The sequence below is a fragment of the Microcaecilia unicolor genome, chromosome 10 (genome assembly GCF_901765095.1).
Source record: "Microcaecilia unicolor chromosome 10, aMicUni1.1, whole genome shotgun sequence".
NCBI lineage: Eukaryota > Metazoa > Chordata > Amphibia > Gymnophiona > Siphonopidae > Microcaecilia > Microcaecilia unicolor.
Genome location: NC_044040.1, coordinates 77,963,529 through 78,035,617, shown reverse-complemented (window position 1 = coordinate 78,035,617; position 72,089 = coordinate 77,963,529). Strand labels below are relative to the sequence as shown.

The window sequence follows — 72,089 nt, the reverse complement described above, 5'->3', positions numbered from 1 at the left end:
AAAGAAACAAGAAACGATTCATATGGGAGCAACTTTCTTTCTCAAATTTCCCTGTAAATGTTTAGTTAACTACCATTCTGAGAAATATGTATTTGTTGATCCCTCCCAACTTGAGACATTTATTACAACAAGAAGGGCTGCTGGAGTGGAATCTCCAGCAGTAATTAGCTCTTGAATTAATATTATATTTAGGATCAAGCACATGTCTGTTAACACTCCTTAAAATATATATTGTTTATTCTTCAAAATATGACATTTTTGAACTCCACTTGTGGACTTACTAGAGCATAGATATGTTTGGTTACTAGAGCATAGATATGTGTATTATAATAATTTTTCTTGAAATAATGTAATTTTGATTAGCCAACTTTCTGATCAAGTTAATACTTGTAAAAATGTGAAAACTTAATAAAAAAAAAAAACCTCCGGTGCCCCTCCTGCCCCCCTGACAAAGCCTCTTCTTCCCTCCCCCCTCCTCCAGTCTGTCACCATGATCAAGGCCTCTAACCCCACAGAACGCCCCCTGTCTCCAACCCCCTATCTATGTAGGACCCCTGGGTCTACATGATGTCCCCGTGGTCTGTGAGGGTCATTGAGGGTCATTGAGGGCAGTAACCTAATGGTAAGTGCAGTGGCCTGAAAACCTGGGAAACCAGGTAAAATTCACACTGTAGAGAAGGAGTGGGCCTAGTGGTTAGTGCAGTGGACCTTGATTCTGGGGAACTGGGTTTGATTCCCACGGCATATACATAATATGTAAACCACTTTGATTGTAACCACAGAAAGGCAATATATCAAGTTCCATCCCCTTTCTCTTTCCTTTCTTGTAGCTCCTTGTGACTCTGGGCAAGTCACTTAACCCTCTGTTGCCCCAGATACAAAATAAGTACCTGTATATAAAATGTAAACTGTTGTGATTTTAACCACAGAAAAGCCGTAAATAAAATCCCATCCTCTTTCCCTTTCATGCCCATTCCCTGCCCATGACATGGCCCCTTTCTGAAAAGAATAACAATAAGAATAAATAGCATGCAATTAGCTTGTGCTGATGAGCAAATTAGTGCAAAACACTTTAATGCATTTTGTGCTTACTCTTTTTTTCTGCATTAAGAATTAGATTCAGTAAACTGCACCCAAATTTGGTACTGAAAAAATGCGTGCTGAGCACTATTCAGTAAACTGCACTCCAAGTTGGGAGCCATTAATAGAATAGTATGTCATGCTGGGATCCACGCCCAAATGGGATCCTGCCAGGTACTTGTGACATGGTTTGGCCACTGTTGGAAACAGGATACTAGGCTTGATGGACCTTTGTTTTGTCCCAGTATACATATGTTCTTAACTTTGGGAGCATGGATTTACACTAACTAATCTGTAATACTGCATGCATGCTTAGTGAGCATTGCTGACCCGCCCATGCCCCTCCCATGGCCACATCTGCTTTTGAGATTCATGCTGAATAATCTGGTACTACCACCAGTCCAACGTGGGCACTGGCGATAGTTCCACCCCCAGCACACATTTCCAGCACTAGCGGAAATTTTTAAAAAATATTTTCACAGGGGGTTACCCGGCGGTAGTTAGACAGTGACGCATGCTACCGATTACTACCAGACTAGCATGGAAGCCCTTACCACCACCTCAATGGTGGTAAATGCTCCCCCCTGCATGGCCATGTCTGTTTTTGGCCTTTTTCCCCACTGTGGTAAAAAGGGCCTCAGCGCTCAGCAAAAATGGCCCCTTATGAAGGGGCCAGCTTAGTAAAAGGGCCCCTTTACAAGGTGAACTCATAACTCACAACTCTATCCAAACTCAAATGCCAGCCCAGGAATGCCTTTGCACAAATCGATTAAACTATACATACTCTTGTCAGTGCATACACATATACACACGTATACACCTGCACAATTCTATAATTGCCATTTTCTGTGCCTACAACATTTTTCACATGCAGAAAATGTTTTAGCAAATTGCTCCCCAAGTTAGACCATCAACAAGTATCACCTGTAACTTGCTTGGTGACTTTTAGTCCACCCAGATGTAATAATCAATCCTATTAGTTTATATGGAAATTCAACTATTTTTGGACATAATGATCCTAACTTCTCCTAACTTCTGAAAAACTATGTTAAAATAATTGAGACATAGTAACATAGTAGATGACCGCAGAAAAAGACCTGCACGGTCCATCCAGTCTGCCCAACAAGATAACTCATGTATGCTACTTTTTGTGTATACCCTACTTTGATTTGTACCTGTGCACTTCAGGGCACAGACCGTATAAGTCTGCCCAGCACTATCCCCGCCTCCCAACCACCAGCACCGCCTCCCAACCACCAGCTCTGGCACAGACTGTATAAGTCTGCCCAGCACTATCCCCGCCTCCCAACCACCAGCCCCGCCTCCTGCCACTGGCTCTGGCACAGACCGTATAAGTCTGCCCATGCATGACCATTATTCTCCATCTGCCACTGTTGTGCAAAGGTGGATAAATCTGTGATGGCTTGTATTCCTTGGTCCATGGCAAACACCTAGATGTTACTTGGTTTTCTCCAAGGATAAGCAGGATATTTGTATTTATTTATTTACAACATGCTTAACCACCCTTAGTAACAAAACAGCAACATAGTAGTTTACAATAAAAAAAAAAAAAGAAAAGAAACAATATAAAGAAAAAGCTACAAATATCCCTTAACATTAGAGTTTACCTGCCATCTTTAGGGACAATTCTCCACATGAGAGATGTGCCAAAAATAATACTTCGAGAAGAAACCTATTTCCCTGATACAGTTGGATGAGTGAAACGTAGCGCTATGTTGAACTGGGTTCCTGTGGAGTTTACATGCCTCAGACTAGAAAATCTTCATGTTTTGAGATGTTTGCTTATACAGAATTAATGAACTTTGTTAAGACGAGTCTTAAAGTAATTGGAATTGTGTGACATGTAAGGATATATACAATTCATGATATTTTACAAAAAATCTTTTTGAAAAAGGACCGATGAGGAAAATTGGTGTTGGTATATGAGTGTTCATTGTGAAACAATTTCTGGATTTACCCACCTTCTGATGGTCCATAAAAAAGTTTCAAGAGTAAATGTTGGGAAACTCTTACAGTGGTGGAAATAAGTATTTGATCCCTTGCTGATTTTGTAAGTTTGCCCACTGACAAAGACATGAGCAGCCCATAATTGAAGGGTAGGTTATTGGTAACAGTGAGAGATAGCACATCACAAATTAAATCCGGAAAATCACATTGTGGAAAGTATATGAATTTATTTGCATTCTGCAGAGGGAAATAAGTATTTAATCCCTCTGGCAAACAAGACCTAATACTTGGTGGCAAAACCCTTGTTGGCAAGCACAGCGGTCAGACGTCTTCTGTAGTGATGATGAGGTTTGCACACATGTCAGGAGGAATTTTGGTCCACTCCTCTTTGCAGATCATCTCTAAATCATTAAGAGTTCTGGGCTGTCGCTTGGCAACTCGCAGCTTCAGCTCCCTCCATAAGTTTTCAATGGGATTAAGGTCTGGTGACTGGCTAGGCCACTCCATGACCCTAATGTGCTTCTTCCTGAGCCACTCCTTTGTTGCCTTGGCTGTATGTTTTGGGTCATTGTCGTGCTGGAAAACCCAGCCACGACCCATTTTTAAGGCCCTGGCGGAGGGAAGGAGGTTGTCACTCAGAATTGTACGGTACATGGCCCCATCCATTCTCCCATTGATGCGGTGAAGTAGTCCTGTGCCCTTAGCAGAGAAACACCCCCAAAACATAACATTTCCACCTCCATGCTTGACAGTGGGGACGGTGTTCTTTGGGTCATAGGCAGCATTTCTCTTCCTCCAAACACGGCGAGTTGAGTTCATGCCAAAGAGCTCAATTTTTGTCTCATCTGACCACAGCACCTTCTCCCAATCACTCTCGGCATCATCCAGGTGTTCACTGGCAAACTTCAGACGGGCCGTCACATGTGCCTTCCGGAGCAGGGGGACCTTGCGGGCACTGCAGGATTGCAATCCGTTATGTCGTAATGTGTTACCAATGGTTTTCGTGGTGACAGTGGTCCCAGCTGCCTTGAGATCATTGACAAGTTCCCCCCTTGTAGTTGTAGGCTGATTTCTAACCTTCCTCATGATCAAGGATACCCCACGAGGTGAGATTTTGCGTGGAGCCCCAGATCTTTGTCGATTGACAGTCATTTTGTACTTCTTCCATTTTCTTACTATGGCACCAACAGTTGTCTCCTTCTCGCCCAGCGTCTTACTGATGGTTTTGTAGCCCATTCCAGCCTTGTGCAGGTGTATGATCTTGTCCCTGACATCCTTAGACAGCTCCTTGCTCTTGGCCATTTTGTAGAGGTTAGAGTCTGACTGATTCACTGAGTCTGTGGACAGGTGTCTTTCATACAGGTGACCATTGCCGACAGCTGTCTGTCATGCAGGTAACGAGTTGATTTGGAGCATCTACCTGGTCTGTAGGGGCCAGATCTCTTACTGGTTGGTGGGGGATCAAATACTTATTTCCCTCTGCAGAATGCAAATAAATTCATATACTTTCCACAATGTGATTTTCCGGATTTAATTTGTGATGTGCTATCTCTCACTGTTACCAATAACCTACCCTTCAATTATGGGCTGCTCATGTCTTTGTCAGTGGGCAAACTTACAAAATCAGCAAGGGATCAAATACTTATTTCCACCACTGTATATATGTAGTTGATTATTATTGAATCTCCCTATCACTCTTTATAGACCACATTTTTGGTTACTCCTTAACATTGTCATAACTTCTATGCCTTCTGAAAAAACATGAAAACAATATTCAGCCAACAGCAGTCAGCATTTCTTTTAAACATTGGTGACCGGTTGCTAAATTAGACCCCAATATTTAGTGCTGGTCCCAATCCACTGTAATCAAATCTCTCTCATGTATATTCATTAGGGATATCCTGAAACCTGACGTGTTGGTGGCCATTGAGGACTGTGAGTGAAGACCAAGGCCATAATTCATTAGTGTGAAATCCATCTACATGGGCTCCCTAGCGCAGTTTGGACACATCTTAGTACATAAGTACATAAGTAATGCCATACTGGGAAAAGACCAAGGGTCCATCGAGCCCAGCATCTTGTCCACGACAGCGGCCAATCCAGGCCAAGGGCACCTAGCAAGCTTCCCAAACGTACAAACATTCTATACATGTTATTCCTGGGATTTTGGATTTTTCCAAGTCCGTTAGTAGCGGTTTATGGACTTGTCCTTTAGGAAACCGTCCAACCCCTTTTTAAACTCTGCTAAGCTAACCGCCTTCACCACATTTTCCGGCAATGAATTCCAGAGTTTAATTACACGTTGGGTGAAGAAAAATTTTCTCTGCTTTGTTTTAAATTTACTACACTGTAGTTTAATCGCATGCCCCCTAGTCCTAGTATTTTTGGAAAGCGTGAACAGACGCTTCACATCCACCTGTTCCACTCCACTCATTATTTTATATACCTCTATCATGTCTCCCCTCAGCTGTCTCTTCTCCAAGCTGAATAGCCCTAGCCTCCTTAGTCTTTCTTCATAGGGAAGTCGTTCCATCCTCGCTATCATTTTAGTCGCCCTTCGCTGCACCTTTTCCAATTCTACTATATCTTTCTTGAGATGCGGCGACCAGAATTGAACACAATACTCAAGGTGCGGTCGCACCATGGAGCGATACAACGGCATTATAACATCCTCACACCTGTTTTCCATACCTTTCCTAATAATACCCAACATTCTATTCGCTTTCCTAGCCGCAGCAGCACACTGAGCAGAAGGTTTCAGTGTGTTACCGACGACGACACCCAGATCCCTTTCTTGGTCCGTAACTCCTAACGTGGAACCTTGCATGACGTAGCTATAATTCGGGTTCTTTTTTCCCACATGCATCACCTTGCACTTGCTCACATTAAACATCATCTGCCATTTAGCCGCCCAGTCTCCCAGTCTCGTGAGGTCCTCTTGTAATTTTTCACAATCCTGTCGCGAGTTAACGACTTTGAATAACTTTGTGTCATCAGCAAATTTAATTACCTCGCTAGTTACTCCCATCTCTAAATCATTTATAAATATATTTAAAAGTAGCGGTCCTAGCACAGACCCCTGAGGAACACCACTAACTACCCTTCTCCATTGTGAATACTGCCCATTTAACCCCACTCTCTGTTTCCTATCCTTCAACCAGTTTTTAATCCACAATAGGACATTTCCTCCTATCCCATGACCCTCCAATTTCCTCTGTAGCCTTTCATGAGGTACCTTGTCAAACGCCTTTTGAAAATCCAGATACACAATATCAACCGGCTCCCCTTTGTCCACATGTTTGTTTACTCCTTCAAAGAATTGAAGTAAATTGGTCAGGCAAGATTTCCCCACACAAAAGCCGTGCTGACTCGGTTTCAGTAATCCATGTCCTCGGATGTGCTCTGTAATTTTGTTTTTAATAATAGCCTCTACCATTTTCCCCGGCACCGACGTCAGACTCACCGGTCTATAATTTCCCGGATCTCCCCTGGAGCCTTTTTTAAAAATGGGCGTTACATTGGCCACCCTCCAATCTTCCGGTACCACGCTCAATTTTAAGGATAAGTTGCATATCACTAACAGTAGCTCCGCAAGCTCATTTTTCAGTTCTATCAGTACTCTAGGATGAATACCAACCGGTCCAGGAGATCTGCTACTCTTCAGTTTGCCAAACTGCCCCATTACGTCCTCCAGGTTTACCGTGAAGTCAGTAAGTTTCTCCGACTCGTCCGCTTGAAATACCTTTTCCGACACCAGTATCCCACCCAAATCTTCCTCGGTGAAGACCGAAGCAAAGAATTCATTCAGTCTCTCTGCTACGTCTTTGTCTTCCTTGATCGCCCCTTTTACCCCTCGGTCATCCAGCGGCCCAACCGATTCTTTTGCCGGCTTCCTGCTTTTAATATACCGAAAAAATGTTTTACTATGTTTTTTTGCCTCTAATGCTATCTTTTTTTCGTAATCCCTCTTGGCCTTCTTTATCTGTGCCTTGCATTTGCTTTGACACTCCTTATGCTGCTTCTTGTTATTTTCAGACGGTTCCTTCTTCCATTTTCTGAAGGCGTTTCTTTTAGCCCTAATAGCTTCCTTCACCTCACTTTTCAACCAGGCCGGCTGTCTTTTGGACTTCCGTCTTTCTTTTCTAATTCGCAGAATATGTATGGCCTGAGCCTCCAGGATGGTATTTTTGAACAGCGTCCACGCCTGTTGTACAGTTTTTACTCTCTCAGTTGCCCCCCTAAGTTTTTTTTTTTTACCGTTCCCATTTTTTCATAGTCTCCTTTTTTAAAGTTAAACGCTAACGTATTTGACTTTCTGTGTACAGTTACTTCAAGGTCAATATCAAAACTGATCATATTATGGTCACTGTTATCAAGCGGCCCCAGTACCATAATGTCCCTCACCAGATCATGCGCTCCACTAAGGACCAAGTCTAGAATTTTTCCTTCTCTCGTCGGCTCCTGCACCAGTTGCTCCATAAAGCTGTCCTTGATTTCATCAAGGAATTGTATCTCTGTAGCGTGTCCAGATGTTACATTTACCCAGTCTATATTTGGATAATTGAAGTCACCCATTATTATCACATTGCCCATTTTGTTCGCGTCTCTGATTTCTTTATCATTTCTGTGTCTACCTGTTCATCCTGGCGAGGCGGACGGTAGTACACTCCTATCACCGTTTTTTTTCCCTTTATACATGGAATTTCAACCCACAATGATTCATAGGTGTGATTTGTGTCCTGCTGAATTTGTAATCTATCTGAGTCAAGGCTCTCGTTAATATACAATGCTACCCCTCCACCAGTCCGGTCCACCCTATCACTACGATATACTTTGTACTCCGGTATGACAGTGTCCCACTGGTTATCCTCCTTCCACCAGGTCTCAGTAATGCCTATTATATCCAATTTTTCGTTTAGTGCAATATATTCCAACTCTCCCATCTTATTTCTTAGACTCCTAGCATTTGCATACAGACATTTCAGAGTATGTTTGTTGTTCTTATTTGCATGATGCTTAGTACCTGACACTATTGATTTGACATCTTTTGTCTGATCTTTAGTTGTATTTAAGGGCACCTGGTCTACCACGGTCTGTTGTGCAACCTCACTATCCAGAAACCCTATCTTCCCTGTTTGTGAGGTATCTTTGCAAGATACCTTTTCCCGAACCATGCGCTTTTGAGCGACTGTCGGCCTTCCCCCCATCTTTGATGAGAACAATTTGCACTGGAAGAATAATGCAATGAGCTTGCTATTCCTTTTGTCACATTGATGTTGCACTAATAATTATCTTTAATCAATTTGTCATTGGATATGAGTGACTGAAAAAAGACTGTTTCTAAATCTGTATAGCATAATACCCAGAATTTTGATGAAAAGACTGGATTATATGACTGTTCTTTTACCATTCATTGGCACTAAGAAGGATTTTCCCATGTAAAATAATTGGTTCCTTTATCTGACTAAGGAAAGCTTGAGTTGCTTTTCTCAGTCTTATGCACCGGCAATTTGAGCCCTACACTAAGGGCTTAAGAATTGTAGAGATAGTATCTAGGTATGAATGCAGTTCCACATAATTCTGCCTTTTGCAACTGGAAGGATGTTAGCCCTTTGATTTTAAACCAGTGGTTCCCAAATATTCTCGGTTCAAGATGCCCAAATTAGTGTGTCAATAATTTTCTCACGGTGCCCCAAGTCAAAAGAAATGCCATAGCAGTTCTACTTATTAAGTAGTTAGGACAAAACAAATTGAAAGAAAAATAATATTTTATTCTTAAATAATCATAATTATGGGCCTATTGAACACTGCACAACTTCTCAAACATTGGAATCAGAAAGGACACTGCAAACCTCATTTCCTGTTTCACTCTTCACATTTCTTGAATAACGTACTTTTCTGGGCCACCATAAATCTCAGGCAGCATCTCTCGCTCTCTTAACCCTCTCCCCTTTCATCTCTCTACACAACATCTCTCCCTCCCCTCCACTCCTATGCCCACTCCACTCCCTCTATCACCCCCTCCTCTCTATACGCTCCATGCAGCCCCCCTCCCCCCCCCCCCCCGTGCAGTCTGACCTTCCCACCCCCACCCCATTCTCCCTCTTAGCCTAGTGGTTAGTGCAGTGGACTTTGATCCTGGGGAACAGTTCCCACTGCAGCTCCTTGTGACTCTGGGCAAGTCACTTAACCCTCCATTGCCCCTGGTACAAAACTGCTTTGAATGTAGTTGCAAAAACCTCAGAAAGGCGGTATATCAAATCCCATTTCCCCCTTTCACTTCAATGACTTCCCTGCGGCGGCAACGATTCTTACACACTGCCTGTTGCTTCCTGTCCCTGAGGTAATGGCAGGCAGTGTGTGTGAATCACTGCTGCAGACCCATTGAAGCAGGAGAGGCAGTAGATTGAGGCATAATGAGCAGGCAGTCAGTAAAAGACCAGTAAATGAAGAGAAAACGGTGAGGTGATAGCCCCAGAATTTCGAGAAAGGTGATTTTTAAAGAACTGAAAAAATAATCTTTCTCCCCCGGTTCTCAATCCACCGCCTCTTCCCGAAGGACACCACTTTCAGCAGAGGTCTCCCGAGACCGAAGATGTAGCGGGAAGGCCTCTTGATCGAGGACAGAGGTCTGAAGCCTTTTAGTCTTCAAATTGAGCCATGAGCTCTAATACAAAAACTTGAGATGTTGACGTTGGAGAGTATATTGGGGGCTCTCCAACATTTGGATATAACCGTGGCCAACTCAACGAAGAGGTTTTCAGCGTAAGTAAGTACAGTTGACTCTCTTTCTAAGTCTTTAGATGTGACAAAGGTGGAATTTAATACTCAAATGAATGCACTTAAAGAGGATGTTAAACAACTACAAGAACTTTCAACTGCTATGATAAAAGATGAAGTGGTCATACATTGGAAAATTGAGCAGGTTGAAAATTATAACCACAGATTAAATATTCGTTTCTTGAACTTTCCTAAGACCCTTGGGATAAGTCCCATTAGATGCCTTTAAGAAATATTTGTTGGAAATACTTCATTATACTTCGGACGCTATTCCCCCAATTAATAGGATATACTACATATTAAATAAGAAGGAAGGGGAGGAACAATCAGAAACAAATTCTCAGGAACAGAAAAAAGATATTATGAATTTAACTGATTTTTTGAAAGCAACTATTTCTGAAGAATCCGAAAGAATGACATTAATAATCTCATTTATTTTTCAGCAAGATTTAGAAGCAGTTAAACGTTTATACTTTAGAAACTCACAAACTTTATTTTATGGTAAAAAGGTATGGATGTTTCCTGAAGTCACTAAGAGGGGCATAATCGAACGGTGCCGGCCAAATAGCTGGCCGGCCATCTTCGGAGCCAGCGCCGTAAGTGGGCGGAGCCAACCGTATTTTCAAAAAAGATGTCCGGCCATCTTTTTTTTCGCTAATACGGTTGGGCCCAGCCAAATGTCAGAGTGCGCTGGGTTTGAGATGGCCGGTATCGCAATGCCGGCAATCTCAAACCCGGCCAAATCCAAGACATTTGGTCATGGGAGGAGCCAGCATTTGTAGTGCACTAGTCTCCCTGACATGCCAGGACACCAACCGGGCACCCTAGGGGGCACTTCTAAAAAAAAAAAAAAAAATAGCTCCCAGGTGCATAGCTCCCTTACCTTCAGTGCTGAGCCCCCCAAATCCCCCCCAAAACCCACTCCCCACAACTCTACACCATTACCATAACCCTTATGGGTGAAGGGGGGCACCTACATGTGGGTACAGTGGATTTACCACCACAAGTGTAACAGGTAGGGGGGATGGTCCTGGCCACCTGTCTGAAGTGTACTGCACTCACTAAAACTGCTCCAGGGACCTGCATACTGCTGTCATAGAGCTGGGTATGACATTTCAGGCTTGGCATAGAGGCTGGCAACAAAAAATGTTTTTTAATTTTTTGGGGGGGGTGGGAGGGGGTTGGTGACCACTGGGGGAGTAAGAGGAGGTCATCCTCGATTCCCTCCGGTGGTCATTTGGTGAGTTGGGCTCCTTTTTGACGGCTTGGTCGTGAAAAGAAGGGACCAAGTACAGCCGGCAAAATGCTCTTCAAGCCTGGCTTTTTTTTTCATTATTTGGCAAAGCCGGCCATCTCGTGAGCATGCCCCCGTCCTGCCCCCATCCCACCCCCATTCCGCCTTCACTACCCTACTGACACGCCCCCTTGATGTTTCGCCGGTTCCGCAACGGAAAGCAGTTGAACCCGGCCAAAATCGGCTTTTGATTATACTGATTTGGCCGGGTTCAGGAGATCGCCGGCCATCTCCCAATTTGTGTCGGAAGATGACCGGCGATCACTTTTGAAAATGAGCTGGAAAATCAACTCAAGAAAGAAGAAAAGCCTTTTTAGCTTTGAGGACTAAAACTTTAGCTTTGGGTACATCTTTCTACCTTAATTACCCTTGTAAATGCGTTGTTAAATATACAGGGTTAAAATATGTCTTTTATCACCCAGAACATTTAAGAGAGTTTGTTAAATTGAAAAAGTTGACCACAGGTTAATTCCATAGTAGTTGAGTTTAAATATGGTTAAAGGATAGAGTCACGCATGCTATGCTATATGCTAGCTAGTTGTCTAAAGAGGAGTTATAATTTACTAATTTTCTTATATTTTGTGATTAATGATTTGATGATAATTTTTTTTCCCTTCCGATTTTCTTAATCATGCTTTACTTGTAACATTATGCTGTATATAATAATAATAATAATATAATAATAAAAAGAACATACCTGATGTTATTTTCTTCCAAGAAACACATTTATCTGAACTTGAGTCAATTAAACTTAAAACGGCATGGTCTTTACCCCAAGTATTCACTGCAGCTGTTGGAAAAAAAATGGTGTGGTTCATTCTCATTAGAAAGAGAGATAATATAAATTAATATCTTTTGATAAAGAATATTTGGGTAGATTGGGTTAAGGTATACCTGGCAGTTGATGATAAACCTTTAATTCTACTGAATCTATATGCACTGAATATAGACTGCCCTCAATTTTTTCACACAATTGCAGACTTAATTACATCTGAAGGTGATAACCCTTTGATAGTAGGAGGAGATTTTAACCTATTTTGAACCCTGAACTAGATAGAAGTCTTTGTATCCATTTAATAAAACCAAAGCCTGGTTTATCTTAAAAGACGTGGAGACCATTTTCGAAAGGGACGTCCATGTTTTGATATGGACGTCCTCGCAAAACATCCCAATCTAGGGGGCGGGGAAACCCGTATTTCGAAACAAGATGGACGTCCATCTTTGTTTCGAAAATACCGTCAGGGACGTCCAAATCCTTAAATTTGGTTGTCCCTAGGATTTGGTCATCCCTAGACTTGGTCGTTTCTGAATTTTTTGACGATACTCAAAACCAAGGACGTCCATCTCAGAATCAACCAAATGCAAGCCATTTGGTGATGGGAGGAGCCAGCATTTGTAGTGCAGTGATCCCCCTGACATGCCAGGACCACCAACCGGGCACCCTAGGGGGCACTGCAGTGGACTTCATAAATTGCTCCCAGGTACATAGCTCCCTTACCTTGTGTGCTGAGTCCCGCAACCCCCCCAACCCCCCAAAACCCACTACCCACTACATAGCCCTTACGGGTGAAGGGGGCACCTAGATGTGGGTACAGTAGATTTGTGGGTGGGTTTTGGAGGGCCTCGCTGTTTTCACCAAAACGTAACAGGTGAGAGGGGGTCCTGGGTCCGTCTGCCTGAAGTGCACTGCACCCACTAAAACTGCTCCAGGGACCTGCATATTGCTGTCATGGACCTGAGTATGACATCTGAGGCTGGCTTAGAGGCTGGCAGAAAATATTTTGAAAGATATTTTTTGAGAGTGGGAGGGGGTTAGTGACCACTGGGGGAGTAAGGGGAGGTCATCCCCGATTCTCTCAGGTGGTCATCTAGTATTTTCGGCCACCTTTTTGTGCCTTGGTCGTAAGAAAACACGACCAGGTAAAGTTGCCCAAGTGTTCGCCAGGGACATCCTTGTTTCTTTCAATTATGGGTCGAGGACGTCCAAGGGATAGGCCACACCCATGTCCCGCCTTCGCTACAACCTCCGATACGCCCCCTTGAACTTTGCCGTCCCTGTGACAGAAAGCAGTGGGGGATGTCAAATCGACTTTCAATATACCGATTTGGCGACCCTGTGAGAAGGATGCCATCTTCCAATTTATGTTGAAAGATGGGCGTCCTTCTCTTTCAAAAATGAGCCCGATAATGACACAACTTAAATCTGTGATGTATGGCGTACATTATATGATAATGAACGTGACTATACATTCTACTTTTCACCATACTCTCATATTGATACTTCTAGTCTCTGAAGCTTTATTAAGTAAAGTGTCTGATGCAGTATTGATACTATACATCTATCAGATCATGCACATATTTCCTTACAGATTAATGATTTGTCATTTAAAACTAGTGCAAAAACATGGCGCTTTAATTCTAGCCTTCTAGCTTAGCCAGAATTTATAGAAGAAATTACTAGTGACATCAAGGAATATTTCAATTTAATTACATTAAAAGATATTAATTGGAACTAGTAGATGGGATGCTTTTAAAGCCTTTATACGTGACACAATTATTTGTTTTTCTGCTAAATTGAAAAAGAAACACACACTTGAAATAAATGAATTTGAAAAAACTATATCATATCTTGAAAAGCTTCATCAGAAAACACCTTCTGATTTGTGTACACTGGGTAACTCAAAAATGCAAGATTTAAATATAGTTTGATATTAGCTAATAAAGCTAGCAAAGAGATATTCATGAAATCGGCCAAATACTATGCTAATAATAATAAAGCTGGTCATTTTTTAGCTGGACTAGAGCTGAAAAAAATGATATCTCTGTCATTAAAGATGATAATAATATTCTAGTTACAAACAAACAAAATATACTAAATGCTTTTCAGCATTTTTACTCAACTTTATACAAATCAGAGTCTTATATAAATGACGGGGATATTGCTTTTCTAACTAACCTCAAACATCATACACTTGATATAGGTGACAATTATGCATTAATGACCCCTATAACTGAACAAGATGTTATATCTGCTTTAAAGTCCATGGCAAAAAAAAAAGGCTCCAGGACCGGATGGTTTTACCTTTGGAATTTTATGTACCATTCCAATCTATATTAGCTCCCATCTTAAGTTCATTTTATAACCATTTAATTCTCTCTTGCAAGGTTAATGGTAGCTTTATGGAACCCACTATTATAGTCCTTCTGAAATCTGGCAAAGATCCCCATTATATACAGAACTATCGTCCCTTATTGCTAATTAATCTGGATGCTAAAATATATGCTAAGATCATTGCCAAGAGATTACAAGTTGTTTTACCTAAAATTATTAAAACTAATCAAACTGGCTTTATGCATGGAAGATATTCTTATGACAACACCAGATTGTTCTCCAGTGTTATACTACAAGTGCAGGCCTCAAACACCCCTTTTGTGGCCAATGGATTAGATGCCAAAAAGACTTTTGACTGTGTCGAATGGTCTTACATGTTCTATGTGCTAAGTTGGTTTGTCTTCTCATCTGATGCTATTAATATGGTTAACGTTTTGTATACTCATCCCTCAACTAAATTGTTTATAAATGGACTCTTTTCCCATCCATTCTCTCCGACCAGAAGGACTAGACAAGGATGCCCTCTATCTCCCCTATTATTCAATATTTCACTTGAACCTTTGTTAATATCAATACTAAATTCAGATCAAATTAAAGAAGTAGAACTTGGTAATATCTTGGCTAAACTATCAGCATATGCAGATGATGTATTATTGTATACAACCCCATCATCTATACCTTATATTTTAGAACCAATTAGTATCTATTCTAAGGTTTCTGGATATAAGTTAAACCTCTCTAAAACGGAAATGATACCACTAAACTCAGCCAGTCTCCAGCATAATTTCTCTCAATTTTCCTTCAAATGGTCTACCAGTGGTTTGAAATATTTGGGTGTTTTCTTTTGTACCACTTTGAAAGAGTCGGTAAAACAAAACCACTTGTTAAAATGTATTTCTGAAATGACTTCCAAATGGTCTCCTCTCAGGTTATCCTGGTGGGGTAGACTGGACACTATAAAAATGATGATCACACCAAATGTGAATTACATTCTAAGCATGTTACCCATCTTACATGAACCTGGTACTTACAAACGTATGGAACAACTATTATCACAATTCTTATGGGCTAATAAGCCTCCCCGCATTGCACTAAAGAGACCCAAGTTTTCTCGAATATCATATGGCTTTCATCCTAAGACAAAGCTCCAAATGGATAACTTCTTCTGATATTATTGAAGCATCTTTATGGCTACAATGGGAATCAGAGTTGTGGAGTTTAATGCCACTTCACTCACTTCCTTGGCTACACATAATTAATACAGCTAACAATACAATAATAGCTGCTACTCAAATATCTTTTACAACATTGGACTCTCATGTTCAGCATCATTATTTTTCTACTACAAACATGTATATTCGGAATAACCCAAAATTCAAATTTAATGATAAATGTGTTTCATGGTCTAAATGGATGGAGGCTGGTATCTGGTACGTCTCTCAGCTTCTTGATCGACACAAATGGTTCCCATTTACCACTCTGCAATCAACATACAAGTTAAACAATCAATGCTATTTTCAATGGTTACATCTAAAACATTGCATATCCTCAAGCATTGATATTAATAACTTAACCACTGATACACCAAGCAGTTGGGACTTACGTAATCAAATCTCCAAAGGCCGGAAAATTGCCTCTAATTGGTATAAACTTTTACAGGATTGGCTCTTTCACACATCATCTGGATTGGAAAGCATTTGGAATAAAGAACTCAACACTTCCTTAACATCAGATCAATGGGGAAAAGTCTGGTCTCTATGTCACAAATATACAAAATTTGCAGCATATACACAGTCCTCTTTTTTTGTTCTACATAGAGCGTTATGGACTCCAAACAAACTTTCTAAAATTTCTAAAAGCTCACAAAATACATGCTGATCCTGCAATTCTAATATTGGCACTTTGGATCACCTCATATATCAATGTCTGTTATTGCTTGAGTATTGGTCTCAAATTTGGAAAACTATAACAAAGATATTGGACATATAGGACTCTTTATCATATAATATTATTATTACGGGTGAATTTGGCTTGTCCACATCCATCAAACCTCATTCAGCCAAATTATTACGCATATTACTACATATAGCGATTAAGTTGATATGCCAATGTTGGAAAGACTTCACCAAACTGTCATATAATATGTGGTGGAATAGTGTATGCTTAATTGATAAATATGAGCATGCGGTTTCTGATAAGTGTGGATTCCTATTGTCATTCAAGAAAATGTGGTCTCCACTGCAAACTTTTTCTTCTAAAACTTAATAGCGTTTTTTAATACATATATGAGTTATATGCTTATACATATACATCTCATTTGATCAATGTCATGGTGTCTGGTGAATATTTATATTTTTGCCTTGTTGTAACACATTCACTTAATAATACTTCATAATTTCCATATTTCATGTTTATCAGAGTACATGTTAACTGACTTGTCATATTTGGTTATATATACTGATATATACTGTTGTGTACATTGTTTCATAAATAAATAAAACTTATTGAACTGAAAAAAAAGAAACAGGAGATTCCAACATTGGTCCTCAGCCTAGATGCTGAGAAGGCCTTTGATAAAGTTAATTGGGGCTACCTCTTTCGGGTCCTTGAGAAGGTAGGGTTGCAGGGGTGGTTTTTGCAGGCCTTACAAGCATTATATTACAACCCAACAGCTAAGTTATTAGTAAATGGGGAAAGAACTTCCTCATTTGCAATTACTTGGGGAACTAGGCAGGGATGCCCATTATCACCACTTCTTTTTGTTTCATTGTTTGAGCCTTTGATACATCTCATAGAAGGGGATGATGGATTTTTCGGAGTAATGATTAATGACTACATTATTAAAACTCGAGTCAGTACCAAGGTTATTAAAACTTATCTCTAAATTTGGGTCTATATCAGGTTTCACTTTGAATTATAATAAATCTATAGCTCTACCTTCTCAACAGTCAATACAACCACCTGGTGGGGTCCTTTTCCATTTCAGTGGTCGACTGGCAGTATTAGGTATTTAGGGGTCAACCTTTCTAATAATTTAACACAACTATATATGAACAATATCCGAGTTCTTCTGGAGGATACATTGGGATGCTTGGAGACATGAGTGCACTTCCGCTTTCCTTGTGGGGACGGATACATTTAGTGAATATGTTATTGGCACCTAAATGGTTGTACAGATTTCAGATGTTGCCTGTGTTTCTCTTCAAAAGAGATGAGGTAAAGTTAAATAAGGCTTTGCAATCTTATTTATGGAAAGGGGGTAGACCCAGGTTACCATTGAAAGTGCTACAGGCCCTGAGATCCCAAGGTGGTATATGGACTTATTGAATTTTTGATACCTTTATGTGGGTAGTGGCATGTGACACCTCAATGACTGGTATCGAAATACAACAACCTTCGTGGTCACAGACTTGGAGACTTGGCTGGTGCCATAATGTCATTTTAGCCTATTGGTTCATTCTTGTGGGCTGGCACCTCTCGGAACTCTTCAGTACTATCCACATCTGAAAGTGGGTCGCCAGGTCTGGCGATGGCTGTGTGTATGTCATCAGTTCTCAGGATCGGTGACCCAGTTGCGTAGCTAGGTGGGGCGCAGGGGGAGCAGTCGCTCCCCCAAATGGATTTTTAAAAAAATGGCGCCTATGCAGTTACCGGCATGGTCGGCACACTGCAGCAAGGATTAAAAAAAAAAAAGGAATTAACTTGCTCCCCTGTCCGCTCCCTTTCCATCCCTTCTCACCCCACCATTCCACCAAGTGCAAGACCACTTTCTGTTCTCCCTCTTCCAACCCCCAAACCCCCTCCCGGACTGTCAAGCCTACTCTTTAGCAGCCGCAGCCCCAGCCCCTGCAGCAATAACACACTGCCTGTTTGAGTGAGCCAGTATTGGATCCTTCCCTCTGCTGCTTGTGTGACCCTCCCTCGTGTAAACAGGAAGTACTGTACTTGCATCGAGGCGTGGATCCGGCTCAGCATGTTATCACTGAGGGAACAGCTAACAGAGCAGGCTTGCCAGTTTGGGTGACGGCATCAGCGTCAGCAGTACTGGGGAGAGGGGGGGGGAACAGAGGGTGCTGGTTTGGACTCAGGGAGGGAGATTGATGGTGGCAGCAGTGGAGAGAGAGAGGGGAAACAGGGAGCTGCACTTGGAGAGGGGATTGATCTTGATGGCAGCAGAGAGAGAGAGGGGGGAACAGAGGATACTGGACTCAGGGAGGGGGATTGATGGTGGCAGAGTAGAGAGAGAAAGAGGGTAAACAGATGATGTTGGACGGGACCTGGGGAGGGGGATTGATGGTGGAGAGAGAGAAAGATGGGAAACAGAGGATGTTGGACCTGGGGAGGGGGATTGATGGCAGTGGAGAGAGAAAGGGGAAACAGAGGATGCTAGGGGGATTGATGGCAGTGGAGAGAGAAAGGGGAAACAGAGGATGCTGGACTCAGGGAGGGGGATTGACGGTGGCAGTGGAGAGAGAAAGAGGGGAAACAGAGGGTGCTGGACTCGGGGAGGGGGATTGATGTTGGCAGCGGAGAGAGAGAGAGAGAGAGGGGAAACAGAGGGTACTGGACACATGGAGGGGGGTTGAAGGCAAGGAGGTTAGACAAAACAGGAGACTAGGTGAGGCTAGCTAGCCTTTTGATCCTAAACAATATAAAAAATGATTATTAGAAGTAAGGGACTGCCTATGCATGGTCCATCCTAAAACGTTTAAGCTGTTCCAGTTGGATAGGTAGTGCCTTAAAAGGTGGAGTACAAAATATTTTTTTATTTTAACTTATTTGGCAGCTTTTTAATTGATTTGAAAGTGCCCCATATGTAGATATAAATATCATGAAATGACAATTGAATATCACTAAAATAGCTTTAAAAATTATTGTAGCTGGTAGAAACAGCACTAATAAACTCTGTATTTTGTGCTCATTTTTCTACACTGCTCAATATTATACAGATGGCCAAATTTCAGTGAGGATATCCTGTTTCCTGATGGATTAAACTTTGTTAACTAGTGTAATCTGCTTTGGGAAGCCTGGTGTTATAAAGATGGAAAGCGGGAAGAGAAGCGGAAGATGGAAGACCAGAGGAGGAGGAGTAAGAAGGGGGGAAATGCAGCTACACAAACCCTGATGGCTTGGTTCCTTCCTGGATTGTGTACACTTAGCAAGCTTTCACTTCTGGTGTGAAGTTTGCTGTCTATACAACCTGGAAGGCGCATGATATTGGGAATTTGTGTAGCCATGTCTCCTGGCACAATAAGGAGGAAAGGGGGAGAGAGGGTCAGGGAATTGCTAGACCATATGGATGGAGGGAACAAATAGAGGGGATAGGGAACTGCTAGACCATAGGGGTGGAGGAGAGAGAAGGGTTGAGGGGTCAAAGAGATTCTGGGCTACAACGGTATAAGAAGGGAGAGGGAGGGGAGATATTGGCATGGTAGAACAATGTGGGCAGAGACAGTGAAGGTTCTCAAGGAGAGATGAGTGAGAGGAGGATGGTAAGTACAGAGGGTAGAGTTGTATAATAGGGAGTGGGTGAAAAAGAAGTTTAGGGAAGGAGTGAGACAGGAGAGGTAGGGGTGAGAGGTACTGGTGAGTGAAATATAGGTGGAGGACTGAAGAGTGAGAAGATAAAATCTAAGGGGAGAGACAGAAAAGAGAGGAAATGTATCAGAGACAGATATAGTGAGGGAATAGAAGATAAGATGAAAATGGAGATAGGACAAATGGACTGCACTCACTGGAAAGACAGCAGAAGACAGAAAAACAGAAAAGAAACTGGGACCAACATGCTTGAAAAAATAAAATACCCAGACAACAAAGGTAGAAAAAAGTGTTTTATTTTGAATTTATTTGGTGGAATATGTTAGCTTTGGGAAATGTGCATCACAGATGTCTTTTGTAATTTTTTGTGTTTTCATTTCTCCCATGTTATGCAACATGCCTAGTTTGAATTCTTGGGGTTCTCAATTCAATTTTTATCTTTATATTTCTGATGTGATCCCTTGTTTCATATTTGGTGTGTGACCAAGGTGTGGTATTCTGTGGGCAAGTAGTTTCTGCGTAGAACTGTTTAGCAGTCTCACTTGTTCTATTTTACCAGTAGTAAATGTGTTGGTGTTCTAGGACTCCGTGTAATATTTGTAGTGCAGGTATATTGGTGCGCTAGGGCCCAGTGTAGTATTTATAGTACTAGCTTTTCATAGGTGAATATGGTGTGGTACGTTTTCTGTATAGGTTTGTGTCTTTAGTGGGTTGTTTGTGTTATTTCATAAACTGGCTGTATTTGAAAGTAGGCTCCAGGGCAAGGGTTGCCTTTGGTGACCCTTGTCACCAAAAATAAAAATGCTCAAGGACTAATGGGCTCCACATCCTATAGAGTCACCACACAAACAAAACCCCATCTGATTTAAAAAGTTTCTACTAGTGGAACGAGTGTTCCTGAGGTGATGGCCACAATTTTAATAATTTTATTTGTAGTTAAGAAGACAGGCTGCCTTCTCTGGCCGGTCCTGGGACCTCTGCTACCTCCCGTCTCCTGATGTAACTTCCAGGTTCTTTGTAGGTGGGATGCAGCAGAAGCAGCCTGTGTTAATCACTGCCAGCCACAGTCACTGCACCTAAGCGACAATACTGGCACTGCCGCCTGTCTGACACTGACTAGCGCCTAATTTACAAATGTTTGCGCACCCTGATGTCAAAACCTGACTACGCCTCTGCGGTGACCCCATATGTCTCTATTTGTGACAATCCTGCTTTCTCTCCTGGAATAGGACACAGCTTGTTTCACACTTGGAAGCAAAAGGGTGCTGTTTATTTATTGCATGTTCCTACCAAACAGGGAGCGATGAAATCCTTTACAGATCTACAAAGGGAGTTTGGTCTCACCATACGTGATTTTTTTTCTACATGCAGCTTAAACATTATGTTGCTACTCTCTTATGGATAGACCTGACTGAAGATGTTCAGGCTACTATATGAGAAGCCATATCTTTTGGGGCCCTCTTGAAGGTCCCAGTGACATTTCATCATAAATATTTACAATAATTGACAAATGAGTTGGATTATGCCCGACTCTCAGCTCAACGGTCGAGAGTCTTGGGTGTAGAACTTCCAGGACAACAGCTGCAGACTTTTCTTATGAGTTTACATACCTACTCAACTAATGTTAGTCAAGAAGAAACTCTCTACAGATTTGCGCTTCGCACGTATATCCCACCTCATAGAGCTTGAAGAGCGGGTATTGCTGTACACAGACTGTGCCCTAAATGACATGCTTGTGCTGCAAATTTGGGGCATATGTTTTGGCACCCATATGAGCTACTAAACTCCGAGTGAAAGCTCTTATGAGTTTGCATTTGTTTTGGCGCATGGAGTGCTTTGCTTGTCGTTTTACTACACTGACCACAATAAACATCTCAAGTGGATGATTTATAAAATCCAAGAGACTCCTGATGCAGGCCTTGTTGGCGAAACATAGCTGTGTTGAGTCTCGTTGTTATACAATAAACTGTTAAATCATCTGTAGCGTTGTCCACTTATTCCTGCGTTACCTTTGCTGTTCTGCTGCATACAGCATAACTCAACTAGCACATAACTCAAAAGGTAGCATGGCCATGGGTATAATTACAGATTACTGCCTCAGCATGCCTAACTTGGGCACCAGCATTTACAGCAGGTTTCAGCAGGTGTAAGTCTGGCACCTACGGTTAGGCAGGGGAATTGACACTAAACACTGGCCCATTTTTGAACACCATTTATAGAATTTCACCCTAGGAGACTGAAAGAAACATGCATAGTAGCGTGGTAAATAAGCTACGGAGTAAATGATATTATGAAGAAAAGTGAGGAGAGTCTGAAGGACCTAGAGAGGCTGAGAAGGGGTTGAGATACTGTAGAAAAGACTGAGAGTGGAATGAATGGGTGTTTGGTGGAACTAAGAAAGGCTGGAAATGGAGAAGGTAAAAGAGGAAATGAATGGGGGTAAGAAACAGAAAAAAAGGGCTAATGGCAGGTCGAGAGTGAGTGTTAGAGAAGGAACCAGGACAGAGAAGTGGAAGAGAAACAGGGTAGATTTGGTGGAAAGAGAGTGCAGTGGTTGGCAGTGGAGGACTTAAAAGTAGGTGAAAGAGGAATAGAAATAGAAGACTAGGGGAAGTGTGAAAGACACAGGTGGATTTAGGGAGCTGGAGAGGTGAAAGGGATGTAGAAAGCTGAAATGAACATCGGAGGGTGAGAGGAGAGGAGAGGAGGATATAGAGGTAGGTGGGGGAAATGGAGAGAAAAAGAAATGGAAGAATCACTTTTAGAGAGAGATGTACAGTGCAGGAGAAAGGGGAAAAAACAGTAAGAGAACAAAACCAGAAAATGAATAAGATCCTGGAAAAGAACAGGAAAAGAATGACAAAGGGAAACAGAAAGAAAAATCCAGGATCGACTTGATTTAAAAAAATTAAGGCTGTCCAAATATTTTATGGGCACTGATCTTAATATTGCTGGTATCTAGATAAGTGCCAGTGGCCTTTCTATACCCGGATATCAGCGGCAGTATCCGGGTAGACCCTTGTGTTGAATATCTAGGAAAAAAAACTCTGTGGCAACCACCATAAATTAAAAAAAGCAAAAACAAACAAAAAAACCTGACTAGCACAGGTTGAATATTAGGGGTGGAGGTGGAGAATGATCAGACAACAAAGGTACAAGATAAGTATTGTATTGTATTGTATTTTTATTGATTGGAAATGCCTTTCTGTTTTCTTCTCTTTACATTTCTAGAGTTGCACTGCATACTGTATGCTAGCATTTAGTTTCTGTGTAGGAATCTGTCACAATCTAGCTTCTTGGGGTTTTATGTTCATATTTTCTCTGCATGCTTCTATTTTTAATGTGTAGTTCCTTATTTTATATTTACTGAGGATGTCTCTGTGTTCTGCATGTGTGTCTGTGGTGAAGGATTATGCTAGCATTTAGTATCTATGTAGGTATCTTTTACAGTTTGGCTTTTTCTATTTTCCCAGTAGGTGATGGACTGGTGGACTAGGGCCCAGTATATTTATAGTTCTGCCTTTGCTAAACTGTATGAATCCTGGCAGTTAGTGTTCTATACTGGCACAGTTTTTACATAGGTGTTGAATATTTTCAGTAATTGTGTTACGTCTGTGGCCGTGACCACCCTCAGACTTACCCTGTTTCTGGAAGTCAGTGGCTGTGCTGGCTTCTGCTTGTCTCTGTGTCTGTCTCTGGCTCTGTGTGCTGATTGCCCTACTGAACCTCACCTGTGTGGGCTATGCCTTTTACAAGATGGCTGCCGCCGACTCCTCTATGCCAGTATCCAAGATGGCTCCCACTGGGCTGACTTCTCTGTGTGTCAAGCCTCTGTTTGGATGCAAGGTGATTGCTGCAGCTGTGCCTCTGGTGTGGAAGGGCTTTATTAATCACTTAGAGACTACAGCCCTGGCCTTTGCATTTCATTTAGGGCCCTGGTGTATAGAGTGCTCTGTACACTGTTTCAGTGTTTGCTCTGTGTGAGTTTCTATGTTTGACTAGATAGCTTAGGCACCATGTGGCTTGTTAGCCTGTGTATAGCTTTGCTAGTGCTCTGTGTTTGTTTAGACTAGCCAGCTTAGGCACCGTGTGGCTTGTTAGCCTGTGTATAGCTTTGCTAGTGCTCTGTGTTTGTTTAGACTAGCCAGCTTAGGCTCCGTGTGGCTTGTTAGCCTGTGTATAGCTTTGCTAGTGCTCTGTGTTTGTTTCCAGTGCATGACTTGTTAGCTTGGGCACAGCTTTGTTGTTAGCTGGTGTATAGCTTTCAAGTCTCCTGAGTGTGCTCTGTGTATGTTTCTTGTGTATGACTGGTTTGCCTGGGTATAGCGTTTCTATTAGCCTAGGTACAGTTTACTAGTCATTGTGTTTAAACCTGCCGACTGCCAGAACCCGGACAGTCCGTGCCGGTCGGCCTTGCCTGCGCCTAGGTGCCAGGGGGCACTCCTGGATCTTCATTCCTGCTGTTCCTGCTTGCAAGTTCCAGTTCCGGGTTTTCCTGTAAGTCCTACCGGCTGCCAGAACCTGAGGGCTCAACCCTCGGGGAAAGGTGGTCAAGCTTAGGTGAAGCCTAGGTCCAGTGTGTTCCAGTCCAGCGGGTTTCACTCCTGTATGTTCTAGTCCTGTGGGGCCCTCCAGTGTGTTCCAGTCCAGCGGGCCCCACTCCAGTGCGCACCCGTCCGGTGCGTTCCAGTTCCAAGTGTTCCTGTGTAGAACTCCAGTCCGGGGTTCCGGTCCAGTTTTGTCTCATCTCTACCTTGGAGGTGATCTTGCCTGCCACTGCCGCTCCACGGTAGTGGCCCATGGGCTCACGAACCCAGTGCTCCCGGGGAAGAAGCCTGACAGTATGCCAAGGTCCTCGAGCACGCGACAAATTGTTTTGGTTATTACCACAGCAGTACATTAAAATGCAATATATATCTCACTGCATGTGATAGGTTTACCTTAAAATATTATTTTTCTTTATTTGTGGGCTGTTTTTAAATAATCAGCATTATTCTTTCATATAACATAAATTCTTAGTATAAATGCAGATATGTACTCATACTCATGTCCAGTATTAATTTTCCAAAGTGTCTGAGTATTTCAAGATGGTAAAACGATATATTAAGGCAGTGGCCAAGGCCGGAAGGATGCTTGGCTGCAGTGAGAAGGAAGTAATGATGCCCCTGTGCAAGTCATTAGTGAGACCATACTTTGAGTATGTTTTCAGTTTTGGAGGTCATATCTAGCCAAGGATATAAAAAGACTTGAAGCAGTTCAGAGGAAAGCATCCAAAATAGTACCGTGTCTTCACAGACATTTAAATACCTGAAAGATATTAATGAACAAATAAACCATTCCAAAATCAGGTAAATGATTTATTTATTTATTCATGTCTTGATATACCTCCTTAACTGACACGCAGATCAAAGTGGTTTACAAATTCAAAATTAAAAAATAAAGAAAAGAGCTACTATTTCCAATAGGAAAATTAACCATTCATTCAAGAACACAGTAAAATATAACTAACAATTATCGGGCTACTACTTTCGCCCTCCTGCAGTTTTCAACCTCTCCTTCTACCACAGTCTCACTGTTTCTCATCCTTTGAAGTCCACTCCATCCGTCTATTCTACCCGCTGCCACTCCGAGTTGCAGTCATTTCCCGCCCCCCTAATAAGTCCCTCCCTTCCTTCCTTACCGACTTCGATGCCTGGCTCTCCGTTTTTCTTGAGCCCTCATCCCCATCCCTCATTCTTGGTGATTTTAACATACACACTGATAACCCTTCCGACTCATACGCTTCTCAATTCCTCACTCTAACCTCCTCCTTCAACCTCCAACTGAGCTCCACCACCCCTACTCACTGATCTGGCCACTGTCTTGACCTCGTCCTCTCTTCTACCTGCTCACCCTCCAATTTCTGCGCCTCAGCTCTTCCTCCCTCTCAGTCCCGCCCAATACTAACCACTACTTCTAGGAATCTCCAGGCGGTCGACCCTCCCACCTTATCCTCTACTATCTCTGATCTCCTCCCTTCCATCATGTCCTCCGAGACTGTCGACAAGGCTGTCTCCACATACAATGCCACCCTCTCCTCTGCTCTCGACGCCCTTGCACCGTCCATCTCCCGTCCCATAAGGCGTACTAATCCCCAGCCCTGGCTGACCCCTTGCACCCGATACCTTCGCTCCTGTGCCTGATCGGCTGAACGCCTCTGGAGGAAATCTCGCACCCACACCGATTTCATTCATTATAAATTCATGTTATCCTCCTTCCAGTCCTCCCTATTCCTCGCCAAACAGGACTACTACACCCAATTGACTAACTCCCTCAGTTCTAACCCCCATCATCTCTTCGCCACCCTTAACTCCCTCCTCAAAGTGCCCTCCACTCCCACCCACCCCCCCTCACTCTCTCCTCAATCACTGGCGGACTACTTTCGCGACAAGGTGCAGAAAATCAACCTCGAATTCACCTCCAAACCATCTTCTACTCCTCCTCACCCTATAACACTCTCCCTCAACCAACCAACCCAGGCCTCCTTCTCTTCTTTTCCCGATATCACAGAAGAGGAAACCGCCTATCTTCTCTCCTCTTCGAAATGCACCACCTGTTCCTCAGACCCCAACCCCACCAACTTACTTAACACCATCACTCCTACTGTCACCCCCCCCCCATCTGTCATATCCTCAACCTCTCTCTCTCCACTGCAACTGTCCCTGACACCTTCAAGCATGCTGTGGTCACACCACTTCTCAAAAAACCATCACTTGACCCTACCTGTCTCTCCAACTACCACCCCATTTCCCTCCTACCCTTCCTCTCCAAGATACTTGAACACACCGTTCACAGCCGTTGCTTTGATTTTCTATCCTCTCACGCCATCCTCGATCCACTTTAATCTGGCTTTCGCCCCCTACACTCGACGGAAACGGCACTATCTAAAGTCTGCAATGACCTGTTCCTTGCCAAATCCAAAGGTCACTACTCCATCCTTATCCTCCTTGACCTATCCGCCGCTTTTGACACTGTCAATCATAACTTACTTCTCGCCACACTGTCCTCACTTGGGTTCCAGGGCTCTGTCCTCTCCTGGTTCTCCTCTTATCTCTCCCACCGTACCTTCAGAGTACATTCTCAGGGTTCTTCCTCCACCCCCATCCTGCTCTCTGTTGGAGTTCCTCAGGGATCTGTCCTTGGACCCCTTCTTTTCTCAATTTACACCTCCTCCCTGGGTTCCCTAATCTCCTCCCATGGGTTCCAATATCATCTTTATGCTGATGACACCCAGCTTTATCTCTCCACACTAGATAACACTGCAGAAACCCAGGCTAAAGTATCGGCCTGCTTAGCCGACATTGCGACCTGGATGTCCAACCGCCACTTGAAACTGAACATGGCCAAGACCGAGCTTATTGTCTTCCCTCCCAAACCCACTTTTCCTCTCCCTCCACTCTCTGTCTCTGTTGATAACACCCTCATCGTCCCCGTCTCATCTGCTCGCAACCTCGGGGTCATCTTTGACTCCTCCCTCTCCTTCTCTGCGCATATCCAGCAGATAGCCAAGACCTGTCGCTTCTTCCTCTATAACATCAGCAAAATTTGCCCCTTCCTGTCTGAGCACACCACCCGAATTCTCATCCATTCTCTCATTACCTCTCGCCTTGACTACTGCAACCTACTCCTCACTGGCCTCCCACTTTGCCATCTATCCCCCCTTCAGTCCGTTCAAAACTCTGCTGCACGTCTTATCTTCCACCTGAACCGGTACACTCATATCACTCCTCTCCTCAAGTCACTTCACTGGCTTCCGATCAGGTACCGCATACAGTTTAAGCTTCTCCTTTTAACCTACAAATGCACTCAATCTACAGCCCCCTCCCTACCTCTCTACCCTCATCTCCCCTTACATTCCTACCCGTAACCTCCATTCTCAAGACAAATCCCTCCTGTCAGTACCCTTCTCCACCACTGTCAACTCCAGGTTCCGCCCTTTCTGCCTCGCCTCACCCCATGCCTGGAATAAACTCCCTGAGCCCATACGCCAGGCCCCCTCCCTGCCCATCTTCAAAGCCTTGCTCAAAGCCCACCTCTTCAATGTCGCCTTTGGCACCTAACCATCATACCTCTATTCAGGAAATCTGGACTGCCCCTACTTGACATTTCGCCCATTAGATTGTAAGCTCCTTGGAGCAGGGACTGTCCTTTTTGTTAATCTGTACAGTGCTGCATAACCCTAGTAGCATTCTAGAAATGTTAAGTAGTATTAGTAGTAGGCATGCATACTCTCTTCCAAGGTGCCAGTGTCCAAAAAGGAATTGCCTCGCTTACTAGAATATGCCTATCTGAATAACCATGTCTTCAGAAGCACCTTAAATTTCTTAACATTGAGTTCACCACACAAAGGCAAGGGCATAGAGTTCCACAAATGTTGCACCATAAAGAAGAAGGTACTATAACGTATGGCTTCCATTTGAGATACATGGGTCCCTGGAAGGACTATACAATGGTCATTAATTGAGCGCAAGACAGGAGGTGAAGAGTGTGGAATAGTGAGGAAAGATATATGGGGTATCCTGGTGGAAGGTTTTAAGAACCAATAACAATGTTTTGTAATGAATACCGTAAGGAACCGGCAACCAATGATGGTCTTTCAAAGCAGGTGAAACATGATCAAATTTTTGCAAATGACAAAGAAAGCATATGGTCGTATTCTGTAATGTTTGCAGTTGTTTAAGTAATGAATTAGAAATACCCAAATTAATAATATTACAGTAATCTAAGCAAGTCGTAAGAGAGATTTAAAGAATGAAGGTGATCATGATCAAAAAAAGAACGAACAGATCTCAACAGTCATAGTAGAAAAAACTGTGATTTACAGAGTGCAGAAACTTGAGGCTCAAAAGAAATATTAGAATCAAGAAGTACTCCTAAATATAAAAAATTATCTACTGGTGTAATCGATCAAAAGATGACCAGTTAACCAACAAGCTACCGGGTTGCCATGGTTCAGCACAAGACGGTGGTCTGTGAGCCACTGGGCAATTGCACATAAGCAGCATTGGAGAGGGAGGAGATCTTGATTGAGAGGATGAACCTTATAGAGCAATAGAATGTCATCAGCATATATATGAAAAGAAATACAGAACTCTTGAATAAGAGTGGCTAAAGGACTTAAATACTGAACAAAAGAGGAGAGAGAGGATAGATAGATTCCTGTGGAACTCTACATTTAGTAGAAGAAACAGAGTGATTAAATGTAACAAAAAAAAGAACAGTCAGTGGAGTAGTGTAGTTAGTGGGGTTCCCCAGAGGTCTGTGCTGGGACCGCTGCTTTTTAACATATTTATAAATGACCTAGAGATGGGAGTAACTAGTGAGGTAATTAAATTTGCTGATGACACAAAGTTATTCAAAATCGATAAACCGCGGGAGTATTGTGAAAAATTACAAGTGGACCTTACGAGACTGGGCATCTAAATGGCAGATGACGTTTAATGTGAGCAAGTGCAAAGTGATGCATGTGGGAAAGAGGAGCCCAAATTATAGTTACGTCATGCAAGGTTCCACGTTAGGAGTCACAGACCAAAAAAGGGATCTAGGTGTTGTCATTGATGATATGTTGAAACCTGCTGCTCAGTGTGCTGCTGCAGCTAAGAAAGCAAATAGAATGTTAGGTATTATTAGGAAAGGAATGGAAAACAAAAATAAGGATGTTATAACGCCTTTGTATCGCACCATGGTGCAACTGCACCTCGAATATTGTGTTCAATTCTGGTCGCTATATCTCAAGAAAGATGTGGAGGGGCATAATTGAAAGGGACTCTCAAGTTATGTTGAGGACGTCCTTGCAAAATGTCCCTATGGAGAGGCAGGGAAACCTGTATTATCGAAACAAGATGGACGTCCATCTTTCGTTTCCATAATATGGTCGGGGACGCCCAAATCTTGAAATTTTGGTCATCCTTAGAGATGGTCGTCTCTAGACTTGGTCGTTTCAGATTTTCGGCGATAATGGAAACCAAGGATACCCATCTCAGAAATGACCAAATGCAAGCCCTTTGGTCATGGGAGGAGCCAGCATTTGTAGTGCACTGGTCCCCCTTACATGCCAAGACACTAACTGGGCACCTAGGGGGCATTGCAGTGGACTTCATAAAATGCTCCCAGGAACATAACTCCCTTACCTTGTCTCCTGAGCCCCCCAACTCCCCCCCCCAAAACCCACTACCCACAACTGTACACCACTACCATAGCACTTATGGGTGAAGGGGGGCACCTAGATGTCAGTACAGTGGACTTCTGGTGGGTTTTGGAAGGCTCGCTGTTTCCTCCACAAACGCAACAGGTAGGGAGGGGGATGGGCCTGGGTCAGCCTGCCTGAAGTGCACTGCACCCACTAAAACTGCTCCAGGTACCTGCATACTGCTGTGATGGAGCTGAGTATGACATCTGAGGCTGGCACAAAATATTTTTAAAGATGTTTTTTGAGGGTGGGAGGGGGTTAGTGACCACTGGGGGAGTAAGGGGAGGTCATCCCTGATTCTCTCCAGTGGTCATCTGGTCATTTTGGCCACCTTTTTGTGCCTCGGTTGTAAGAAAAACAGGACCAGATAAAGTTGTCCAAATGCTCGTCAGGGATGTCCTTTTTTTTCCATTATGGGTCGAGGACATCCATGTGTTAGGCATGCCCAAGTCCTGCCTTCGCTACGCCCCCTTGAACTTTGGCCGTCCCTGCAACGGAAAGCAGTTGGGGATGTCCAAAATCGGGTTTCTTTTATACCGATTTGGATGCCCCTGGGAGAAGGACGCCTGTCTTCCAATTTGTGTCGAAATATGTGCGTCCTTCTCTTTTGAAAATGAGCCTCTTAGTGGAATTAGAAAAGGTGCAGAGAAGGATGACAAAAATGATAAAGGGGATGGGACGACTTTCCTATGAGGAAAGGCTAAAGTGGCTAGGGCTCTTCAGCTTGGAGAAAAGGTGGCTGACTGAAGATATGATAGAGGTCTATAAAATAATGAGTGGAGTGGAATGGGTAGATGTGAAGCGTCTGTTTACGCTTTCCAAAAATACTAGGATTAGGGGGCATGCGATGAAGCTACAATGTAGTAAATTTAAAACGAATCATAGAAAATGTTTCTTCACTCAACGTGTAATTAAACTCTGGAATTCATTGCCAGAGAACGTGGTAAAGGTGGTTAACTTAGCAGAGTTTAAAAAAAGGTTTGGATGGCTTCCTAAAGAAAAAGTCCATAGACCATTATTAAATGGACTTGAGGGGAAATCCACTATTTCTGGGATAAGCAGTATAGAATATTTTGTACTTTTTTGGGATCTTGCCAGGTATTTGTGACCTGGATTGGCCACTGTTGGAAACAGGATGCTGGGCTTGATGGACCTTTGGTCTTTCCCAGTATGACAATAGTTATGTACTTATTGTAGCACAGTATCAGAAATCCTCAGAAATTCTAACTGCAGAAGAAGCAACGAATGATCTACCAAATCGAATGCTGCAGAGAGATCCAAAGAAACTGCAAAAGTTAAATAGTGATTATCCAGGTTTGACCTTACTTTACTAAGAACAGATGTTAGAATGGTATCATTACTGCAAGCAGCCCTAAAACCCAATTGTCTAGGATGTAAAACTAGTTTTTGCTCTACAAAGTGATTAAGCTGTAAAATACAACTTTCTCAACTACCTTTGATATGAAGCACAAGTTGGAAATGGGTCTGTAGTTAATGGGGTTTGTCAGCTGGTACTTTCCAATCCAGGGGAGCTTGAGCAAGCATTAGACTAAAGTTAACCAAGGATAATAAAAAGGGGGATAACTGCAGATTAGACAATTTGATCCAAGCTGATGGAAGTGGATTTAAGGAACAAAAAGTAATTCTTATTGATGTCAATGCCTTACTCAAAGAAACTATCGTTTGAGGGTGAAATGAATTCCAGTTTGCAGAATTCCAGTGGTCTTTGGCTTCTGAAGCATGAGTTTCAACAGGCTGAACATCACTGGAGAAAATTCAGATTACCTTCCAATCTTCATTTTTGTCACATTAGGCATCAACAATTTATTTATCATCTTCAGAAGCCTGAATTATTAAGTCTACCAACCCAGCAAGAGAACTTCATTCTATTTTTGGTTCTCTCATTTGCAATGATTCTTCAGGCTTAAATCTAGCAACTCTTCCTTCTTCCACTTCATTAGCAGACTTTTATGCGAGAAAGTGCACAAACTGCAATATTCTTTTTCCATTCCTCCTTCTATACCACATCATTGTACAGATGGGGCAGATTCTATCATATGCTTTAACAAAACCTGTTCTTTCTGCAAACTGGGATTCATTTAGCCATCACTTGTGGTCAATAAAGTATACTTTTCCTTCAGAGAAAAAATGTGTTCCTCCTGTGGATATTTGGTCATTATATGCTGTCATTTACTATATTACTGTATATATAGTCAGTGGGGTGGGGTGCACAAAGCTGGAAGTTTTCCTAGGGTATAAGATACCCTTGTGTTGGTCTTACCAGCCCTCCAAAACTGCAGGGACAGAGAAAAAGCACGTCAAACACTTTACTCCTCTCTAACAACGTTTCTGTACTGCCTGCCAACCTCCTTTTTTCAAAGAAAATTAATCAATCTGACCTGGCAGCAGGAGAAGTACTTAAGCGCATCATCTCCTGCTGCCATAGAGCAAAGCTTCAGTATAAGATTTACATGATTTCACAGCCCTTATTGCAAGAACTAGCCACGTGGCAGTAGGAGACGATCTGCTCGATGCTGGGCCCAATTGTGTAATTTGATTGAAGAAAGTTGGGAGGCAGCCTGCTAAAACTGCTGGAGGTAAGTTCTGTCTTTGCCATCCCTACCTCCAGCCAGCCTCGGTAAAGGCTTACAGTTTTATCCAGCTGGTGAGTGAGGATTCTTCTCCCTTTTTCTTGCCTGCTACTAAAGAAGCTTTCTGAAAATTTGTGTTTGACAACCCAGAATGTGATCTTACGCCACTGCTGCTTCTCATTGAGGTAGAATTATTTTGTTGGAAAAGTGGGCCTGCAAAACTTTAATTAAATTATTGTTTGCAAACCTCAATGCTAATAAGCAGCAGGTCCTAAATGTTAAATTTAAATAAAATTTTATTACAAGACTTTTTTGTAATAAATTTTTAAAAAGGGGGGCACTACATGTAAAATTTATGCAAAAGGCTGAAATGCCATCATTTTTGCACACTATAACATTTTGCAAATGTGTGGGGCCCCTGCTGAAAAAATTAAAATTGCACCTTCATACATCAGCCAAGCAAGCTTCAGTCTCTAATTTGTTGACTTAAGTGGTTGTTTTGGGAGCTCTCAATTTAGATGCGTTTACACATAGGTCTTGCATGCACATTTTAAAAAGTTGAGATTGATGTGTATATATCTGATCTAATACATATGAATAGGGGGTATGATTGGCTTTTCAATCTTTAGCCATATGATTGTTTTAAAAGCAACATCTGTAGCAAATTCTTTTTTTTTCAAATTATTCTTTGCACTGCTTCAAGGGATTCTTCTTAAACTCTCAGCATTTTTTGAGAGGATGATGTTTTTTTTTGTGCATAGGACACTTTCGATTTAGATTCTTTACTTTGTCTACAGTAGGAGGACAATCAGATGGTGTGGTTGATCCTGATTCCTTTCCCAGCCAATTCAACATCATGTTCATTTCTTGCTTTGGAGTGAACTTCAATAGCATTTTTGAAGCCAGATTTCCACCCCTGTAGCACTCGGGACATTCATTGAACTGGGTGTTAATCTGATCGTGAGCCCTTGTGCCCAGGCCGAGGCTTAGGAATGACCTTGGCCAAGGCCTAGGGTAGACCAAACAGGCGCTATGTAATACCACAGGCCTCAAAGCCCCGTACACTCAGGAAAGTCATCAAGCACCACCAGAAAAGGGAAATAGACCACTCAGGCAGGCCACAAGGCCGATTGGGAACCCACTCTTACAGAGTCCAAGTGTACGTGCTGCAAGGCCGAACTGGAACCGAATCATACACTAGGGAAGGGAAAAGAACAACGAAGGGTCCCAGAAGGGACTGGAGCTCAAGCAGTGCACACAGCACCAGGCAGTGACACAAAGGGAAGGGTGACAGACCAAACTGGCGGATACAGACTACAACCAGAGGGAGAGAATACAAACAAAGGCTACACAGTAACCCAGGTAGTGGAGGGTAGAGCCCACAGAGAAAAAGGGAAAGCCAGGGTCAGAGCAGGACACTATAGACTCGGAACCTAAAAGAGCGAAGCTCCACAGAAATGGCTAAGCAGGAAAAACAGACTGAAGGAAAAGGCTGCTAGACTTCCGCAGGTGGAGGAGGGCCAGGACTCACCAGGGCCAAAACAAATACAGTACGCCAAGGGCAGAAGCAGACAGAAAGAAAAGGCAGCTTCTAACTAACTGCAGCAGAAAAGGAGGACGGAGCTCCCCAAAGTCAAATAACAAACACAGGGCACCCAGAGTAAAAGCAGAACAGAGGGAAGGACTGCCTTCAAATACACACACAAGAAAAGGGCCATAGCAAAATAACAAGCAAAAGCAGACTACAGAGAAAGGTTGCTTTCAAATATAAGGACAGGAAAGAAGCAGGGCACACAAGAGAACTGAAAGGGTTAAAGCAGATACCAGAGAAAGGCTGCCTAAAAGAGTCAGGTCTCACGAAAGACAACTATCAAGCACTGCACATAAAGGGTTAATGCAGAGTAGGGGGAAGCTTAAACAAGCAAAGCAGGAACAAGCTTACCATGGACAGAAAGGCTGCCTAAAAGAGACAGGGTTCACAAAAGACAAATACCAAACACTGCAAATAAAGGGTTAAAGCAGAGTTGAGGGAAACAAACAAAGCATGAACGAGCTTACCACGGACAAATCAACACCACAGCCAGGCAGGGAGAAATGAGGCAGAGGAGAGACAACAGACCCAGCTGCACTGCAGTGAAACAATCAAGGAAACGCTGGTTACAACCAGCACACACAAAGACCACAAACAAAGAGAAGAGGAAGCAAACTCCAAAGAATACACTCTGTGCCACGAGCACAGACTAAGCAAGAGAACCGGAGCTCAGCTGAGAGGAAATAACGCTAGAGCATCCACTGTAGGGAGAGATAAGTTTAAATAAGGTCTGACTTCTGACGTCTGCTACTTCAGACATCAGCTCAATCCCTGACAGGCCAATCAGAAGCAAGTCCCAGTCATTCCCCTGCCTGTCTCAGTAGAATCATAACACTGGGTAAGCTTTGTGCCCCCTAGTTCTTTTTAAGCCAGATACCTTACTAGATCTTCTTTTTCTGACGTTTCAGGTGGTGTTACGTATACCTGAAGTGTAAGCCAGTGATAGTGCATCCATCTTCATACAAGCACATGGATCACTGTTGTGACGGTTAGCTTCCATGAAATGTTTGACCTTAGGCTTGCTTCTTTTAGGCAAGATAACCCCTAGCAAAAGGGGACTTGCTTCCTCAGAATCTGAGGACACCTCTGAGTCTGCTTGTGATTGTGCACTATTGAGCACTGAGGCATGAGTCATCACTTAGTCTTTAGCTCACTGAGCAGGATCTTTGGAGGTAATGTGACTAAGCTGGTTCTCCCCACCATCTGGTCTTTTAGCTCCTTCAAGGGCCTTGGCTTCAGCCTCAATGGCAGTAGCTTCTGTCTCTTGATGCAGTAGTTTCATGGCAATGTCTAACTCCACCTTCCTGTGTGCAGAGGTGGCAGCAGTCAGTGGCAGTGGTGGTGGTGCAGAAGCATTAGCAGCTGCTTTCTTTCCCTCTTCTTCTAGTTTAAGTTTCTCTAGCTTTGGGGCTGCTTCCCGCTGACTATAGGAAGCACATGATTTAGTGGCCTCTGCATTCGCCCTTACTCATATGGCAGCCGAGCTGGTTGTGGACTTGCATGAGTAGCTTCTTCTATGTGACCTTAAGAAGCGATTGAAAGTATGCCTTGAAAAATCAGTGTTTTGAAGTGTCAATTCTGAGAGTCTCTCTGTTTGATTCTGCCTTTTTAATTGCATCTGTTACTATTTTGTGATGCATTTGATGCAGGCTGTCTTGAAGACTACTCATGCAAGCTATCTTCAGTATTTGTACTAAGAACTTGAGATAATTCTCTGCTGCTAACTGGTAATCTATAAAGCTGGCTTGTAATTGCACTATAAGGTAACTGGTTTTTTATAATTTATTTATTTATTTTTATTACATTTGTACCCCGCGCTTTCCCCACTCATGGCAGGCTCAATGCGGCTTACTTGGGGCAATGGAGGGTTAAGTGACTTGCCCAGAGTCACAAGGAGCTGCCTGTGCCTGAAGTGGGAATCGAACTCAGTTCCTCAGGACCAAAGTCCACCACCCTAACCACTAGGCCACTCCTAATGGATTCAGACACTCTATAAGTTATTCAACTTGTTGCCATTTTCTTTTTAAGTTAGACAGATGTTCCTATCTGTCTGCATTGTACTTCTATAAGGACTTCTCTGTGAGCTTATATATAAGAACATAAGAGTAGCCGTACTGGGTCAGACCAATGGTTTATCTAGCCCAGTATCCTGTTTCCAACAGTGACCAAGCCAGGACACAAGTACCTGGCCGAAACCCAAATTATGGCAACATTCCATGCTAAAAATCCCAGAGCAAGCAGTTGCTTCCCCATGTCTGTCTCAATTGCACACTATGGACTTTTCCTCCAGGAACTTGTCCAAACCATTTTTAAACCCAGATACACTGACCACTGTTATTACATCCTCTGTCAGAGTTCCAGAGCTTAACTATTAGCTGTGTGAAAAAATATTTCCTCCTATTTGTTTTAAAAGTATTTCCATGTAACTTCCTTGAGTGTCCCCTAGTCTTTGTACTTTTGGAACGAGTAAAAAATAAATTTACTTCTATTCGTTCTACACCACTCAGGATTTTGTAGACCTCAATCATATCTCCACTCATCCATCTCTTTTCTAAGCTAAAGAACCCTAACCTTTTTAGTTTTTTCTCACACGAGAGGAGTTCCATCCCCTTTATCATTTTGGTTGCTCTTCTTTGAACCTTTTCTAATTCCACTATATCTTTTTGATATATAGCGATCAGAACTGAACACAATACTCAAGGTGCAGTCGCACCTTGGAGCGATACAGAGGCATTATAATAGTTTTTAACTTATTCACCACCCCTTTCCTAATAATTCCTAGCATCCTGTTTGCTTCTCTCTTTTCTTTTTCCCTAAGACATTTTTTCCCTATATAGTCATTGAAGTCTTGTGAGCTTTTTTCTGCTTTCAGGGATTTCCCATACTGTGGGTGTAGCATTCTCTATATCAGCCTTCACCTGTCATCTAAGCTCTGAGCACTGACATAGCTTGGCTGTGCCAAAATTGATACAATGTTTGTTACCAGGCAACGGGAGGGCTACTCAAGGAATTCTTTATATCATTTATCGTTTATTTATTTACTTACTATACCGTTACTTCTTACATAGCAAATCAGAATGTTTTACATCTTTAAAATATAAATGACACATAATAATATCTTTAACATACAAATAACATACAACAATATTCTAACATAAAAGAAATCCATTTGTTATAGGACAGCTCTAACAGAAACTTCCATACCAAAGAAAACAAAACCAATTACATATATCACCCATACATATCACATCAAATAATACTGACACACACTTAGCTTTTAACTCTGTTCAGCTTTTGCTGTCTTACACTTTCCTTTCAGTTTCTGATCACACATCCATCTTCTAACTTTTGAATTATCAAATTAATTTATATGAATCACATTTCAATCCTGTCAGTTCTCACACAATCAAAGCTAATCATCAGGCAATCTTCCACACTTTGACTGATCTCTGAAGCAATTATCTCTCACTGAAACCACTGAGGCTGTCACATGAAGAATCTTCTCATAACACAGTAACGAAGAAGTGATTTGTTTCACTATTTTGCCCTCTACAAGGTGTTAATTTTGGCTCTGTACATCCAAAGAGTTAAACAAGAGGCTGCTAGTCACCAAGAATAAACTCCAATCCTTTATCCATTCTTTATTTAGTACAGTTGATGACAAGATTAAAAAATCATTCACTTACAGTTGCATTGAGATGGATTAGGAATTCTGTACAAATAGAGTGAGTCCATGTATGTGATCAGCCCCTCTGCCTGAGAGGAAGAATTAGCAGTGCCTGGTAATTTGGACACTGAAATCAACAGGCACAGCAACTGCACAGGTAAAAGAAAATCACTATGAATTTCTACCCTGAGAAGAAAAAGAAAAAACAAGCAGCAGTTTACTGCCTCTGCATGGAGGGTCTGGGGCCCTCTGCAGGCTGGATTTATGACCTAGGCAAAGCTTTCATCTCTCTCAGTTTTCTCACAGGTAGCAATCAGAGGGAGGTGGAATCCTGCTCCTCCTAGCATTCCCAGAGGCAAGTAGTAACAAAGCTCTAAAAGACATGTAATCTGTCACAAACAGGCAGCACAAGCTACCCCATGCAATGGGGGCAGAACACACATGACATGGCTATTATTAATTTATTTTGGTTTAACTCATGCCTTTTCATTAGTAAGTTAAGATAAGACACATGCAGTAGAGTAGATATTTTCCTGACCCTGGAAGGCTTATGATCTAAGTTTATACCTGAGGCAATAGAATTGAAGCCATGCTAACCACTAGGCTACTCATCCACTCAACCCCCCTGCCCCTATATATTGTTTATATCTCACTTTTCCCTTTACATGCATACCCTGTCCCCCACACATGCTACTGATTCCCATTCCCCTAAAAAGTCTATCCCCATACATACTCACATACTTCCCCTTTCATATATTCACACTCTGAAAACTCCCCCACCTCCCATTACTGAACCCATTTTTATCATAACTATAGATCTGCTCTAGGGTTATATCAAACTTGTGAACAATTTCCCGTTTTTTTTGTTATTATTATTTTTGTTATTATTATTATTTGTTACATTTGTATCTCACATTTTCCCACCTCATTGCAGGCTCAATGTGGGTTACATAGTATCGTAATCGGTGTTAACCGATTTCAGTGTGAACAAATATAAGTTGCAAGTAATATCAAGGTGATATTATGGTAGAGTGAGATATGCTAGAGTATGGTAAAGACAATTGGGGAGAACTTAGTGAGGGAAAGGAAGAGTTAGGATACGTCCATTACGATCTTTGGTTACGTTGTGTCGCAAATGTTTTTTATGTTGGGTCGGTGGGGTATGCCCTTCTGAACAGTTCTGTTTTTAGTGCTTTCCGGAAATTCATGTGATCGAGTGTGGTTTTTACTGCTTTTGGTAGTGCATTCCACAATTGTGCGCTCAGGTAGGAAAAGCTGGTTGCATAGGTGGATTTGTATTTGAGTCCTTTGCTGCTTGGGTAGTGGAGGTTTAGGTATGATCGTGCTGATTTTATGGTGTTTCTGAGTGGTAGGTTGATGAGGTTGTGATTTACCTTCTGATATCATGGAACGCTTTTAAGAGAGACAACCACCCATCTGAAAAATTGCAGGCCTTGGTAATTTTCATTTCTTCTGCATTTTTGATCACCACTGGGCCACAAACTGGAGATGAGCCATTCATACAACACATTATTTTCTGTAACTGTTCCATATTTTGATTTATGCAGCATATAACATTAATCAATAGCTTTGCTTATCTCAGAATGTGTCGCAAACTTTAGTAACTCTACCTTTTGTGCCTTGATACTGCAGATAACAATGAGCCCACATTTAATTTGTGCTTTTCCTTTGCCAAGCTAATTATGTCCAATTTTTACATAATTGTTAATACAACATACTTTAGTTTCTGCCCTCTGCCTGCTGATGAACTACTACTAGTTGCAGGATAGGTGACATAGCTTGTCTTTTCCGAGAAAATAGTGGTGGCACTGAAATGTAGCGTGTGATTCTCACCACCTCGCCATGAATATCAGGCCCTTCCAGTGTTCTTCATCCCTGTTCCTACTTTCCTCCCTTTGTCTCTTGCTTTCTATCTCACATGTGTTCTCCTTTCTCCAGTACTACTACTACTACTACAAATCATTTCTATAGCACTCTCCCTTGTTGTGCCCTTCCTCCCTTACTTTTAAATGTTGATTTGTCTTCTCATTAACCCTTCTATTAAACCTTTTAGGGAACAATCATCCTTTACATTGCACTCAGTGTAGTGCCATGGGGCCTTAATGGAGCATCTGTGTGCATGCTTCCCATTCTATAAGGCCCTCTTCTCATTCAGGTGCTCAAAAAGAGAATGAATACATACATTAAAAAGCTGTGCCTTGATATGCTGGCTAGCTGAGTGATAATTTAGAGTTATAATGTTGAATGATACAATTCATATCTTCTTACAGTATGTCTAAATGGGATGACTCAGTAGTTGTATAAGGAACTCCAGAAAGTACACAAGCAATTTCTTCAAAGAAGCACAGAGAAGCCATGTAACCATGTATACATAAGCCTGAAGTTGTTTAAAATTACTTTCTGTGCTCCATTGGTTTCTGATCCATTTGTGCAGCCTGAAGCAAGGCATAAAGAGAAACATGACATGATGCGAGAAATAAACTTGTAGTACATCACTTGTCAGAAGAAAACAAGTCTTCATTGTCAGGATAAGAAAATACAGGATCTGAGAACACAGATATTTGACAGGTGGAATTAAAGCCGCAAAGCATAATATTTGTCTGTTTGGGAAGAACCAAGGAAAAGTGTCTTTAAATGCAGCATTTTTTTGTATTTACTCATTCCATGAGCACTCAGGTACAAATGAGTATGCATGGAATTTAATTTTAGGTTTAAAAAAAAAACCTGAAGATGTCGTAAAGAAAGTTTCAGCATTATTGACTCACAGTGTCCAAACTAGAAAATATGTACAACAAAATATTCAATGGGTACAGAAGGATTGCTAGATACTTAAAAGATCTGGAGCATAGTCTCATAGATACTATTGCCCCTCCTTCCCAGATCTGGAATGTTTAAAAAATCACAATTGCTTTCTGCTTTCAAGCACAGTCCCATAAGAATACATTTTTAACTACTAACAATTTAATGGCCAGCACTGAATATCAGCTTAACCAATTAACTTTTTAGTGGCCAAATCCCCCGAATATTCAATGCCAGTGGCCAGATATGGCCCGGTATTGAATTTCTGGGTTTTATGCCGGTGCTGCCCGCCTCAGCTGAATATCGAGACCTTTGTTCTCAACCACATGTAGGGGCTGTTTATCCAGGAGAATTATTTTCCCATTGCACTATGTCACCAGCTTCAATACTGCCTGCTGTTTGCCCTGAGAGTGATGCCAAATACCTCATTTCCTTCATGATAGCTTGCTTAGTTGGGCTACTTGCTTATCACCTTACTGAGGGTAGAGACTGGATTTTCTTTTTTCTCTCTGGATCTGATATTCAGCAGGTGATGGTCAGTATTTCATGGACTGCAGCTGTCTTTATCCTCAGATAGTCAATGGCGGGCCATGTCCGGGCTCCAGCATTGAATATCTGGGCATGTGTGGCTGGACAAAACGTAGGGGAAGATGCATCAAAGTCCCGGTAAAGCACCATTCGCTATTTCCATCGATAAAAACAATTGAGTTGGAAATAGTGAGCAATGCTCAAAAGAATTGGCATGCAAATGAGGTGTTTGTAAAAATAGTGAGCAGGTTGGCAGGGAGGGAAACCAATAGGTCACCCGAGCATGAGCAGAACAGCCAATTGCTAAGCTTGGCTGCTCTGTGCATGCTACAGATATCTTTCATACACGCATTCAAGCTGCTTATATGAAAGTAGTGTGTAGCCTTTTTTTTTGTTTTCAAACTTTTTTCTTATATCGCTTCCAGACCCTTGGCAGCAGTACAGGCAGGGAGGGAAGCAAGGGAGAGCGAGGTGAAGGAGAGAGTGAAGTGCTGCCTGCGTGCATGCATGGCGAGTGGAGGGTGTTGTTCTAGAGATGCCGCAGCTCTCCTTAGTCAACCGGCAACTGCTGTTTCAGTGGTAATGGGAAGGAAACAGTAGTACCGGCAGCTCATGACCACCCGTAAAAATTTCATTGTAAAGGTAAGTGGTTCTTTCTGTGCATCGCTAGGGAAACAGCTGTGCATCACTCGGAATACACATTTGAATAGTAATTAGTTCATTAAAATAACTTTGCATACAAATTTTGTTAGCTGCTATCGTGACAGAAAGAACCCACAGAACCCTTTTGTGCATGTCTCGCTAAACTCCATGCTTGCTTAACTGGCTAGAACCAATATAAAAAGCACATTGTTGGCTTGTTAGGTTTTATGCCTCTGGGCCTGAGCCAGTTAAGTGCAATATTCAGCACTTAACTGGCTAGGAAAAACTGCATAAAGATTGGACAATGTTTATGCAGTCAAAATTTTTTTTTAATTATTATTATTTTTACATTTGTACCCCACGCTTTCCCTCATAATGCAGGCTCAATGTGGCTTACATAGTAATTTGAAATACAAAGTTAATAGAATTTTAATAAAACAGTAGTAAAGCAATGTAAAGTTGGGCTTAGTAGTATATAATAAGTTGAGCTAGATAATATATGACTAGGATAAAAGAGGGTAGACAGGATAGGATAGTGTAATTTGGGAGAAAGGGTAAGGAGGGATAAAATTAAGGAGAGATGGAAAGAGAAGGATGGGAGGTTGATATTTAAGTCAGAACAGAATTGGGGGTGGAAGTTGGCGAGATTAGGTTGGGGCATTTGAGTAGACTTGCTTAAAGAGATGAGCTTTCAGCATTTTTCTAAAGGGCAAGAAGTTGTTTATTAATCAGATTGGTCTGGGTATAGCATTCCAAAGCTGGCTGCCCAAAAAGGAGAAACTGGATGCGTAGTAGGTCTTGTACTTAATTCCTCTACAATTGGGAAGGTGTAGGTTAAGATAAGTTCGTGAAGAATTAGATTTGTTTCTAGCAGGGAGGTTGATCAATTCATTCATGTAGCCAGGGGATTCGCCGTGGATGATCTTGTGGGTCATTGTGTTCATCTTAAAATTTATTCTTTCTTTGATGGGGAGCCAGTGAGGCTTTGCTCGAAAAGGTGATGCACTTTCAAATTTCGATTTGCCAAAAATAAGTCTGGCAGCCATGTTTTGGGCAGTTTGGAGTCTTTTCAGTATTTGGGTTTTGCATCCTAAAAAGACACTGTTGCAGTAGTCGGCGTGGGTAATGATAGTAGACTGTATCAGGTTCCGGAAAGTGTTGAGTGGGAGATAAGGCTTCACTCGTTTCAATATCCACATCATATTAAACATTTTCTTCGTGGTGAGCTTAGCGTGGTTATCAAAAGTTAAATGGCTGTCTATCGTTACTCCCAGTATTTTTAAGTTGTCAGATATGGGGAGTTTGACATCAGGGGTGTTGAGAGTAGTCGGGAGATAAGGAGAGTATTGGGAAGAGAGAACCAGGCACTGCATTTTTTCTTTATTTAATTTCATTTTAAAAGCATTAGCCCAGGAGGTTAGAGTGGTAATGACAGTATTGATTTTGTTGTGGATTTAAGATAGATTGAATTTAAAGGGAATATATATGGTGATGTCATCGGCGTAAATGAAAGGATTTAGACCACGTTTGGTTAGTTTTCTGGCCAAGGGGAATCATCATAAGGTTGAAAAGTATTGGGGAGAATGGAGATCCCTGTGGTACTCCACATTCTGATGACCATGGGGATGATAGATTTGTAGCTCCTTTGACTTGATAGGATCTGGTAGTAATGACGTTATTAATCCAGTTGATAATGTTTCCACCGATCCCAAGTTTGTCCAAGAGTTTGGTAAGGATTGAATGGTCAACCATTCAATCTAGTTATCTAGTTATTTTAGCCATTTAAGTGCTGAATATCGGTACTTAAGTGGCTAAGTGCCAACTCCGCTCCCAGACCACCCACAAAATAGGTGGTCTCGGATTGGGTGCTAACTGGTATTTTCATTGGCACTATTCAGTTAAGTGCCTCAGAATATGCCTGTTTAGCTCCTGGCTGTTTAAATCATTTTGAATATCAGGTTCTCTGTTTTTTTTGCTATTGCTATATGCAGTGCTGGATGGAGTTTCTAGCCTATCACCAACCCTCTTTCTTGAACCTACTGTAGCTCAAATGACGGTGTTTCTGCAAATGATGCAATGTGCCATTGTTTGAAAGATGGCCTATTGTTTTTCCTCTTCTAATGCTCTTCTCCGACTGCATGCTTTCTGCATTATGCGGAGCCTCAAGCACTTTAAATGCCTCCACACCTCTGATATTTTGATATCTCTGCTTCCTTGGAAGCAGTTAGTGCTATTGCTGCAGCTGCTGGAACTGAGGCTGAGGCCTGATTTTATACCTACAGCCTTAGTCTGTTTACTCTTCATTATCTGTTGTCTATGGGGCGTTCTTGGCCCTGGCAGTATCATTTCGACCTCCTCACCATTTAGTACACTATTAATTATATTTTATAGACCCTTAACTATGATAACCTTCATTATCTGTGCATATGCTAAAATATAGGGATAGGCTGTCATTTGAAACAAATGTCGTTAGCCAATAATAGTGCACACTATTGGGAAAGAGTGTACACTATGTGCACATAGTATGCACTATTTAAGAAAAGTGCACACACTATTCACAAAGACCCCCTAATTCTATAATCTTTGTGCCTAAATGTGCCATTTGTATCCTAAAATTATGTGTGTGGCTCATTTTCAAAATGGAAAAACATCCAAAAAGTGGCACAAAGTGGCAGATGGACAGGGTTTTTTTTTTCACTATAACTTAACTCATGGGTGTGGAATCATAAAATTCACAGAAAATGATAATACAAAAAGTGCATATGACCTACTCAAAAGTAGAGATAGAACAACAAAAAACATATCTAACTTAAAGGAAGGAAAATTCTCCAAAGAGCTCAAAGGATTTATAGAGCTATATACGATCTCAAGGATCTACTCTTAATCATCAGCTGAAAACCCTTCCTTACTATTTATCAATGTCCATCATATTCTCATTTTATTTTAAATATCTTTTCAAAAGGCTGCAATGTTCACTTCATTCAATCCACAATGTTTCCATATATTAATCACACTGTTTCCATACATAGAGAGCACAAAAACAGTACTTATCTTTTCAAGCACGTATCAAGCCACTCCTCATACTGCTCTTGAGTCACCCTTGACCAACGACGACCAGCGTTTTGCTTAGCTGTATTTCACTTAGCTGCTTCAAAGTCCAACCAACGGGAGTTATTCTGACATCATTACTACTTCTTATTGCTGTCTAGCTATTTTCAAAACCCATTAAGATGGTTTTCTATGCAGTTCACATGCAGAGCATCCAAATCATAAGGGGGTGTGTTGGGGTGGGATTTGGGCGTTCCCAAAATTTGAACATTTTTCTGCCATAGTGGAACAAAAGAAAAATGTCTGAAGCTAAAAGTTTAAACGTTTGATCTATACCTTTTTCAGTCACGACTAAGGGGCCGATGCACAGAAGTCCCCGTGAAGAACTGCCCACTAAATCTACCTTGGTAAAAATTACCAAGGTGGAAATAAGGGGCAATGCTGAAAAAAATGAATGCAATTGAGCTGCTCGCAAAAACAGCAAACAGCTCAATAGGGGGGAAAGACACTTGTTCAGCTGTGCATACGCAAAAAAGTCAATACTAAGCATAGCTGCTCTGCACATGCTCAGAGCAGCGTGCTCTAGTCCTGTCTCAAAACTTCAGAACAGCCTCCACTACACAGCGAGTGGGGAGCAGTTTTTAGTGCTCCATTCCTGTAAAAACAAACAAAAAAATATCATCCCAGGCCTTGATTCTCTGCGATAGGAGAGCCAGCCAACCATCCGCAGGGTTCAAAGTGGAGGTGGCGGCAGCTTGTAAGGGTGTATTGGCACAAGGTCTTGGGCAGTGTGGGCAGCAAGAGTCCCTTTGAATGATGATGAGGAGGAGCTGCTGCCACTGCAGCCTCCAGAGCCCCTTTCACCAGCGGTGAATCAGAGGCCGATCCTACCCCAAGCCATGCACTGCAGCCACCGGAACTTACCAGTGCCCTGAAGCCCATGCATTGCGAACCTCCTGAACTTGCCTGTGGCCTGCTGAGCCCAGCAGCACCGGCCGGGGCCAGAAGCCTGATTCCTCACAACCTGTCTCCAGCACCTTTCCCTGGGGAGTGGATCCTTTCTGCAGTTCCTTTCATGTACAGCTGCTCCAGACCTCCTGTAAAATTTATGTCACTAAAGGTTGGCAGTCCTTGCTGTGCATTGCTTGGAAACAGCTGTGCATCCCTAAGAACACACATTTAAATACTAAACAGCTTGTTTGCATAGACTTGCATGCGATTCCCATTGGCTGCCTCGATGGACAGAAAAGAGTTCGCAGAACCCCTTTGTGCACGTCTCCCACAAATGCTGTGCCAGCTAAACAGGCTTGAGCCAGTCTAAATTGCATGTTGCTGTCAAGGTATATTTTGTGCATCAGGGCCATAGTCACAAAAAGGTGCCCTAAATGACCAAATGACCACTGGAGAGATTATTCATACTCCCCCAGTTGTCACTGACACCTTCCCTCCTCTCAAAGATGTGAAAGAAACAGTACATACCAGCCTCTATAACAGCTTCAGATGTTATGGCCAGTCCTATTAGAGCAGCAAGCAGGTCCCTGGAGTAGCCTAGTGGTCGGTGCAGTGTACTGTAGAGAAGGGAACCCAGGGTAACTGTTAAACCTGTGGTGGAAAGTGTGAGCCCTCGAAAATCCACCAAAAACCTACTGTCCCAGTATTCTGTAATGCCTCGCGCTTAAATTTTAATGTGTGCAGGCAAGATGGGGCATAGTTATAGGCGAGAAAATGGGCATTTCATGGGCATTCCAAAATTTACACACACTGTTAAAGAATTATGGCCCTCTGTGCCTAAATCTACGTGCTGGGATGTACACCATGTTTTCATCGGGTAAATGGAGACACATACAACGTCTAGATCTAGGCATGGCTTATAGAATACAATTAGGTGGAAACGTTTTCCATGTGGATTTTTTAGGTGCCATATATAGAACCACCCCATGCACAAACAGTGCACATGCTAAGAAAAGTGTGTAGTGTCCCCTTCATTCTATAATGTTGCACATGAAAATTTGTGCACACAATTTTTTTTGTTACATTTGTACCCTGTGCTTTTTCACTCATGGCAGGCTCAATGTGGCTTACATATTGTATACAGGTACTTATTTGTATCTGGGGCAATGGAGGGTTAAGTGACTTGTCCAGGGTCACAAGGAGCTGCCTGTGTCTGAAGTGGGAATCAAACTCAGTTCCTCAGTTCCCCAGGACCAAAGTCCACCACCCTAATCACTAGGCCACTCCACTTGGGGTAGACTCCTGTCTTGGTTAGTTGTGTGCCTAAATTAATTATTAAATTAGGCACCAATTGGTCTTAAGTACCAATAATAGCCCTTAAGTAGTGCTAATGGGCATTAATTTGTGGTTACACGCATAACTGCGCTTAGGCATAATTCTATAAACTTAGGGCCTGATATTCAGCCAGCGGCAATCAGCATTTTGCTGACCACCACCGGCACTAAACCCTGAAATTCAGTGCTAGGCCATATCCAGGCACTGGCATTGAATTTCTGGGTTTCTGGAGCTGGCTAACACATAGCCGGTTAAATGCGATATTCAACACTTGTAAAGATGTAAAGCTAGGACTGACTTTTATGCCTTCTTATTTATGTGCTGAATATTGGCACTTAACTGGCCAAGTGCCTACTCCACCCCCAGAATGCCCCCAAAATAGCTGGTTTAAAGTTTGGCGTTTACCGATTATTTTCAGTAGCACTAACCAGTAAAATGCTGCTGATAATTAGTGGTTAACTCTGAACAAGTGAATTAACTAGGCTGATGCCATTTCTGGCTGGTCAAATTGCTTTGAATATTGACCCCTTTATGCCTAAATACTATGGGGCAGAATAACAAAGGGAGTGTGCACATGGATAGGTCAGGGGTGTGTCTTGCAGTTGCACGTGTAAGTTATAGAATATTATTATTTATACACACAGTTGCCAGCTTTAGGTGCTAACATTAACATGTAGATGCTAACATTTAACATGGTTTAAGTGCTCATGTCTAAACTTAGGAGTGCACATGCTGATTTATGTAATTAATGGTAATTTCATGCACAATTGCAATTATTGAATTGGTGTTTAGCACCCATATTTGTTACATCTAATTTTTGCTGCACTTTTGTGAGTCTACCCCATGTGTACATAGTGCACATTAATAAAGGCATTTGTTTTGAAACAAACAAAAAAACAGAAAAAAGACTCAAAACATTTCTGGCTGCTCATCCCTGTTGAAAATCCCTGACATGAGGATACATGCAGAATCTATATTTGCCAAAAGTTGCAGCAGAGAATGGAACATGGTGTGCCTCTTACTCTGCCCAGTGCTGCAGGTCTCCTAGCTCCCCACCATGCCTTGTCTCTATCTTCCTTTGTCTTCTGTGGAGATGGGAGCAGACAACTGGACTTTCACAACTGGAGTGAAAGCTGCAGTTGTTTCTGTTATCTTCTTTAAAAATCTCCCTTCCATTTGGCTTATAGATTTCAGGGGACTGGAGACTATCTTCTCTGTTCCTCCCCACTAATGCTGTTGTTCAGGGGCGTAGCCAGACCTTGGCGGGAAGGGGGTCCAGAGCCCGAGGTATGGGGGCACATTTTAGCTCCCCCCAGTGCTGTCGACCCCCCGCCACTTTTGACCCCCCCCCCCGCACCGCTGCCCCTCTGTACAGAACGTCTGGAGTTAAGACTCACAGAAGCAGATCAGCGAATGCGCCGAAGACTGGCGCTGAAGAAGACTTCAGCTGGCGGGGGTTGGGGACCCCTGCCAGCAAAGGTACCTAGCAGCTGGCGGCAGCGGCGGCGGGAGAGGGGGGGGGTCGAAAGTGGCAGGGGAGGGGTCAAAATTAGAGGGGGCCAGGTCTAAATCTGTGGGGGTCCATGCCTCTGTGGCCCCACCTAGCTACGCCCCTGCTGTTGTTGGCTCTTGATCTCTTGAGAGCATCAACTGGCTTCCTTTCTTTGTTTCTATTACTATTTCTATACCTACTCCTCTCAAGCATTTTCCATTTAATCAGACTTGATTTTAAGCTCTATGGAAAAGGGACTGTGTCTTATATGTCTCTGTACAGTGCTGCATATGCTTGGTAGTACTCTAGCAATGATATGTAGGCAGAAGGAGCTGTTCTCTTCCCTTTCTTTCCCTTCTTTTTTGGATGGGTGTGTGATCTGGTAACTTCTGTCATTTTCTGTCACCGTTGAGTGTCTCCTGTCTTGGTTAGTCCTGTTGGAGTTTTTTCTGCCCTGCTTCTGGGATGGCTCAGAACTGGATCATTGCACCTGCCCATGTTTCCTGCCTTATTCCTGCTGTGAGTCTTGCCTTGACTATTGTTCCTGCTTCTCGTCCAGTTCCTGCTTCTGTGCCAAATTCTTGCTCCAGGTATGAGTCACATTCCAACTTCTAGTCTAGTTTATTCACATAGTGAAGGATGGCAGATATCTGCATGGTCCATCCAGTCTGCCCAACAGTCACATTCATTATCAGTTCATGACTGAACCAACAATTCTACCGTACCCCACCCGACAAATGTCAACCCACTTCTAACCTTGTAACCACCCTTTTGTACCTTCCCTTTGTTCCATGTAAGCCACATTGAACCTAACAGTTCTACTTTAAGATGTCTTCCCCTGAGAAATACAGCACTTGCACTCATAGCATACAATATAAATGTGGTATAAAATATGCATAGTTGATCCTGATCTGTCCAAGCCATTTTCAGGGCTCAAACTGTAAAAGTCTGCCCTACTACCCTCCTGTGCTGGATTCCTACTCCAGGTTTTGTCTGGACTTCTATCTTGCCTTGTTTAATTTTTGTGCATTCCTTGTTTCATTGGGATTCTAATTTTGGACACTTGCTAGGAAAGGTATGCACTGTTTATAAATTGCCCTTAGCACTAATCTAGTCCTAATAAAACTGGTTTTAACCAGCTTTGTGCATCTGGACTCTCTTTCATTTTCTCCCAAAAGAGACTCCTTCTCAGTGGCTGCCCACATCCTGGCCGGGGTCTCCAACATCATGCTCACTCACTTTGCCTTGTACTCCTGACTGCTCAGTATGTAACCAGAGTGTATAGTCACACCCAGCAAGACAACACTAGAGATTTCTATCTCTCTCTCGGTGATATATCCATGCTGTTATGAAGCTTTGAGGTCCTGGCTGGTTAAATTACTTGCACAAGGCTATCCACTGATATTCAGTGGCACTTAACCAGTTAGTGCCACTGAATATCACCACTATACTGAATGCCTACTATTTTGTGGGTGGCCCAGGGGTGGAGTCAGACTTATGCAGTTAAGGGTCAATATTCAGCACTTAACTGCCTTAGTCAAGTGACCAAATTGGGCCACATAAAACACAGTCCTATCTTCATGTGTTGTTGCTCAGGCAGTTAAGTGATGAATAAACCTGTTTATTCAATGTCAGTGCCCGGACATGGCCCAGTATTGAATATTCAGGAATAATGCTAGAGGTGGCTAAAAAAAAAAACACACACCCACAGCTGCTGGCTGAATATCTATGCATTTCTCTTTTTTTTTTTTAAAGTTTTGAACTTCAACAATTTTTTTTTAACTTAGCACCGTTCTTTCTTTCTTTCCTCTCTGTCTGAATGCAGGACAGAAAATTATGCAGTCCTGCAGCTTTGTCACATTGTCCTAGTCGGTTGCTGATGATGTCAGCAGACGTGAGATTTGGGAGAAGAGTGTAAGGGATAGGATTGTCTGGCTTCTTGTCAAAAGTTTCAACATAATTGGTGAAGTGTCTTTTGCTATTTGCCTTCTCCATCTCCCAAAATGGCTTCAGTTTGTCTTCCTGTCTCCTTCCCAACAAATGGAACAATTATGGATTTGGTTTAAACTGACCTTTCCTCCATTTAGATCATTTAAAAGTATATAAATACTTTTGTTATATTTTACCGTTTGTCAGAAAATGAATGCATGGCTCTACTACAGTCCATTTCTGACCAACTGATATGGTCAACTCCAATGAGACTACTGTTAGAAAGCCAGAAATATGAATAAGAGTTCATATTTATTCTTGAAAAAGGCATACTGATTACAGATTCATTTTTGAGAACAATTCCAGAAAATTTAGCAGAGACAGACATTGATCAAAACTGTGAAAAGGTCATATACTCAATTTAAACAATTGCAACATTACTTGTTGCAATTGTTTAAATTGAGTATATGACCTTTTCACAGTTGACATTATGCTAGGAAGAATGAAGCAGACAGGTAAGAAAGACCTTGAATTACAATTCCTTGACAAAATGTACTAGAAAGGATGACCTAGTAGAAGGAAGAAGACCATTGCAAAAGTTCAGCCTATGAATAGAAAATGATATTATAGTGATGGATACAATGATGATCACACACTGAGTTAAGATCACATCTTTTGCCAGGACTTCACACGGTGTATCAAAAAATACAATTGCAAGGAAAACTGCATTGTGTTGCTAGGGATGATACAGTGGTGGAAATAAGTATTTGATCCCTTGCTGATTTTGTAAGTTTGCCCACTGACAAAGACATTGAGCAGCCATAATTGAAGGGTAGGTTATTGGTAACAGTGAGAGATAGCACATCACAAATTAAATCCGGAAATCACATTGTGGAAAGTATATGAATTATTTGCATTCTGCAGAGGGAAATAAGTATTTGATCCCCCACCAACCAGTAAGAGATCTGGCCCCTACAGACCAGGTAGATGCTCCAAATCAACTCGTTACCTGCATGACAGACAGCTGTCGGCAATGGTCACCTGTATGAAAGACACCTGTCCACAGACTCAGTGAATCAGTCAGACTCTAACCTCTACAAAATGGCCAAGAGCAAGGAGCTGTCTAAGGATGTCAGGGACTAGATCATACACCTGCACAAGGCTGGAATGGGCTACAAAACCATCAGTAAGACGCTGGGCGAGAAGGAGACAACTGTTGTGCCATAGTAAGAAAATGGAAGAAGTACAAAATGACTGTCAATCGACAAAGATCTGGGGCTCCACGCAAAATCTCACCTCGTTGGGGTATCCTTGATCATGAGGAAGGTTAGAAATCAGCCTACAACTACAAGGGGGGAACTTGTCAATGATCTCAAGGCAGCTGGGACCACTGTCACCACGAAAACCATTGGTAACACATTACGACATAACGGATTGCAATCCTGCAGTGCCCGCAAGGTCCCCCTGCTCCGGAAGGCACATGTGACGGCCCGTCTGAGTTTGCCAGTGAACACCTGGATGATGCCGAGAGTGATTGGGAGAAGGTGCTGTGGTCAGATGAGACAAAAATTGAGCTCTTTGGCATGAACTCAACTCGCCGTGTTTGGAGGAAGAGAAATGCTGCCTATGACCCAAAGAAACACCGTCCCCCACTGTCAAGCTTGGAGGTGGAAATGTTATGTTTTGGGGGTGTTCTCTGCTAAGGGCACAGGAATACTTTCACCGCATCAATGGGAGAATGGATGGGGCCATGTACCGTACAATTCTGAGTGACAACCTCCTTCCCTCCGCCAGGGCCTTAAAAATGGGTCGTGGCTGGGTCTTTCCAGCACGACAATGACCCAAAAACATTACAGCCAAGGCATACAAAAGGAGTGGCTCAGGAAGAAGCACATTAGGGTCATGGAGTGGCCTAGCCAGTCACCAGACCTTAATCCCATTGAAAACTTATGGAGGGAGCTGAAGCTGCGAGTTGCCAAGCGACAGCCCAGAACTCTTAATGATTTAGAGATGATCTGCAAAGAGGAGTGGACCAAAATTCCTCCTGACATGTGTGCAAAACCTCATCATCAACTACAGAAGACGTCTGACCGCTGTGCTTGCCAACAAGGTTTTGCCACCAAGTATTAGGTCTTGTTTGCCAGAGGGATTAAATACTTATTTCCCTCTGCAGAATGCAAATAAATTCATATACTTTCCACAATGTGATTTTCCGGATTTAATTTGTGATGTGCTATCTCTCACTGTTACCAATAACCTACCCTTCAATTATGGGCTGCTCATGTCTTTGTCAGTGGGCAAACTTACAAAATCAGCAAGGGATCAAATACTTATTTCCACCACTGTATATGACATGGAAATTAGGGATGTGCACAGGGCAAAACATTTTAGTTTGTTGTCAGTTTATTTGGCCTATCCTACCGCTCCAGTTTTGGAATTTCTTTCAACTTGTTATATACATTTGGTAAGTGCAGGGAAGGGATTTTAGATTGAGTTTATATCTCACAGTAGTAGTTTAAAGTGTAGTAGTTATTTTCCTTTCCACGGAGGACTTGCCAGGGCCGTTCTTAGCAATTGTGGGGCCCTGTGCAGACCAGTTTGGTGGGGCCCCAGGTGTCACCTAGCTCCACCTCCACCTAGCCCGCCCCACCTAGCCCCACCCCACCTAGCCACGCCCCATCTAGCCCATCCCTTGTTGATTTGATGTGTTTTAATATTTTTTTTTATTTCAAATAAGACAAATCAAGCAAAACTTGTAAAGAAAAACTAATTTAAATATGCACAATGCTATCATAGGAAACCGTTGGGTTTAAAAAACAAAACCATGTGCATGTAAGGACTGGATAAATGAATTAAAACAAATTAAAACAATCCAGTACTTGGTAGCAATAATGAAACAGTGATGATATTGACATCGCAAGCAGCCTGAGCCAACAGATTTATTTCCCACTGAACATAATTAAAATTGTTTTAACTTGGCTGCTAATAGTGTGCTGAACTGGACAGTGTTCTGTACTTGCAATAATCGGGTTGCAGCGAGGGGGGCTACATTTGCCTCGACGCTAGCGATCTCTTTTTATGAACAAGTTTGAAAGAAAGTGGATTGATGATTGTACAATTTCAAGAGAAGATCCTCCTATGGAAGAGGTTCATAGATGATGTTTTCCTACTATGGCAGGGCACCAAAACAGAATTATTAGGCTTTCACGAGTGGCTGAACACCTGCATACAATTCACAATGTCGGTATCAAATACGTCGATACATTTCCTGGATGTCAACATCGAGCTGAAGGATGGTATGTTTACTACGAAGGCTTTTGTTAAACCAACAGATAGGAATACTACCCTAGAGTATGGAAGCAGTCATCTAAAATCATTAAGGGAAAGTATTCCCTTCTCGCAGATGTTGCGGTTCAGACATATATGTACTCAAGATGTGGATTTTAAATCACAGGCGCAGGCATTTCAGCAGAATTTACAGGAGCAACATTATCCCAGAAAGTCTTGAAGTGGGCATACCTTAGAGATCTGTTATTGCAGGAGAACCAGTGCGCTCCATCGAAGGAGGCTATGATGGTGTTTGTTACGCAGTTTGCACCAGGAGGTGAGGCCATAGCCAGGATAATTCATCGGCAGTGGGACATTATGAAGACACACCCTGTATTCAGGGATACGGAATTAAGAATGGCATACTCTCGATCAAAAAATTTAAAGGAGGTTTTGAGCCCCGCGTGTGTGCATCAGAGTATACAGCGGAGTGAGTGTTTACCATTGGGCCATTTTGGATGAAATAGAGCGAATTGTACTACCTGTACCATCACACTGCAGACTGACCAGTTTATTAATTGTTTGGATAATAAAGTGTACATGTTGTGACACCACACGACTTGTCAATCGCAGAACGTGGTGATATGCCCATGTGGCAAGGTGTATGTAGGTAAGACAAGCAGAGCCCTGCATACACGTATGAGGGAGCATCACTCAAGGATCACAACCAGAACACCCGGGGCACCTCTAGTCCAGCACTGTATCATGCAGGCACATGATTTTACTGATTTGAAGTGTGTAGTCTTAGAACAGATACAATTGGACATCCGAGGGGGAGATGTGAATAAAAAACTATTCCAGCGTGAAGTCTTTTGGACGTATCAGCTTAAGTCTGTGGAGCCCATGGGACTAAATACCCAGTTACACTGGGGATGTTATTTATAGATCCATGACAGTTTCTGGTGAGTCCCGGCAAAGATCCAGGAATGGAGCCGTTAAAAGGGCTGAACGCCATGTTGCATGATCAGGCTGGTGTTCAAGGAGACAAAGACGCGAGAGTGCTAGAGCAGGATTGACCGGTTATATGTACCACTGGGTTGAGAGGCTGAAAGAACTAATCTATTCTTTTTTATGATGTAGACCTGCAGACAAATCCAGACCCCTCGACGAAGCTGAGGCGAAATAGGAACCTGTCGGGGTCCGGTGGATTAAAGAAGAATGCAGATAAGTGTTCGGTGATCTTTCAATAGCCTGCAGGTGTAGAAGAACGATAGACAGACAAAAAGTCAAGAGTAAAAATATAACACATAAAAGAAAAACTTTTAATAATATACTATCAACACCACCGTGCTGTGAGATACAGAGGTGGTGGGGGTTCAAGTCAGTGATTATAAGCTATCACAGAGGCTTAAAAGTCCCGACACAATTTTAGGACAGAGGCTAGGTGACATTATGAGACTGTTCCCCGTATAAGATCTGAAGTCCGTGGTGGTATATATAACTGTGGTGGATGTATAGGTTGAAGTGAAAGCTTATTGGGAGCATATAGCCATACTTTCTTGGAGGAACTGGACAATGTTGGCACATTTAGACTGACTCTTGACAGTTCTGCACAAAGGAAACCCTTCCCTCATTAATAAAGTGAAGTAGTAATAATTTTAAAAAAGGCAAGTGCATTTTTATAATATACCACTGCGTTCCACAAAGCAAAAAGAGCAAGTTCCCACATGCAATCTTTTATTCTTTTGATGTAGGCTTAGGGAAAAACATTTTTTAAATGCTCCCAGGTTTCAATCTAATTCATGTTTAATGTGGGATAAAATGCCATAAATAAGTAAATAAATAGAAGGATGGAAACTCTGAATATTGAGCACCTAATTCTCATAACATGATGTCTGTTTAGTGGCCCTTTACCAGGAGAAAAAAATCTCTGCATGAATATAATAGTACTAGGGTGTCTCTTTAAACCAGCCCCTCCAAATGACACAGATATTCCCTTGATTTCTTTTACTGTATCCTCCCCTGCCCGTCCCTTTAACCAGCCCCTCTAAATGACACAGATATTACCTTGATTTTTTGTTTACAGTTTCCTATCCTCCCCTTTCCTCCCTCCCGCCCACCCACCTATTCCAGACCTTCTCCCCACTCCTTCGAGCCGCAGGGTGTCCTCCCGGCACACACCTGAAGCCACCCTGGTGGTCTAGTAGAGTCTTCAGGGCAGGAAATATTCCCAGTCTTTCCTGCCTGCTGCCAGCACTGACCCTCTTGCTGCCTCATCTTCTTTAAGATGGCTGCCAAGACTTCCAATGGTGGCTTTGCAAGATTTCAGCGGAAGTTTTGACAGCCATTTTTAAAGAGCGATGTGGCAATAATGAGTGATGCTTTAATTGGTAGTTATGAATGCAAGTGCATTAAGCACTATTCTATAAGGGAGTGCTACATTGCATAACTACAAAGGGCATACACATAGGTGGTGCTTGGGTGGTTCCTGCTACCAGGAGCAGGAACTGAAGTCACCTATTTATGCATACACCTTATAGAACACTGTAAGTTGTTCACACTGCATGGTGCACTTAGTTGCACCAATTTATGACAACCATAAACCGAGCATAAGTGGGCATGCTAAATGTAGGGAACTGCATGTATCCAGTTATAGAGTTGCCCTTTACATTTTTAAAGGCACACTTATACAGTTACCTTCTATGGAAACAGGAAATTATGTCAGAGGGGCGGGACATGGCCAAGGGAAGGCTCCAGGAATGGCAAAGTCAGCATTATGTGCATAGGCAGCATTATGTGAACTGCTAATGCTGTTGGCTGCCTCCAGAGGGGAGAAATGTGTGTTTCAAGGTAGAACAGGGGATGTTTGAGAGAGGGGGGAGATGTCACCATGAGGAGTTTAAAAGAGGGGAGAGCTGCTGAATCATGGGTGGGATGGTTGAGAGGCAGGGGGAATGCTGGATTTAGGGACAGAGGAGAGTGAGAGATAGAGGGAAGTGAGAGGGTGAGATATTGAATCTGAGGGCAGAGGGAGAGAGGGATGGAGGGAAGAGAGAGAGAGAGAGAGAGAGAGAGAGAGAGAGAGAGAGAGAGAGAGGTGGGGTAGAGGGAAAGAGGGGATGAAAGAAGGTGGGAATATAGTAATGGGGGGAATGTAGAGAGACCAAAGGGAGATTCTGGACATTGAGGGAGAGGAGAATCCTGAACTGGGGGCATAGGAAAATGGACAGAAAATGCTGGGCATTGAGAGGCATAAGGAACGTGTGCAAATACTGGACACGGGAGGTGGGGATTCAGAGACAGAGGAGATGCTGGACTTGGAGGTGTATATGGAGATGGAGGACAAATGCTGAACGCAGGAGGAGAGAGAAGGGGAGATGCTGGACAAAGAGAGGGTATCAGAAGATAGAGAGAGGAGGAGCTGCTGTACATTGAGGAAATAGGGAGAGAAAGGGAGATGCTGGATATGGGGAAGAGAGAGTGAGGGAGATACTGGAAACGGGAGGGATAGAGATTGAGAGAGAAGGAAAGGAGGATACTGGGCATGGATGGCTAGAGAGAGAGGGGGGAAGTACTGGACAGAGGAAGATAGAGAAAGAGAGGGCATGTCAGGGGGACCACTGCACTATAACTGCTGGCTCCTCCCATGACCAAATGCATTGGATTTGGCTGGGTTTGAAATGGCCACCAATAGTTTCCATTATCGGCAAAAACCAATGGTGGCGATCTCTAACGCCGGCCGAAATGTTGAGATTTGGCCGGCCCCGACTGTATTATCGAAACGAAAGATGGTCGGCCATCTTGTTTCGATAATACGGTCGGGTATGCCGCTTTCCGGGGCCGGCCTTAGAGATGGCTGCCCATATAGATGGCTGGCCACGTTCGATTATGCCCCTCCATGTTACAAAGGACACCAACCAATCATCTGTCATGATGTGACAGGTGATAGAAAAATGTGCACATAGAAAAATGAAATTAAAATATGGCATTTCTGAGCATATACATAGGCATGGATTAATCTTGCCTCACCTACTTGCTACATTTCTTTGAAGGGATGAATAGCCAGTTGATATGTATCTGGATTTTCAGAAGGCATTTGAAAAACTTTTATATAAAATTAATCTTTTTGAACATATGTTTAAATAATCTTTAAAGTGAAAACATATTTACAGAGGGGTTAAGGAAAGGAGAGGTATAAAAAAGAAACTAAAACATGATAACATATATACAATTAACAAAAAGGAAGAGGATCACTGTGGGAAGAGGGGAGGGAAGGAGGCCCTGTAGGAGCTTTCTCAGGAGGAGAGGCAGACTAAGGGTCCTGAGAGGGGTCGGGTCCTAGGATCCTAGCATGCACAAGGGCAGATAATTTGTGCCCTTGAGCATGCTTGGCCCTGGCCACAGCAACTTCCAGGTCCCTTTGTCACGGACAATGGCCTCAGCATTAACCCCATCCTCTCCAGTACAGCTTCAGTTCCAGTGATAGGAGTGGGGCAAGGTGTGGCTGTATTTGCAGCTACAACTGCCCCTGGAACTGCTAGAGCCACAGCTCTCTGTGTTAGGAAGAATGGGGAAAGATGCAGGAGGCTATTGTCCTGTCCCTCAGAGATTACAAGCTCCTCCTGAGGCTTGTCCAGCTGCTTTTGGGGTGGCACATGGGGTCTGGGGACAGCAGGTGAAGGATGATAGTTGGTGCTGTGGGGACTGCGGCTGTCTGCAGTTCCTCCTCCTCCTCACCTCCATCCTCCTGCACCACCACCACTTCCTCCTCCTCATCACCTCCAGCACCTTTTCTTCCTCTTCCTCCTCTCCCCCCTCTTCCTAGGGGCCACTGGGTCAGCCTTTGTGGCAGCAGGCCTGGGGGGTGCTGCAGCTGGTGAATGATCTACAAAGGTGGTAACATAGACCTTGGTTACAATCATACTCTATCAGCTGTACATTCGACCATTATATATTCTAAGTTGGTCACTGTAGTTTGGGAATTGACCATGTTATAGGTCTTTTGCCTATTGGTTATACATTGCCACCTATACTTTGTGGCACCATAGATGGTTACCTTCACAATGTGGCTGCTATGGAGATGAACAAGAAGTGAAAGGTGCATTTGATATTGTAATGTACTCACCTGCCAGTGGAATGCAGCTGGCATCTCACTCCCCGTAGATAATCTGCCTTTTGCTGCCTCAGGTAACGAGCCTATATAGGAAAAGAGAGGGAGAAGGAGGTTGAATGGCAAATACAGAACAGATACTTCACAATGCTACCTTGCTATTCACAGTGATTTTATTTCCAGGTCAGGACATATGTGGTGATGACAATCTTACACTATGAAGTTAACATGCTACACTCCTGATCGATCAGTACAGATGCCTATCAGATCATGCTATGGTGTGGAGATGGTAGCCCAGTGTGTAGACTAAGAAACTTGACATTCAGTGATGGCTGGTTCAAATCCCACCTCTGCCTACCATCCTACATTATTCACTTCACCATCCATTACCATAGGTACAAAATTAGCATGCAGTCACAGCTGATATATTCAATCAGGAGTCTTGCACTTAACTCCCTAGGGAAGGATGTCCCCATGTTATAGGAGTTGGCCAGCCTCTGCAAGGCCTTCCAATATTGCAGGTAAAACCTTCTCCCATGGCCCAGGGATAAGGAAGAGCTTTTTGGGCTTTTCCAGGACTATCCTGACCAACAGGAAGGTGTCAGCATCTGAGAAATTTGGCTGCCTATAGGTGGATGCCATTTTCCCACTGTCCCTGCACTGATGACATCATCACATATTACACACCGACATCTTGCAAATCTGTGCTAAGCGTTATTCTATAAGTGGCGCTCAACTTGGAGCACTGTTTATAGAATAACACTTAGCACTCATTTTATGGCACCAATTATTCAGCATCATATATAGAATTTGGTCCACAGTGTCCCTAGTTCTGTTTACACATATACACAAGTACATAAGTACATAAGTATTGCCATACTGGGACAGACCAAAGGTCCATCAAGCCCAGCATCCTGTTTCCAACTGTGGCCAATCCAGGTCACAAATACCTGGCAAGATCCCCCAAAAAAGTACAAAACATTTTATGCTGCTTATCCCAGAAATAGTGGATTTTCCCCAAGTCCAATTTAATAATGGTCTATGGACTTTTCCTTTAGGAAGCCGTTCAAACCTTTTTTTTAAACTCTGCTAAGCTAACCGCCTTTACCACATTTTCTGGCAACGAATTCCAGAGTTCAATTACACGTTGAGTGAAGAAAAGTTTTCTCCGATTCGTTTTAAATTTACTACTTTGTAGCTTCATCGCATGCCCGCTAGTCCTAGTATTTTTGGAAAGCATAAAATAAAGATTTGCTACTCTTCAAATTGTCAAATTGCCCTATTACATCCTCTAGGTCTATAGAGATTTCATTCAGTTTCTCCGACTCGCTAGCTTTGAATACCATGTCTGGCACTGGTATCTCTCCCAAATCTTCCTTGGTGCCCTTGATCCACAAGACTGGCCTATAAATATTTCTTCTATAATCTTGAACAAAATCATATTATAAATTAAATGTAACATGAAAACAATACACAAATCAGTATAGTTGTTTTCAATGGGGGCAATGTTTCAAAATGGTTTAGTTTTGCACATACCATGACAATAATGAACCTCATTTCAAAATCAAGGTATGTGGGATATGATCTCACTCTCTCAAATGTATTACTAACACTCGCTGTAGTACATAAGATGGAATATATATAGGCAATCTATCCAGGTGTGATTGAAAAGTACTTTTAATCAAGATTTTGATATCCAAAACATTGGGAAATATTTCTATATCTTTCTGCTACATCTTCTTGGTCTCTGACTACATTTCTTGGTACTTGAAGATCTTTTCTCTCTCTCCACACGATTTATAGTTTAATCACTTGATACCTCTATGATCACTGCTATTTTGGTGTTTTCCCCCTTATCCATTTTACCATTATGTCTGGTTTCCTTGTATCTAGCTTTTTATCGGTTGGAATGTTGATGCCCAAGGGTGTTTTCCACTGTGAGAACATTGTTGTTTTGCTGTAGTTAAGTCAAAGATGCATTGATTTATCAATAAACTTAACTGAACTTTTCCAGTATAATAAAGATTCTTGGAAAATAGATGATGAAGTTACTGCCAAGCTGGAACAGAAGATAATGCAAGCAAAACAATTACATACAGCAACTACCCATCAGGCCAGAAACTTCTGCATTGGGCTTTAATAATGTGTTTACCTATACTTGAAAGCAAATTATTATAAAACTAGTAAAAAAGGCCCGTTTCTGACACAAATGAAACGGGCGCTAGCAAGGTTTTCCTCGGAGTGTGTATGTTTGGGAGAGTGTATGTGAGAGTGAGTGTTTTGAGAGTCAGAGTGAAAGTGTGAGTCCAATCCATGCTCCTCTGTCACCTGGCCCCTCCATTCATCTCTATCCAGCAATTCCGCTGTCTCCCTGAGGCCTGCCCTGCAATCCATATGCATCCATGGCCATCTGTCCCCTCCATTCATCCCTATCCAGCAATTCCCCTCTCCCTGAGTCCTGCCCTTCCAATCCATGCTCCTGTGTCACCTGGCCCCTCCATTCATCCCTATCCAGCAATTCCCCTCTCTGCCTGAGGCCTGCCCTGCAATCCATATGCATCCATGCCCATCTGTGCCCTCCATTCATCCCTATCCAGCAATTCCCCTCTCCCTGAGTCCTGCCCTTCCAATCCATGCCCATCCATGCTCATCTGTCACCTGGCCCCCCCATTTTTCCCTATCCAGCATTTCCCCTCTCTGCCTGAGGCCTGCCCTGCAATCCATATCCATCCATGCCCAACTGTCCCCTCCATTCATCCCTATCCAGCAATTCCCCTCTCCCTGAGTCCTGCCCTTCCAATCCATGCCCATCCATGCTCATCTGTCACCTGGCCCCTCCATTTTCCCTATCCAGCAATTGCCCTCTCTCCCTGAGGCCTGCCCTGCAATCCATATCCATCCATGCCATCTGTCCCCTCTATTCATCCCTATCCAGCAATTTCCCTCTCTCCCTGAGTCCTGCCCTCCCAATCCATGCCCATCCATGCTCCTCTGTCCCCTGCCCCCTCCATTCATCCCTTTCCAGCAATTGCCCTCTCTCCCTGAGCCCTGCCCTCCCAATCCATTGCCCATCCATGCTCCTCTGTCCCTGCCGCCTCCATTCATCCTTTTCCAGCAAGTCCCCTGTCTCCCTTCCATGACCCCCCCTTGCATCCATGCTCCTCTCTCTCCCATGTCCCAGCCTGGCCCGCCCTCTTCTCCCTCCCCCCTTCGCATCCATGCTGTCGTTTCTCCCCTGCCCTCCCGCTCCCATTGTTGTACTTTAGTGGCCACCCTCTTCTCTCCCAACATGGGTTTTTTTTTTTCTTGTTTTTAAATTTACCTCCGTGGCGGTTCTGGCAGCGAAGCGTCAGGGAAGGAGGCGGTGCTCCCGACGTCTAGGTTTCCCTTCGCTGTGTTCCACCTTCTTTTGACGTCATCCTTGACGTCAGAAGAAGGCGGAATACAGCGAAGGGAAGGCTAGACGTCGAGAGCGCCGCCTCCTTCCCTGACGCTTCGCTGCCGAGTGTTGCGATTGGTTGAGTGTCATTGCTCCGCCCTCGACGTCATCATGTTTGACGCGTGGGTGGGGCAGACACAATGCGATCTCACCCCCTTCACTTAGAATGTTGGCTAACTAACAGAGGCTTCATTAGAACGTTGGAGGTGCGTTTTATATAGAGAGATTCCATGGGAGAATCCACTAGTCAACCTCTTTCCCAATGAACTGCTTGCTCAGTACTATAATTGTGGAAAACAAGTCTGTTTTACCCAACAAACCTTGTGACCTTATTATAACCACACTGGCCTCCTGAAATCAGCATTCAGGCACTTAAAATTTATTGTTCGAAAAAAAAAAAAAAGTGAATCCCATTCAAATCCACAAAGAAGGTGGTGGGGCCCTTGTGATCATTTTCAATCCTTGAAAGCTGCCAAATGGGTCAGATTTTCAGGATATCTCTAGTAAATGTGCATGATAGAGATTTCATGGTTACTATCTCCCTCTTATGAAAATCTCTCTCATGCATATTCTTTAGGGATATCCTGAAAGCGTGACCTATTGGTGATCCTCAAGGACTGAGACTGAATACCTCTGGGATAGGGGAAAGGAGTGGGTAGTAAAACAGAAAGCCACAGCTTGGTGCGTATATATGGGGCTGGATCCATCAAAATGAAGAAACAAAAAATCCATGGATAGTTGTAAACTGCGAAACTGCAACTTATTTTTATTATGACACGTGAATATACCGTCTTTCAGTACAGGAATCAAAACAGGGCACAATTAAAGCCACAGAAAAATGAAGCCATGAAAAGAACTCCAATTAATAAGAGACAAAGAGCAATAGGAAAGAGCAGAAAGTGAAAGAGGAGTGAGACTAAAGAGGAACCAGGATAAAAAGAGTGCTGATACCCAGAGTCACTACCTACTTACAAACCCTCAGGGAAGGCCTGGGAAAACAGAAAAAATTTGAGGATGGGAGGGTTGATGTGTCAGTTCAGATGGTATGGAAGTCTAAAGGGATGGTACAAGATAGAAAAAGGCAGAATGACGTGTAGATCAGGCAAAGGTATCAGCCTGCTTATCCGACATTGCTGCCTGGATGTCCAACCGCCACCTGAAACTGAACATGTCCAAGACCGAGCTCATCGTCTTTCCACCAAAACCCACTTCTCCCCTTCCTCCACTTTCTATCTCAGTTGATAACAACCTTATCCTCCCCGTCTCATCTGCCCGCAACCTCGGAGTCATCTTTGACTCCTCCCTCTCCTTCTCTGCGCATATCCAGCAGATAGCCAAGACCTGTCACTTCTTCCTCTTTAACATCAGCAAAATTCGCCCTTTCCTCTCTGAACACACCACCCGAACTCTCGTCCACGCTCTCATTACCTCTCGCCTTGACTACTGCAACTTACTCCTCACCGGCCTCCCACTTAGCCATCTATCCCCCCTTCAATCTGTTCAGAACTCTGCTGCACGTCTTATATTCTGCCAGAACCGATATACTCATATCACCCCTCTCCTCAGGTCACTTCACTGGCTTCCAATCAGATACCGCATTCAATTCAAGCTTCTCCTTCTTACCTACAAATGCACTCAGTCTGCTGCCCCTCACTACCTTTCTACCCTCATCTCCCCTTACGTTCCAACCCGAAACCTCCGTTCACAGGATAAATCCCTCCTCTCAGTACCCTTCTCCACCACCGCCAACTCCAGGCTCCGCTCATTCTGCCTCGCCTCACCCCATGCTTGGAACAACCTTCCTGAGCCCTTACGCCAAGCCCTCTCCCTGCCCATCTTCAAGTCTTTGCTTAAAGCCCACCTCTTCAATGCTGCGTTCGGCACCTAACTCTTACCGTTCAGTAATCCAGACTGCCTCAATTTGACTGCCCCTTTTGGACTGACTGTTCACATGTCTTTTAGATTGTAAGCTCCTTGAGCAGGGACTGTCCCTCTATGTTAAATTGTACAACGCTGCGTAACCCTAGTAGTGCTTTAGAAACGTTAAGTAGTAGTAGTAGATTGGAACCTAGAACAGTAAAAAGACAGAATGGTCAGGTGGTGGTCAAATGCAGAGCGAAACACACAAGACGGACAATAGGGACAGATGATGGAGGCTAAGTAGAGAGGTGTACCAAGGTGCAGGACTTTAAAAGTCAGAGTGAGTATTTTCTGGCAGATATGGAATGGTATTGGGAACCAATGATAATACTTCAAGAGTGGGGTGACATGGTCATAACTGTACACACGGGACAGGATATGGACTGCAGTGTTTTGAATGATTTGAAGCCTCTTGAGAGCAAGAGCTGGCAAATCTGCATAAATAATATTACAATTATCCAGTTTTGAGGTAACTAAGGCATACATGTGGGTGGCCCAGGATGCATCATCTATGTATGAGCAAAGGGACTGGATCAAAAGCAATGAAAAAAAAAAACAGATCTAGTGACGGCTGAAATGTGATTGGAAAATGTTAGTTGGGTATCCAAATGGACCCCCATGTATTTCAATGTGTTTTCAAGGTGGATGGGACATCCACGAATGATGGAGGTACCAGTAGGGGGAAAAGGCTGGCCTGCCAGCCAAAGCCCAACTGTTTTTTGAGGGTTCAGAATAAGACAATGTATGAAGAGCCAATCTTCGATATGGTTGAGGCAGGATTGTAAAGCAGTAAGTCAGGAGAGTAAGGATCTTGTCTAACAACCAGAAGGATATCATCCTCGTAGATATAGGATCTGACTGAGCAATCTTGAATTAGAGAGGCTAGGGGATTGAGAAAGATGTTGAATAGTAAGGAGGGAAAGAACAGAACCCTAGGGGACTCCACAGGTTAAGTGGAAATGAACCAGAGCTAGGTGAGAGGAGCAAAACTTTAAGAGATCTATTGGAAAGGAAAGAGGTAATAAATATAAATAAATAAATCAAAAGATAGAAAAGAAAATATGATACCCTTTTTATTAGACTAACTTAATACATCTTCTTCTTTTTTTTTCTTTTTATTACCTTTAAAAGTGGACTAACATGGCTACCACACCACTTTACTCAAAGAAAAGAGTGAAGTTGAGAGAGGAACAGAGAGTGACTAACTAGATCAGAGGCTGCAGTGAGGTCAAGGGAGATTAGGAGAAGCAGATCGCCCTGATTCAATGCAGAATGGAAGTCATTTAAAAGGGAATCAAGCACTGTCTCTGTGGAATGACTGGTCCTAAAACCTAACAGAGTAGGACGTAGAATGAGACAATTGGCTGAAGGTTATTCTTTCCGAGACTTCAGCTAAAAAATGAAGATTTGATACAGGACAATAGTTATCACCCAGGGAAGCATTTAGAGAACGATTTTTTAGTAATGGACATACAAGGGCTGATTTCCATGGGGGGGGGGGGGGGGGGGAATAAGCCCACAGGACAGGCTATTGAGAATTGAATGGGCAAGGGGAATCAAACCGTGGTGGGAGAGGGACAGCCAGGCAGAGGGTAACAAATCTAAAGGACAAGTCATATTTCTAGTGACCCGGAGAAAATTCTCAAAAGACACCAGGGAAGGGAAAGGTATTGGGACCAAGTGGAATGTGGAAAGGATGGGGGTGACTGAGGCTCCTGAGCCTACAGTGATGAGGGAATGAAAGGGGGGGGGGGGGGGGGGAAGAAGGAGGAGAAGTCACTGTTGGGGACAGGAGAAAAGAGCTCCTAATGGAAGCTACCTTGGTAGAATGCAACACTAGCTTTGGTTCAGTTTAATAGAAAGAGAATAGAAGAACTGCCAGGCCAAAAAGAAAAAAAAATAGTGTTTTCACTGAGACTGATAAATGATAGTGATGTATTATTAAATCTAGTAGAATGCTGACTATCTAGTGGATAAAGAATGTAACATTTGAAGTAATAACAGAACAGTGCTATTTTCAGGTTCTAGTAACAACAAATTTAGAAACAATAAATACAAATTACATCAGAATTGAAATTAGGTACTCTGAGAATTAATTTTAGCTACTTCAATGATCAGAGAGTGGGGTTAGAATCTGCATCCTTTTAATTAAAAACATAAGTAACATTTATTGCAGTTAGCAGTGTGTGGGAAGTTTGTAGTGACAGATACTGTGAATCTGAACTGTAGAATGCTACTAAATTGTTTAAAGACTTAGAGTAGAATTAAGTTGCTGTGTACACACTGTGGGCCAAATTCTATAAATGGCTTCTTAAAAATCAGCAAAGAAAAGCCACGCGCTTAGTATGATTCTATACGCTACACCTAAAGTTATAGAATATGCTGGCACGCCGTTCTTGCAACTAAAGTTTAGGTGCATCTATTTAGGCCACCTAAAAGCAGACCTAAATACTTGTGCCTCGGTGCAGATCAGGTGTTTTCCATAATAGTGCATATAGTTTTTTAAAAATGTCCACAACCCGTCTATTCCATGCCCATGGCCATACTCCATTTTTGGCTGGGCGCATTAGAATATACGCGCACCACATTATAGTATATGAATAGAAAGCTGTGTGTGTACATTCTAATTAAAGCCAATTAATGCTGCTAATTGTTTGTTAGGTACCAATTACCAACAATAATTGGCTTGTTAATTAAATTGTGAGCACAGTTTGGCCATGCGGCCTCGCCACTTCCCACCCACTGGTGCAACAAATACCTGGGCCCCCTCAAATTTCCTTTGGGTCCCTGGTTTTGCTGGCGGGGGTCCCCAACCCCTGCCAGCTGAAGCCTTCTCCAGCTCTGATCTCCGATGCCACTGTGTTGCCTGCCCTGCTCTCTCTTCCCCCTCACGTCCTGCATGCTCCTTTTAGTGAAACTGCTCAATTCCACTAAAAGGAGCGTGCAGGACGTGAGGGGGAAGAAAGAGCAGGGCAGGCAACACGGCGGCACCGGAGTCCATCATTGGACAAGGCTTCAGCTGGCGGGGGTTGGGGACCCCTGCCAACAAAACCAGGGGCCCAGAGGAAATTTGAGGGGTCCCAGGCCCCTGTGGCCCCATTTAGCTACGCCACTGCTCTACACTTCTTTGCATTAAATTTTAATTGCCAGACTTTTGACCATCGTTCTAATTTTTGGAGATCTCTTCTCATGATTTCTATTTCCTCCGGAGTATCCACTCTATAGGCTCTCTTTGTGCATCCACAAAAAGGCAAACCTTGCTTTCTAACCCTTCAGCAATGTCTCTCACAAATATATTAAACAGAATCAGCCCCAGTACCGACCCCTGAGGCACTCCACTACACATCTTCCTTTCCTCAGAGCAATTTCCATTTACCACCTTTGTTGCCTGTCAGTCATAAGTTTCCAATCCAGTTCACCACTTTGAGTCCTAAGTTCAGCCCTCTCAGCTTATTCACGAGTCTTCTGTGAGGAACCATATCAAAGGCTTTGTTGAAATTCAAGTAGATTATATCTAGCACATATCCTTTATCCAGTTCTTTGGTCAACCAGTCAAAGAAATCAATCAGATTCATTTGGCAGGATTTTCCTAATTTAGGTGCAAGAATGTACACCAGGTTTTACTTGGTGTAAATCCTTAACCCAAAATTCGGCATGGCTCCCAGTGCCAAACACTGTTCTATAAACTGCGCCCAACTCTGAGTGCCATTTCTAGATTAGCACTTAGTGCTAATTTTTATCAGCACCATGTACAGAATTGAATCCCTTATGCTGTTAAGGGCTGAATATTGGCACGTCCACATTAGCGGCACTATGGATAAGCAATTTTAACAGCTAGGAGCCTCCCTGGACTATTTAAATTGCTTCAAATGTCAGGCGGCAGATTTTCAGGAGTGGTATACTGAAGAAAGAGATACAAAAATGCTTGGAGAGGCATTTTTAAAAGGACGTCCAAGTCAGAATCGGGATGTTCTGCTCATAATGTAAAAAAAATGTCTTATCTCACAGCCATTTTTGAACAGGAAAAACATCAGGATTTCCTGTTCAAAAATATGTGAGGACATTTTTGTGCTGATTACATCCACAATGAACAGCCATTTTCCAAAATGAAACCTCCAAAATATGGACACCAAAAAAGAAGGCACAAAAACCTCTATCTGGCATCATTTGTACAAAAATATCAACATAGACGTCCTTGCAGAGCATTGGGGCAGCCTAGTGGTCAGTGCAGCGGACTTTAAACAGCAGGATCCGAGTACTACTTAATTCCTTTATATGTTATTTAAGACCTGCAGAAACATAGTAACATAGTAACATAGTAGATGACGGCAGAAAAAGACCTGCACGGTCCACCCAGTCTGCCCAACAAGATAAACTCACGTGTCATTTTTTGTGTATACCTTACCTTGATTTGTACCTGTTTTTTTCAGGGCACAGACCATATAAGTCTGCCCAGCACTATCCCCACCTCCCAACCACCAGCCCTGCCTCCCACCGCCGGCTAAGCTTCTGGGGATCCCTTCCTTCTGAGGAGGATTCCTTTATGTTTATCCCACACATGTTTGAATTCCGCTACCATTTTCCTACTGTACCTAAAGCCATCATGCTTGCAAGTGTCTTATACGTTTAGGTACAGTAGGTATTTCTGTGTTCCAGGAGGGCTTACTTATTTGTACAAAAATAAGTGTTAAAATGGGAGTTACACCTGGGTCCCATTGTTGAAAGTCCACAACACTGACTACTAGGCTGCTCCTTACACTTCCTTTCTCCTTTATTAGGAATGGCCATAACACCTGAAGCTGTCATAGATCCTCATTCCACTGTCACTTTCACTTCTTAGGGGGATGGGAGAGGGTCAGTAACTAGCGAGAGACTAAGGAGGGGGTTATGCCTTCATTCTGCCAGTGGTCAGCTGCTCAATCAGTGCACCTTTTTGTACTCTGGATTGTTATCTGATCTTTTTTTAATTTTTCTAACTATCCTGCCCTCTTTTTCCATTTTCTTCTTGCTGATTTTACTAAGTCCTTCTCCAGGGATCCCCCCCCCCCCATTTTCTTTTCTTCCTTCTTTCTATTTCTTTCTAATTGGCTTGTAAATGCTATTGCCTGTGTTATAGAATTATGTGTTTATGAATTATTCATACTTATTTCTGTAATTATGTATAAACAGTATGAATTGAAATAGATATTTTATGGATTTATAATGAACCTTGTAAGTTTGTCATTATTAGATTTAGTGCTCTCCCAACTACCAACTGAATGTGTGATGCTTTGTAGAGTGATAGTTTTGCGATTTAAGGGGTCCTTTTACTAAGCTTCAGTAAAAGGGGGTCTGCGCTAGCATGAGAGCTTGTTTTCGATGCGTACTGAGTCCCCCTTTTAATGTAGCGGGTAAAAGGCTGTCCATTTTTGGGAAAAAGAAATGGCTGTGTGGTAAGTGAACCCTTACTTCATGGCCATTTCAGTGGAGAGCCCCTACCACCACCCATTGTGATGGTGGTAAGGGCTCCCGAGATAACCCAGTGATAAATGGGTAGCACCAATTACCACCAGTTAAGTTCCAGTACTACAAAAAATGGGACACGTTTGTAATGCCAGAAATGGCACTCACTGGGGGTGGGAACTACTGACAGGCTGGCGTACAGTGGGCTTACCAGTGCTTAGTAAAAGGGCCCCTAAGCTCTGCTCATTTCTTTCTAGGTAGCATATTTTTGCACAATTTTATAGGCTTGCAGTAAATAATAAAAAGGCCAAAATAAAAGCTGATATATTTACAAACAGGTAAAACAACCAAAAATGGAAGCAAGATAAACTAGCATCTAAGAATGTATGTTGAAATGTGAGGTAGCTCAGTATGAAGTAGTAGACATATATTCTCATGAGAAAATTAGTCAGAACGCATGCACTCCCTAGTTTAGACCCTGAAATCAGGCCTCCTACTGTTACCCTTTAGCAAATAACAGAGCATACAACCCGGATTGAAACCAGGTGTAAATGATGGCACACAATTTGGGTGCATTCAGGCAGTATTTTGTAATTGTACATGTAACTTTTAGGAATGCCCTTGATATGCCCCTGGTCACGCCCCCTTTTCAGATACATGCAATGGGATTCAGACACAGTGCCAAGTGCCATATAGACTAGTATACTGCCAGATGCACACACAAATCCTGATTGATGCCAATGAACTGCAATAATTGGTTGTTAACATTCAAATTTAGGAACACAAATTAGGGCACCACATAGAGAATCTGGGGATAGGCAGCAAGCACAAGTTTATTACTATGCTGACTAGATTAATGGATAGTAGGTATTGGGGTGGGAGGGAAGTCTATATTAACATCTACTGTGTGGTAAAACTCACACTAGCTGTTTAACACAACTTAGTAAAAAATGCCATTATATGCCTTTATAAAATAGTCAGAAAACAGTTGTGTACTTGTATTTCCATACTAGGTGACCTGTTATAAAATTATCATCTAGAAGAGCTAACAATATCACAATAATCCTCCTACCCAAAATCCTTCCCTCTATGGACGAACAGTCAATAAGAGTTGTATGCAGTGGAACATTTTCTGATCTATTTTATATAATTTCTGTTTTTCTTTAATTTTTATAATTTATTTTGTTTCCTTTTTAGATGTGTTTGCAGTGGCGTACCAAGGGGGGGGGGGTGGTGGTGGTGGGGGGGGATCGGCCCCGGGTGCACGCCGCTGGGGGGGGGGGGTGCCGCGCGCCGGTCAGCTTCATTCGTTTCCATGCTCCCTCTGCCCTGGAACAGGAAGTAACCTGTTCTGGGGCAGAGGGAGCATGGAAATGAACGAAACTGACCGGCGCACGGCACCCCCCCCCCCCAGCGGCGTGCACCCTGGGGGGTGTTCTTTTGCCGGGGTGGGGGTGTCCTTTTGCCAGGGGGGTCACGCTGCACCGGGGGGGGGGGCAGGGCGCATCGGCGATCCGCCCCGGGTGTCAGCCCCCCTAGGAACGCCACTGTGTGTTTTATTAGGCACACTGGACTAGATTCTATATATGGTGCATGAGAAATCCATGTGGGAAAAATATGCCTAGGGATATTCTATAAAGTACACCTAAATCTAGGTGTACTTTGTAGAATAAGCCTAAATTTCTGCATGGATTATAGAATATGCCAAGTGCTCATCCATGTGGCTAAATTTAGTCATGGGCAGTTACACTTGGTGTAAATTCAATTACAAAATAACAGACTGGATGAGAACCAATTTCAACGGACAGTAATAATATTATAAATAGAAGTTCTCATTAAGAAAAGTAAGCATGTGAAAAAGCAATGGAGGAAAAAGCCTCAAGAAGCTCCCAGCAATAAACAATTAGCTGGTTGAGCAGGACTTTCTCATCACTGGCATAAAAAATCTCCCAATGTTATATACATTTTTTAAATTTCAATATTCATCCATATTTATTTATTTCTTACATTTATATCCCACCTTTTCCCACTTATTAGTAGGCTCAAAGTGGCTTACATAGTTCCGGAGAGTTGGTTACAGACTCCGGTGTGAACAAATACAGTATGGGGTACTATTACAGTGACAAGTACAGTAAAGTATCGGTAAATAGGTTGGGGTGGGTCAGACAAAATGTTAGGGTGTGATCATGCGTCGCGGTTCAAAACTGTCCGTTTCCTGATTAAAATGCCATATTTTATTATTCAGTGTTTATGTCAGATACTGTGGGGTATGCCTTCTTGAACAGGTGAGTTTTTAGGTTTTTTCGGAATTCTAGAT

At 42.8% G+C, this 72,089-nt stretch overlaps 1 long non-coding RNA gene across 1 annotated transcript; it reads left to right on the top strand.

Moving 5' to 3' along the window:
• Positions 1-42,005: 42,005 nt before the first annotated feature.
• On the top strand, positions 42,006-57,460 carry LOC115479210. Its single transcript, XR_003943628.1, has 3 exons — positions 42,006-42,086; positions 43,179-43,182; positions 57,446-57,460. It is a non-coding gene; the product is annotated as an uncharacterized LOC115479210 (long non-coding RNA).
• Positions 57,461-72,089: the final 14,629 nt, after the last annotated feature.